Below are 72,089 nucleotides of genomic sequence, written 5' to 3' on the forward strand. Positions count from 1 at the left end.
TGTTAGAAAGAAAGATGGCTCGATGCGTCTCTGCATTTACTACCGCCAACTGAATCAGGCGACAGTTAAGAACAGGTATCCTTTACCGCGTATCGATGACCTTTTTGACCAGTTGCAGGTTTCTTGTATCTATTCGAAGATAGATTTGAGGTCTGGGTATCATCAACTGAGAGTTCGAGAAGAAGATGTCCCTAAGACTGCGTTTCGAACGAGGTATGGCCACTTTGAATTTCTTGTCATGCCTTTCGGTTTGACGAACGCCCCAGCGGTCTTTATGGGGTTGATGAACCGAATCTTTCAGCGTTTTTTTGATGAGTTTGTGATTATCTTTATTGACGATATCTTGATCTACTCTAAGAGCCGTTCCGAGCATGCAGATCATTTGAGAACTATTTTACAGATTTTGAGAACCGAACAGTTATTCGCCAAGCTTTTGAAGTGCGAGTTTTGTCTTGACAGAGTTGTCTTTCTGGGGCACATTATTTCAGGAGATGGGATTGTTGTTGATCCCAGCAAGATAGAAGCAGTGATGAATTGGCGCAGGCCAACTTCTGTGCCAGAGATTCGTAGTTTTATGGGCTTAGCGGGGTACTATCGCAGATTTATTCAGGGTTTCTCTTCTATTGCGAAGCCTATTACCCAGCTGACTCAGAAGAATGCTCCTTTTCTGTGGACAGATGATTGTGAAGCCAGTTTTGTTGAGTTGAAGAAGAGATTAACCAGTGCTCCAATTCTTTCTATTCCATCTGGTTCCGGAGGTTTCACAGTTTATTGCGATGCTTCTCATCTTGGTCTCGGATGTATTCTTATGCAAAGGAAGCACGTGATAGCTTATGCGTCGAGGCAGTTGAAACCGCACGAGACTCGCTATCCAGTTCATGATCTTGAACTAGCTGCTATCATTTTTGCCTTGAAGATCTGGCGTCACTACTTGTATGGTGAGTCTTTTGAGATCTTTTCGAATCTAAGAGTCTTAAGTACTTATTTTCACAGTCTGAGTTGAATATGAGGCAGAGGAGATGACTAGATTTATTGAAGGACTTCGACTGCGAGATTAAGTATTACCCAGGGAAGTCGAATGCAGCTGCCGATGTTTTGAGTCGTAAGCTTTGCTCTTTATCTCTTTCGACGATTGGTGTTTCTCGATTGATCGACGACTGTTGCACTTCTGGATTGGAGTTTGAGTCAGATAGAAATCCGATCAGAGTTTGTGCGATTCAGGCCGAGCCAGAGTTGTTTGTGTCGAACAGAGAAGCACAGAAATCAGATGAGAGTATTCAGAATTCGTTAGAGAAGGTGAGATCTGGACACCAGTCTGAGTTTCAGGTCAGGGATAATGTTTTATTTGTGAATAGCCGTATTGTTGTGCCTGAGATTGATGAGTTAAGACAGCGTATTCTGAGAGAGGCGCATTGCAGTCGGTTCAGTGTTCATCCAGGAGGCCGAAAGATGTATAATGACTTGAAGAGTCAGTTCTGGTGGAAGAAGTTAAAGAAGGATGTGGTGAGGTTTGTATCTCGTTGTTTGAACTGTCAGCATGTTAAAGCCGAGAGAAAGAGACCAGGTGGGCTTCTGCACAGTCTGTCTATTCCGGAATGGAAGTGGGATCATATTTCGATGGATTTCTTCACGAAACTACCCCGATCTGTTCGAGGATGCGATGCCATTTGGGTAGTGATTGACCGTTTAACGAAGTCTGCTTGTTTCATTCCGTATCGGATGACATACCGACACGATCAGATGGCAGAGTTGTATGTTAGAGAGATTGTCAGATTGCACGGTGTGCCGAGATCGATTGTTTCAGACCGAGATCCTTGGTTTACTTCCCATTTCTGGCATAGTCTACAGGAAGCCCTTGGTACTAGATTGCACTTGAGTACAACATACCATCCTCAGACCGACGGTCAATCAGAGCGGACGATTCAGACTCTGGAGGATATGTTACGAGCAGTGGTGCTTGACTTTGGCACTACTTGGCAAGATTCATTGTCTCTCGTTGAGTTTTTGTACAACAACAGCTTCCTGACGAGTATAGGAATGACACCATTCGAAGCGTTGTACGGAAAGAAGTGCAGATCTCCTCTGTACTGGGATGAGATGTCTGAGTCCCTAGGCTTGGGACCAGATATGATTCGTGATATGGCTGAGCAAGTGAAGATTATTCGATCGAGAATGAAGACTGCTCAGGACCGACAAGCGAAGTATGCAAACATCCGATGCAGACCTCTATCTTTTGATCAGGGTGACCGAGTATTCTTGAAGATTTCTCCGTTTAGAGGTACTGTTAGATTTGGGAAGAGAGGGAAGTTGGCACCGAGATTCTGTTGGTGAACGTGGCTTTCAGATCAAACAAGATTGATACCCGGTGCAGCGGAAGTTTAAAAATATTTATTATATGGAACGATTCCATATTGGGTATCAAATCTTTACGATTAAATTGTGTGTGTAAAAATTAAATAACAATTATAAAATTTTTACCTTTAATCTCGAATCGAGATTTTGGACACCAACAGATTTCTCTGCTCTTGTTGTATATCCCTGGAACTGATGGACGAACTGTTCTTCAATCAGGTCCACGAACAGAGATTTAATCCCTCTGATAGATTGCACTAGAAAATCTATCAGAAGTTTTCTACGAAGAGATTAACGAATTTGATCCGTTAAACCAGACTGTAATTCAAAATCACAGGCTGGATTTTTCTCGAGTAGAGGGAGAGGGGGGGGGGACGGCCACCTTTTAAAAATAGACTAGGGTTTTCGAAAAATCCTTGTGACCTGTTGTCTGTAATTTCTGTACTGCAATAACTTATTTATAATGTAGGCCACTAACAGCTTAGGGCCCATTAGTCATAAGTTCAAGCCCGACAAGCAAAGCCCGCATGTTCAGAAATTAATATAAAATTCATCGTGACTCCGATTGATAAACCGATTTCACCAATGTGCACAGAAACCATTTCTGCACCTTTTAAAGTCAAGATAAATTTTTCTGAATCCGAATTCAGTGATTTCCAAAAATGGCCATCCCTATGTCATTTTAGGAAATCTTACTCCTCTACTCTTAAATAAGAAGTCCAACTTCTTCGTTCATTAAATTTAACTCTTTAAATTTAACTATCTCAACGGGGATTAAAAATCCATTACACTGTGTGACCCTCAATGGTTCAGGGATACAGCTAGCCGTGGGCTCACGACTCCTTGTGACTCGGAACAACAATTTCCGACTTGCCCATCGAATCATGGTATGAGCGCCTAGCAACATCGCCCCATGATTCCCTAGGTATCACTGATAGTGCCTACAAGAACCAGTAGATTTTGGTTAGCGTACAGTACGGTCCCTTCATCCATATATCCCGATCGAATCAACAACCATTGGTATATCGAGAGTCGCTCGAGATTCGATAACTATGCAATGCATCTTGAAGATCAAATAGTGACATCGCATGTGCTACTAAGAAACCATTTCTTAAATCACATCATGTACTCTGGCCAGAGATTCGTCACACTAATATCTCCTCAGATCGCATAGGATATCCACACTCGCAAGTATGTGGTGAATCCTTGACAACAAAGAATCGACTCCTATATGTGTTGTAACTGTACCCAATCCCGACACCTGATGACCCCAATAGAGTCGGTAAACGAGTCAAAGCACAGTACTAGCATATAGAGTCTCAATGATGTCTCAAGTAGTAAGGACTAATGGTGTACAACCAAAACCGCGGACTTTTTCCACTCGATAAGTGATAACCACTTGGAAAGTCCGGATAGGGTAGTTCGATCATTCATCATATGAATATCCATTTGCATGCTTCGAACATCTCTATGTTCCTTACCAATGAAACGTGGTACTCTGCATCGCAAATGCTAGTCTCAAACTCGAGCGATCCTTATCCTTATTATCGGACGGCTCAATTGACTAGGAACAGTTTAGAATATACAGCGACTATAAGATGTGTTTCATGATAGACATCTCCATGTTCTACCACATATTACATACACTGTAGTATATTCAAGGTCTTTATCAAAACAACAATAGTATATCACAATATAACAATATGAAGAAAGATAAAGTCATTGCCATTAATAAAAGTGTAAATTATATTAAACAAAAGATTGTTTATACAAAGAGTCATCAAAGCCCTTAGCCACAAGTTGGCTCACCGGGCACCCACTCTTTCAATCTCCCACTTGCCCTAAAGCCAACTAGTCATACTACGTAGACCCATTGCTTCGCGATGTTTGTCAAATAATGGTCCTGGCAAGGGCTTAGTAAGTGGATCAGCGATATTGTCTGCAGAGGCCACTCTTTCGACAGTGATGTCTCCTCTTTCCACAATCTCCCGGATGATGTGGTATTTCCTCAGTACGTGTTTGGATCTTTGATGAGACCTTGGTTCCTTTGCCTGAGCAACGGCACCCGTGTTGTCACAGTACACCGGGACTGGACCAACAACTTCAGGAATGACGCCCAACTCTTGGACGAAATTCCTCATCCAAACGGCCTCTTTAGCAGCAGCTGATGCTGCAATGTATTCAGCCTCAGTGGTGGAATCCGCTGTGGTGTCCTGCTTGGAACTCTTCCAAGAGACAGCACCGCCATTGAGCATTAACACAAATCCAGAGGTTGACTTCGAGTCATCCACGTCACTTTGGAAGCTAGAGTCGGTATAGCCTTCCAATTTTAGTTCTCTTCCTCCATATACCATGAACATATTCTTAGTCCTTCGTAAGTACTTAAGAATGTCCTTCACGGCTTTCCAATGCATTTGACCGGGATTAGCTTGATATCTGCTCGTGACGCTCAGAGCAAATGCTACATCCGGTCTGGTAGATATCATCCCATACATGATACTACCTATGGCTGACGCATATGGTACATGTGTCATTTTCTCTATCTCTTCATCAGTCTTGGGACACATAGACTTGGATAGAGAAACTCCATGACACATGGGTAGATGTCCTCTCTTGGACCCATCCATTGAAAACCGTTTCAATATGGTGTCGATGTAGGTTGATTGAGTGAGTCCTATCATTCTCTTAGATCTATCTCTATAGATCTGTATCCCAAGAATATAGGATGCCTCACCCAAATCCTTCATCGAGAATCTACCTGATAACCATATCTTTGTTGACTGCAACATCCCTACATCATTCCCAATGAGTAGGATGTCATCAACATAAAGTATTAAGAATGTCACAGCATCCTTAACTACTTTCTTGTACACGCATGGTTCCTCCGGATTCTTGATGAAACCAAAATCTTTTATTGTTTCATCAAATTTTTGGTTCCAACTTCTTGATGCTTGTTTTAGACCATAAATTGATCTCTGAAGTTTGCATACCTTATGCTCGCTTCCCATGGATATGAACCCCTCAGGCTGCTTCATATAGATTTCTTCCTTAATGTCTCCATTAAGAAAAGCAATCTTCACATCCATTTGCCATATCTCATAGTCATACCATGCAGCTATGACAATAAGGATTCTTATGGACTTGAACATTGCAACTGGTGAAAAGGTTTCATCATAGTCAACTCCTTGTCTTTGAGTATAACCTTTCGCCACCAATCGCGCCTTGTAGGTCAATACCTTACCATCAGGCCCAAGCTTTCTCTTGTAGATCCATTTACACCCTATTGGAACAATTCCATCGGGAGGATCTACTAAAGACCAAACTTGGTTTGTATGCATCGAATCTATTTCCGACTGCATAGCTTCAAGCCATAAATTTGAATCCGCATCAGAAATTGCTTCCTTGAAGTTTCTTGGATCACATCCAACATCGGGTTCATCTTGATCCCCTTCAAGAAGAAGACCATATCGAATAGGAGGTCTAGAAGTCCTCTCGGATCTTCTCGGTACAGGCGTGTCCAGCAATGGTTCCTGAGGTGTAGGATCGTTATTTTGTATTTCGGGTTCTTCTCGAATTTCTTCGAGTTCCATCATCTCGCCTTTCTTATCCAATAAGAACTCCTTCTCCAAGAAGGTGGCATTCCTTGAAACAAACACCTTTGTTTCAGCAGGATAATAGAAATAATATCCGATTGAATTCTTGGGATACCCTACAAAATAACATAAGCTGGATCGACTATCCAACTTATCTCCCACTGTCCGCTTCACGTAAGCAGGACATCCCCAAATCCTCAAGTACGAATACTTAGGAGCTTTGCCATTCCATAACTCGTATGGTGTTTTGTCCACTGCTTTAGTGTGGACGTTGTTCAACAACAATACCGCCGTTTCAAGCGCATAGCCCCAAAACGAAGGTGGAAGCTCAGTGAAGCTCATCATGGACCGAACCATGTCCAACAAAGTTCGATTACGACGCTCCGATACACCATTAAGCTGTGGTGTTATAGGAGGAGTCCACTGTGAGAGAATCCCATTCTCTTTTAGATAGTCCAAAAACTCGGTACTCAAGTATTCTCCACCTCGATCCGATCGAAGTGCTTTAATACTTTTATCTAGCTTGTTTTCTACTTCAGCCTTGAATTCTTTGAACTTTTCAAATGCTTCAGACTTATATTTCATTAAATATAAATACCCATACCTTGAATAATCATCAGTAAAGGTAATGAAGTAGGTGTGGCCATATTGAGTCCCAACTCTAAATGGACCACAAACATCTGTATGGATCAAATCCAACAGATTTTGACTACGCTCAGGTTTCCCCTTAAAAGGAGATTTAGTCATTTTTCCTTTTAGGCAGGATTCAAAAGTAGGTAGAGAGTTAATATCAGACGTATCAAACATGCCCTCTCCCACTAGCTTGTTCATCCTCCTTGAGGAAATATGACCTAGCCTAGCGTGCCAAAGGTTTGCCGGGTTTTGGCTATCGATTTTTCTTTTGTTTGTTGTTGCCGGTTTATCAACATAATTTATTGGAACGTCTTTTAGTTTTAAGTTGTATAGATCCTTTTCAAGTTGTCCATTTCCAATCAAACATTCATTCTTGTAAATATTGCAAATCCCATTCACAAAATTGCAAAAATAACCATCTCTATCAAGCATAGAAACAGAAATAATGTTTTAATTAAATCCGGAACAAATAAAACATCTCTTAAAAGTAACTTAAAACCGTTCTGCAAAATTAAATAAACATCTCCCACGGCTTTTGCTTCAACTCTGGAACCATTTCCGAGCCTCAGCTGGGTCTCACCCATCCTAAGCCTGCGACTTCTTGTCATCACCTGCAAATCATTGCAAATGTGAGATCCACATCCGGTATCCAATACCCAAGAAGTAGTATTAAGTGAAACATTTATTTCAATATAGAACATACCCTTTGCAGTTCGCAACTGCTCTAGATATTCCTTGCAGTTACGCTTCCAATGACCGGGCTTCTTGCAGTAATGGCAAACATCCTTGGATTTTTCCATGTTTGAAGCCTTTGTCTTGTACTTCTTCTTGGGTTCGACTTTCTTGGGTGGGGCAGAACGTTTCTTACCCTTTGTACTTGGCCCCTTCTTAGCAGAAGAAGAGGAGCCCACCAAGAAAGCCGGTTTATCCTTCTTTAATGTGGATTCATATGTCACAAGCATATTGACCATCTCTTCAAGGGAGGCCTCTATCTTGTTCATATTGAAATTTACCACAAATCCGTCAAACGAAGAAGGAAGAGACAGAAGTAGTAAGTCCACGTTGAGTTCATGCTCCAACACCAAATCAAGGGTTACCAACTTCTGTATGAGCCAAATCACTCGTACCCCATGATCACGGACCGAAGTCCCTTCACGCATGCGACACGTCATTAGCTCCTTTACAGTAGCGAACCTTTCAGCCCTCGATTGAGCCCCAAAAAGTTCCTTGAGATGAACGTGAATGTCAGCAGCATTCACGGTGTCCTCAAATCGCCTCTGGAGTTCATCAGACATCGAGGCTTGCATATAGCATTTGGTCTTGATATCATGGTCCCACCATGTATCAAGTTTGGCTAACTCCTCCGGACTTACGTCAGCTGGTGCTTCCTTCGGAGGAGATTTCTCTAACACGTAGAGCATCTTCTCCGAAGTCAAGACAATCTTCAACTTACGGAACCATTCCGTATAGTTTGCGCCAGTCAACTTATTTTGTTCGAGGATCGAGAAAAGTGGATTACGCGAATTCATCGTATGAAATACTTGAAAAGAAACAGACAAATATCAGTGATTGTTTAAGCAATTTACTAAGACATAAAATAGGCAAAATTTATTTTATGAATCTCACTCCCACTATTTTAACGATTTCACTACCCTCTAGTGAAAACGGGAAACTGTTTTCCTTAGTGAGAACATGGAGTCCAATTGACAAACTTATAGTCCCGAATAATATCAGCCAACCATAATTTTCAAAAGGTAGAGCCCAATTGCTTCCAAAGCAACCTTCACGTTTTTACCTCATGTCCAATAAGGGCCCAATAATATGACGTCGATTATTGTGACATGTCAAGATGACCCATCAATATTAAGTTGTGATGGACGGTCGCCATGTGGATCCCCAATAATATAAGCCGATCCCATGGGAGTTCCACCCAACTTACAACATGTGTCGATCCAATGTACAGCTTTCCGACGAACGGGCCCCCCCAATAATATGAGCCGGACCGTATCCGCGGGTAGCATCTCATACATTGATCGTTGATGGAAGGTAGGAACATTTAAACAAATTTAAATTTCCTTTATTTATCTTGATATCAATTTTAAATCATATTTAAAATGAGGGATTTTTAATTAAAAAAAATTTGTCTCATCATTTTTTAAAATTTTGTATGCTTGTCGGATTCACACAATTTTGTCTAAAACATGCATACAACTATAATATCACATATTATATAGGATGATCGATTCCATTTCTAATCGACCCGTGGTTGCCAATCACGAGTCTTAGTCCAATCCTAGGTAATATGCAGTATGCAATGCAATCCTATTACATTTGCTTCCAATTTACATTTCTTCTGTCTTTATTGTCTGCTGGGCCCACCTCCATCTTCAAATCTTGATCTCCCACTAAATCTAATGTATTTACAATAAATAACAATGACAAGTAGGGGATACATTTTTAAGGGGTGGGAACGGGCCATAAACCAAGCCCACTTTTATTACATATGACATTCATATTGGGCCATAAACCAGGCCCATTAATAAAACCAACAACAATAAAACAAATGTAAATTCCTAACATACACCTACAAAATTGGTCATGGCAATCGATCATCCTTATCCAATAACATTTAATTCAAAATTAATTTATTGGATAACATGCAATGGCAATTTAAATTTAAAAAGATAAAATCATATCTCATACATAAAATCTTATTTTACATATAAAATCATATTTTATCTTTTTATCAAATAAAATAATATTTTATCTATAAAATCCAATTTTATACATAAAATCATATTTTACTCAATATATCCATAAGATCATATCTTATCATCAATTGTACCAAAAATTAATTAATTTCAAAATTCAATTAAAGGATAAAATATTAAAATTTTCCAAAAATTCAAATTTATCCAAAAATCAATTTTAAAATTTTCGGACTCGAACAATTCGATCCGACGCCTCGTGGACCAATCAAAACAATTTTCGATCGGACCAAAAATAGAATTTTAACATATTAAAATTTAATTTAAAAAATTAAAAATAATTTTTCCCGCGGGCCGCCCGGGACGTTCCCGGGCCGGGCAGCCCGGCTGCCCCTCCCGGGCAGCGATCCAATCGCTGCCCAGGTTTTTGCCCGGAAAAAAAAAATATTTTTATTTTTAAAATATTTATTTTGTTTCAAAAACCGAGGTCTAAAAAATTTTTGTACAATCGATTAATTTAATCGCTTGATCTGAGCAACCTGGCTTTGATACCACTGTTGTAGAACGCGGCGATCAGATCAATTAGGATTGATACCCGGTGCAGCGGAAGTTTAAAAATATTTATTATATGGAACGATTCCATATTGGGTATCAAATCTTTACGATTAAATTGTGTGTGTAAAAATTAAATAACAATTATAAAATTTTTACCTTTAATCTCGAATCGAGATTTTGGACACCAACAGATTTCTCTGCTCTTGTTGTATATCCCTGGAACTGATGGACGAACTGTTCTTCAATCAGGTCCACGAACAGAGATTTAATCCCTCTGATAGATTGCACTAGAAAATCTATCAGAAGTTTTCTACGAAGAGATTAACGAATTTGATCCGTTAAACCAGACTGTAATTCAAAATCACAAGCTGGATTTTTCTCGAGTAGAGGGAGAGGGGGGGGGGGGGGGGACGGCCACCTTTTAAAAATAGACTAGGGTTTTCGAAAAATCCTTGTGACCTGTTGTCTGTAATTTCTGTACTGCAATAACTTATTTATAATGTAGGCCACTAACAGCTTAGGGCCCATTAGTCATAAGTTCAAGCCCGACAAGCAAAGCCCGCATGTTCAGAAATTAATATAAAATCCATCGTGACTCCGATTGATAAACCGATTTCACCAATGTGCACAGAAACCATTTCTGCACCTTTTAAAGTCAAGATAAATTTTTTTAAATCCGAATTCAGTGATTTCCAAAAATGGCCATCCCTATGTCATTTTAGGAAATCTTACTCCTCTACTCTTAAATAAGAAGTCCAACTTCTTCGTTCATTAAATTTAACTCTTTAAATTTAACTATCTCAACGGGGATTAAAAATCCATTACACTGTGTGACCCTCAATGGTTCAGGGATACAGCTAGCCGTGGGCTCACGACTCCTTGTGACTCGGAACAACAATTTCCGACTTGCCCATCGAATCATGGTATGAGCGCCTAGCAACATCGCCCCATGATTCCCTAGGTATCACTGATAGTGCCTACAAGAACCAGTAGATTTTGGTTAGCGTACAGTACGGTCCCTTCATCCATATATCCCGATCGAATCAACAACCATTGGTATATCGAGAGTCGCTCGAGATTCGATAACTATGCAATGCATCTTGAAGATCAAATAGTGACATCGCATGTGCTACTAAGAAACCATTTCTTAAATCACATCATGTACTCTGGCCAGAGATTCGTCACACTAATATCTCCTCAGATCGCATAGGATATCCACACTCGCAAGTATGTGGTGAATCCTTGACAACAAAGAATCGACTCCTATATGTGTTGTAACTGTACCCAATCCCGACACCTGATGACCCCAATAGAGTCGGTAAACGAGTCAAAGCACAGTACTAGCATATAGAGTCTCAATGATGTCTCAAGTAGTAAGGACTAATGGTGTACAACCAAAACCGCGGACTTTTTCCACTCGATAAGTGATAACCACTTGGAAAGTCCGGATAGGGTAGTTCGATCATTCATCATATGAATATCCATTTGCATGCTTCGAACATCTCTATGTTCCTTACCAATGAAACGTGGTACTCTGCATCGCAAATGCTAGTCTCAAACTCGAGCGATCCTTATCCTTATTATCGGACGGCTCAATTGACTAGGAACAGTTTAGAATATACAGTGACTATAAGATGTGTTTCATGATAGACATCTCCATGTTCTACCACATATTACATACACTGTAGTATATTCAAGGTCTTTATCAAAACAACAATAGTATATCACAATATAACAATATGAAGAAAGATAAAGTCATTGCCATTAATAAAAGTGTAAATTATATTAAACAAAAGATTGTTTATACAAAGAGTCATCAAAGCCCTTAGCCACAAGTTGGCTCACCGGGCACCCACTCTTTCAGATTCATCGGTCCGTATGAGATTTTACAGAAGATAGGCGATCTAGCCTGCCGTTTAGCACTTCCTCCTTCTTTATCTGGTATTCACGACGTCTTTCACATCTCGATGCTGAGGAAATACCATCCCGATCCTTCTCATGTGCTTCAGCCTGACGAAGCCGAACTTGATGAAACTCTGAGTTACTTTGAGAGACCGATTCAGATCCTTGACAGAAAGGAGAAGCAACTCAGAACCAAATCGATTCCGTTGGTAAAAGTTCAGTGGAGTCGTCACGGAGTCGAAGAAGCAACTTGGGAAACAGAATCTGAGATGAGGCAGAGATTTCCTGATTTATTCATCTGATGTGAGTTCTTAATTCTGTTCTTGAATTCTTAAATTCTTCTTATGAGTTGATATCGATGATTTCGAGGACGAAATCTTTTCTTAGAGGGGGAGAATTATAACGCCCCGTTTTTATCTTAATTGATGTTATTTGAGATAATCAGTGATTTCAAAATTCGAGACCGGACTTTTTATTGATCAGGGTCTAATTTGCAGTTTTTGGAAATTTTAGGGACTGAAATGCAAATATGGGATTTGTTATATTATCTACTTTGACTTAGTCTCTTTTAATCATCTCATCTTCTTCTCCAGACCGTGTTCCATCCATTGAAGCGACCGAAAGCTTTTCCCCAAGCTTTGTGATTTCGATTCTAGCTCAATCCGTCCGATAGAATTGATTTCTGACTTGATATCTACGATCACAGCGACGAGTGCTCCGTTTGGAAGTAAGTTTATCTTAATTCTGAGAAGTTTGAATTTATCGATGTTGTCAGAATTTGTTTATATTCGGAGAGGATGATTATGAGTTAGCAGTGATCATATATCTAAGACGGTTCGAAGATCTAACGACGATCGGAATTGTTATGATTTTTCTTGTCATTTTCGAAAATCTTGTTTTTGAGATGTGTTGATATTGTGTTGGGTTTGATGTTTGAGGATTGTAATGAGTTTGTTGAGTTGTTGTTTTGCTGTCTGCATTTTCGATTTGGTCAGTTTACAGCCGTTATGCCGTCAGTTTGAGTTTTGGATATCGTTTCGATGTTTTGAGTAATACCGAGCTTAGTATGAGTTTTGATATCGATTTTGATCGCTATGACTTCTTCTGATAGATTGATTTGAAGTCTTTGGAGTTGCGAGCCTTGCAGTCTTGATCAGTTTGGAAGAGTTGAGCCGGTATAGTATCGATGTCCTTCTTTATCGATTGATTTAACTTGACTTGGATTTTATTGAGGAATTGTTGTTTTCAGATTGAAGTTTTGGAACGTCAAAGAAGAGGTATAATTTGACTTTGGAATGGAATAGGACGATTAACTCGAATCTGGATTGATTCGAGTGTCCTAGAAGAAATCACATACTGCATATTTTGACTGCTTATTTGATTATATGATTGAATTTATATTGAGTGCATGAGATTACATATGCATTCATATTGAGACTTGATTTATTCAGATTGAATTAGACGATCTAGGGATTGTAGTCGAGTAGCTTGGTAGGAGATTTACTACCTTGTCGAGTAGCTCACTATAATTCCCTCGAGTCTAGAGGATTAAAGCATGTCACGTCCACCTCGAGAGGGAAGTCGGTGTAATTGTAGGATGTTTTAACCTCGGAATCCCAAACCAAAGAAAGAAAGAAGAATTCCAATTGATTATCTGAGTCTGATAATCCAGAAGTTTTAAAGACATGCATATCATTTTAATTCAGTACTTGAATGGATTAATTGATAATATGAGGAATGAATTCATAGTATGATTTGATATGTTTATTTGATTGTATGTTAGTCTCTTTTACTGGGAATATTATTCTCACCGGTTTATCCGGCTGTTGTCTTTGTTTTTATGTGTACTTCGCAACAGGTGGGGCAGGACCAAGTCAGAAGAGGCATGATTAGCTTCGAGGGAAAGATGTAGAAGTGAGACTCGGTCTAGAAGTCGATTCCAGCATGTCAATCTAGTATATGTTAGAACATGTTTATTTATCGAACTTCATCATTATATTGTTGTTGCATGATCTCGACTTTGGTTTGTTTGTTGAACTCCAGAACTCCTGTTTTAAATGGAGGAACCAAGTTGTAACGCATGTTTATGTTTCGGAGTATTGTATGGCTTGATGTTCTCGTTTTTGGCGATTCTAGCACCGTAGCAGCCAGGGAGGCGCGCCCGCGCCCCTTTTTGGGCAGGGCGTCATGCGCGGCCGCGCCTCAAAAGGGCGCGGCCGCGCATGAGCCAGGGCACCGTGCGCGCCCGCGCGGGCCCTGCTTTTTTTTTAAAAAAAATTTGTTGGCTTTTAATGCTTGCTTAATTTAATTACTCCTTTAATTGATGTTTAGAACCGAGGTCTCACAATAAATAATTTGGAATTTCATGTTTCGTGTGGATTTTAAATTAGACAAATCTTCAAAATGAAAGATAAATGGGATACGCATAATACATCACCAGTGTACTATAGGATTTTGTAGATTATAGTGCAGGTGCAGTCCAATTAGTTTGGTACACTTCTCCACACACCTTTGTCCCTCCCTAGAAGCCGAACATCTTACAAGATTTTCTTGAATAAAAAACATATCCTAATCTAGGCCATATATATGCTATGATTATCATCTTGTATATACATTATAAAATTTATTTTGTAATACTTGTATGTTTTAATTATTCAAAAAATTACTTGATTTCGATTCTCATTAATGTTTTTCTTTTTCCTTCAAACTGTGCATTGCATCTATGTTATGAAGATTTGTGTTATGTGTTTTCATACCTTCTATCTTCATGAATAATAGTGTAGTAACCCAGATTCCATCGTAGTATTGATATGGCACCTTTCGAGGCATTGTACGGTCGACGGTGTCGTACTCCGTTATTCTGGGATGAAGTCGGGGAACGACAAGTCGAGGGTCCTGAATTGGTGCAGCAGATTGTAGACAAGGTAGATTTGATCAAGCATAGGATCAAAGTTGCTCAAGATAGACAAGCTAGTTATGCTAATATTCGCCGCAGGCCACTTCAGTTTGAGCCTGGTGAATATGTGTTCCTTCGAGTATCACCTTTCAGGAAGGTGATGAGATTCGGCGTGAAAGGCAAGTTGTCTTCTCGTTTCATTGGGCCTTTCCAGATACTGGAGAAGATCGGAGATGTTGCATATCGTTTGGCTTTACCGCCAAATCTTTCCAGTATACATAATGTTTTTCATGTGTCGTTGCTTCGACAGTACATAGCTGATGAATCTCATGTGATTCAGTCTACTGATATTCAGCTAGAGCTAGATCTGTCTTTTGTTGAACGACCAATCCGTATCCTAGACAGAAAGGAGAAAGTTCTTTGCAACAAGACTATACCACTTGTGATGGTACAGTGGCAGCGCCGAGGCGTTGAAGAAGCAACTTGGGAAACTGAAAGTCGTATGCAAGCGGAATATCCTGAGTTGTTTGCTTTGTATTTTTGATTACTATGTAGTTGTAATTACAGTTTTTGTAATAAAACATGGTTTGAATGTTTCATATTGTTATCTTGATTTGTCTTTAGATGTTATTTTGCGGATGAAATATCTAAAGGTGGGGAGAATGTAGTAACCCAGATTCCATTTTAAGATAATAATATGATAAACATAATTAAGGATTGGTAATTAATCAATTTCGGAGTGTTATTGGACTTCGAAAGAGAATATGGGCTTTTGACTTTGGGCCTGATCGGAAGCTCCGATCCTAGCCACTTCGGAACCTCATCGGAAGCTCCGATCCTGGAACGGACGTTCCGATCTCCAGCTGCCAGAAATGCTAGATGACTCAGCCGCGAGTTTTGACAAGTGTTGAACGTAGAGCAGATCGGAAGCTCCGATTGCCCGATCGGAAGTTCCGATCCCGACGTGTCACACATGCATGCAATGAGCTGGATCGGAAGCTTCGATCCTGAAATCGGAAGTTCCAATCTTGGCCGGGAATTTTGCCTATAAATAGGGCTTCTCAGATTCATTTTTAAATACGAATTCCCGAGCTTCTTTCTTCAGTTATATAGTGTTAGATATACACTAAAGGGCCCTATCGGTTATAATAAAGGTTCTGGAATAACCAAGGTGTGGTTATAGTCATCCGAAACTAGCGACTCCAAAGGGCTAACTACGAACGAAGGTATGGTCCGGGAATCTGTTTAAGTTTTGGGAGTACTTATTAGCTTAGTTAAGGCTTATAAAATTTATGTAGTGATACGGTGAACTTTTGAATATAGGCTTGAAACCTAGGATCCTATTTTACTTGAACTAGCCTAGAGGTACGTACACATTGACTGAGATTGCCAGCGAGTATACATGTTTATATGTTGCATTTATTTGGCATTATTATATGGCATGATGTATGATTTATCGTTTTCTATACTCATATGAATGTGCATATACACGTTGAGCCTATACCTTGTTATACCTGACTATAGAGCCGCTCAGCTATATACTCGATAGTCTATCACTGAGAGTACCGTGACGGCGGGGGCATTTATGTCTGTCTACTCTGGTGTACTAGACGAGTGTGGTTGCACCCAGAGGTTGATCCGTGCGGTGGCAGCACTCATGTGGCGCCGATTTTGAGCATGATTTTTCAGATGACCCTGTACCAGTCATCATGTTGCATGCATTATATACATATGTTTACTCATGTCTATGTACTGGGCGTTAGCGCTCACGTCCTAGTTGTTATCTTGGACACCCTATTCCATGGGGCAGGTCGCAGGATGGACGAAGCTGGTAGTTCAAGGCAGAACTAGGGAGCAGGAGCCTTGAGGATTTTATTATACAGCAGGATTCGATATAGTTGTATAATGTTTACTGTTTAAGGTTTCGATTTGGTTGTATCACTACAGATTTAAGCCTGGATTATGTTACTAAGCTGATATGTAAATTATGGTTTAGTTTCCGCACGTTTTTAATCTGTTAAGTATTTTGCTGTATTAAGTTTAATGCATGCTATTAGTTGCCAGTTAGTAGGTGATTCCATGCAGGGTCACTACATTTTTGGTATCAGAGCATGCTTAGATTTTGGGATTAGTACTTGGGATTTAGTCTAGTAATTCTTGCGCATTTGGGATTTTAATGTGCAATTCTATTCAGGATATGGCTGACGAGAGTCAAGGTAGTGTTGGCCAGGGAGGTGGTCATCATCATCGTCATCATCGCCATCATGATGATCAACATCGTCATCATGAGGGTAGACGTCGCTACTCTATCAATAAATTCATGCAAGTAGGACCGAAACCCTTGGTGGGAGGCGAGAATCCTGAACAGGCAAGGAGTTGGATGTCTAAACTCGAGAGTACTTTTCGTGCTTTCGATTGTACTGAGGATCAGAAATTGGAAGTTCTAGAATTTGTTCTAGAGTATCGAGCACGTTTTTGGTGGGATGCCAAAGCTGCTCAGGCACGTACTGAGAGAGGACAGGTGACTTGGGGGGATTTCTGTCGGGAGTTCCAGAAATTGTATTTTCCTCCGGCTGTTCGCCAAGCACGATCTATGGAGTTGCTTACTCTGAGGCAAGGATCAATGACTATTGATCAATATCAGCAACGATTTCTTGATCTACTACCTTTCAGTCCTCATATTAATGAGAGTGATGCATCGAAGTATGATATCTTTCTACAAGGTTTGAACCAAGATATCTACTCTCAGGTTGTTGTCTGTGATGACCCGGTATCTTTTGAGACTTTGGTGAACCGTTGCCGTCTTGTGGAGACTAGCAACAGGCGGGCACAGTTGATGATGCCAGCACAGCCTAGTGGATCTTTTGAGCCTCGAGTTAAATCTGTTGTGCAATATGTACCTACGTCTTCTTCTACTCCTACTACTTCATCTGGATCTCGTGGTTCACGAGGTATGTTCCGTTTTGGGAAGAAGAAGAAGAAGGAGGAGTTTTGTAGTCACTGTGGAGGGAAGAATCCTGCAGCTTCATGTCGGAGAGCTACTGGTGCTTGTTATATTTGCGGTCAGCAGGGACATCTGCGAAGAGATTGTCCTCAGCGTATGAGTTCTGCTAGTGGATCGGGATCCCAGGTTGGATCTCAGGCTTCTACTTTTCCACGTCAGCAGCCAGCACCACAGAGTTCTTCTGGTTATCGTCCCCAGACTCAAGGGCAGGTGTTTGCTCTGTCTCAGGAGCAGGCTACAGAGGGAAGTGATCGCATGTTGGCAGGTACCTTTCTGTTATGTGGTATTCCTGCACTTGTATTAATTGATACTGGAGCATCGCATTCCTTTATTTCTAGTCGCTTTGTTAAGAGACATAGATTATCTTATGTATCATTAGATATGGATTTAGTTGTATCTACTCCGTTGGAGCAAGAGATAGTAACTAAGCGTCTAGTGATGGGTTGCCTTCTGGAGTTTGAGGGTAATGTGTTAGCAGCTAATTTGATTATATTAGCGATGGCAGATTTTGACTCTATTTTGGGAATAGATATGCTGACTTTGTATCATGCTACTGTGGATTGTTATCAGCGTCTGGTACAGTTTCATCCTACTGAGGGTGATAGCTGGTATTTTTATGGTGAGGGTGCGCGACCTTCGATGCCACTTGTTTCGGCTCTGAAGGCATGTCATGTCTTGGAGTCAGGTGGGGAGGGCTACCTCATCTATGCAGTGTATATGTCCACGAGTAGTACGGGTATTGATCAGTTACCGGTTGTCAGCGAGTTTCCTGACGTATTCCCTGATGAGATTCCTGGTTTTCCTCCGGTTCGAGAGGTTGAATTTGGTATTGATCTAGTACCAGGAACTACGCCTATATCCCGAGCACCTTATCGTCTGGCACCGTCAGAGATGAGGGAATTGAAACAGCAGTTACAGGATCTGCTTGATAAGGGATATATTCGTCCGAGTGTTTCTTCGTGGGGAGCACCTGTTTTATTTGTCAAGAAGAAGGATGGATCGATGCGATTATGTATTGATTACAGGCAGTTGAATCGTGTCACCATCAAGAATAAGTATCCTTTGCCGCGGAATGATGATCTATTCGATCAACTACAGGGTACTTCTGTTTACTCGAAGATAGATCTGAGATCTGGATACCATCAGATGCGGGTACGAGACTCAGATATATCTACGACTGCTTTTAGGACCAGATACGGGCATTATGAATTTCTGGTTATGCCATTTGGTTTGATGAATGCACCGGCAGTCTTCATGAATCTGATGAATCAGATATTTTGAGAGTATCTGGATAGATTTGTCATCGTCTTCATTGATGATATTCTTGTCTATTCTCATGACAAGGATGAGCATGCACATCATCTAAGGATTGTTTTACAGACGTTACGAGATAAGCAGCTGTATGCGAAATTGAGCAAGTGTGAATTTTGGCTTGATCGGGTAGTGTTTCTCGGTCATGTGATTTCTAATGAAGGGATATCTGTTGATCCTAGTAAGATAGAGGCAGTGCTGAACTAGTCTCGTCCGACGACGGTTGCTGAGATTCGTAGTTTTTTGGGTCTAGCTGGATATTACCATCGGTTCATCGAGAATTTTGCACAGTTGTCAAGGCCTTTGACTCAGCTTACTCGGAAAGATGTTTCCTTCATATGGTCCTCGGATTGTGAGGAGTCATTTCACGAGCTGCGTAGACGTCTTACTACTGCACCTGTGCTAGCTCTACCTTCTGGATCAGGAGGTTATGTTGTCTATACTGATGCCTCTGGTCAGGGGTTAGGATGTGTTCTGACACAGCATGGACATGTTATTGCCTATGCTTCTCGACAGTTGAAGACGCATGAGAGTAATTATCCAGTACATGATCTCGAGTTAGCCGCCATTGTATTTGCGCTCAAGATTTGGAGGCATTATCTTTATGGCGAGAAATTTGATATTTACGGATCACAAGAGTTTGAAGTATTTATTCACTCAGGCGGAGTTGAATATGCGACAGAGACGCTGGATGGATCTTCTGAAAGATTATGATTGTGAAATCAAATATCATCCAGGTTCTGTTAATCTTACTGCTGGTGCCTTGAGTCGGCAGGTGAGACTTTCTGCACTTCAGACTAGTGAAGTATCTCATATGATTCAAGAGTGCTGTTCATTGAGTTTTACGCTCAAGCACAAGAAAGGGAGGAATGAGATTCGTTTGTATACTATTCTATCCGAGTCAGCATTGTATTCTCGGATTAGAGATGCTCAGATATCTGATGTTAAGACTCAGCATTTGGCACGTCTAGCCAATGGAGATAATACATCTGGATTCCATTTTCAGGCAGATGGTTTATTGTGCCTATCTAATCGAGTGATTGTACCTAATGATGCGGAGCTCAGGAATAATATTCTTTCTCAAGCTCACAGGAGTCGATTATCAGTTCATCCTGGAAGCATCAAAATGTATAAGGACTTGCGAACTAGATTCTGGTGGAAAGGGATTAAGAGGAGTGTGTATCAATTTGTTTCTAGATGTTTGGTTTGTCAACAGGTCAAGGCTGAACATCGACGATGTGACGACCCGAGTTCTAATTTCTCATTAATCAAATGATCATAAATAATAAACAAGAATCAAAGTCTAAACAAAATAATTTTCTTTTAAATCAGAGCACCTCGCTCGATCGTAAAAAGTTACCGATCGAGCGAGCACAAAGGCCCAACTCTCGGGTGCAACAAAATGGTGGCCTCGCTCAATCTGTAACAATTCACCGATCGAGCGAGCCGACATGCATTCTCACATGATAAAACCTATTCAAATGTCATAAGCCAACATGCATTCTCACATGATAAAGTTGATAGAATTGAATCATAATAAATCCTTAAAATCAACTCCAAATAGGCTCACACAACAACATGGAATAGTGTATACAACAACAAGTCCAATTCTAAGAACTTATTTACATTATCACAAGTCTTGTATACAATATTAAAACATCAAACTCATAGCCAATATGTCTTGGTACAAATAGCTATAACATGTTCATGTGTTTGGACTCAACACTATCATTGACAGCACAAGAAACCATCTATACTCGGATCATCACGCTATTCTCTCATCCCCTTGTTCTTCATGTTCGCTTTTGCCCTGTTCCAATCCCGCCTATTGCCATAACACATACAACACAACAATAGCCGGATAACTCCGGTGAGAAATAGATTTCCCAGTAAAAGCAACTAAACATGCATATAAAACATATATCAAGCTCATGATATAAATAAAGACAATGCATGTTTTAAAACAAGGTTCATCTATTATCTCGTCGGTTGGGATCCCGAGAAAAAGATATCATAGCTAACCACCGACTCTCCCAATCGAGGTGGGGCTACTTATCTTACTTCTCTAGACTTTGAAGCCACTACATATGCATTTCAGACGCTAGGCTACGTCAACCACCCAGGCCATACATATATAATCCCTCAAATCGTCTATTCGAATGTTTCCGTTCATTTCAAAATCAAAGAATAAGTCTTTCAAGATGAATGCAATATATATCATCACAAGAGCATTCATTAACATCTAATACTCATTCAATAAAACATAGAAGAGCATAGAAAAGCAATTAAGCAAATAAGTATGTGATTTAGGGAAACTCGATACAAACCATCTCGAGTTAGAATCCCATTCAAATAGTAGTCCACTTTTACCTTTCAAATGTAATGTGTATGGTGTCTTCTAACTTGTCAAAATCTGTACAAGATCAACCATAAGCCTATCTCAAAATCTGCTCAATTTTCAACTCAAACATCAAGGCAAAACGCTACCAACCTCGTTCTTTCTTCTATCGGTTTCGGAGGCGATGTTCTCAAGCTCGATGTGTCCTGTTTATACACTGAAAACAGAGCATACAACCAAGGAAATATCAGCTACTATACACCTCAACAGCAGATCGAGCACAAACTAGCAAAACATTTCAAATCAAGAGTTTGACGGCATATCGGTATAAACTCGGCAATCCCGAACGCAACTATAACCATATCAGTTGTATAGGATTCAAAACCAACATAATACTCAACATATCAGCAGGTATATAAATCGAATCATAGCTGGGAAATCATAAGAACATGATACAACAATCATTCCTCAACCCAACTTCAAGAAAACAAGTTATAGAAGCTCATCAACAACAATTCATAACCACATCTGATATCTGCCAGTTTCGACTTCTCAAACCATAATGAAAGAACATAAAACTTACATCAAATCAAAGGTCTCGTTGCAAGGATTCCAGAACATCTTTCGGAATCGAAAACGGATACCCGAGGCTCAAGATATCTCAATTTGAAAATGAGGAAGAAGCTTGGAGTTCTTTGTTCCTTTCTCTCGATTCCTTCCTCTGAATATCTGATAGGAATATGTGTTGTTTCACACGTGAATATAAATTTTCCATAACAAGTGTCCCATTAAAAATAAGGATTTTGCACTTTGGTCCTCCAATTCTTGCTTTTCTTCAATTTAGTCCTCAATTTCTCATTTCATTCAATTTCAATCTTAAATAATTTAAGAATATTAGAATTTAAATCAAAACTCCAAATATTCCCAAATTAAATATTCTCGGATTAAAATTAAATAATTTCGGGCGTTACAATTCTCCCCCACTAAGACTCGATTTCGTCCTCGAATCTCAAGTAATATCAACAGATCATATGATAACAGAAAACTAAAGGAGACTCACATCAATGAAATATCTCTGGAAATCGTTGCCTCATATCCGATTCCGTCTCCCAAGTTGCTTCTTCCATACCATGACGACTTCACTGAACTTTCACAAGCGGAATAGTCTTCGTTCGAAGTTGCTTCTCCTTACGATCAAGAATCTGAATTGGCTTTTCGAAATAACTCAAAGTCTCGTCGAGTTCAGCCTCATCAGATTGAAGCACATGAGATTCATCAGCAAGATATTTTCGAAGCATCGATACATGAAAGACATCATGTATTCCAGATAAATCCGGAGGAAGAGCTAATCGATAGGCAAGATTGCCTGTTTTCTCCAAAATTTCACACGGACCGATATATTGTGGAGACAACTTCCCTCGCTAGCCAAATCGTACGGTGCCTCTGAACGGAGAAATCTTCAGAAATACACGATCCCCCTATTCAAAAGACAAAGGTCGACGTCGAATATTGGCATACTTCGCTTGTCTGTCCTGAGCTGTCTTTATTCTTTTCTGAATAAGCTTCACCTGTTCTGTCATATTTCGAATCATATCAGGCCCAATGTCAGGTATTTCAGAGATATCATCCCAATAAAGAGGAGATCGACATTTTCTACCATACAGAGCTTCAAACGGAGCCATCTCAATACTCGATTGATAGCTGTTGTTGTACGAGAATTCACAAAGTGGTAGTGATTCTTTCCAACTAGTGCCAAAATCAAGCACTACAGCTCTCAACATGTCCTCCAATATCTGAATGGTACGCTCAGACTGTCCGTCTGTCTGTGGATGATACGCTGTGCTCAAGTGTAGCTGAGTACCCAAAGCATTCTGTAAGCTGTACCAAAAATGAGATGTAAATCGAGGATCACGATCTGATACAATAGACTTCGGCACTCCATGTAATCTGACAACTTCTCGGACATAAATCTCTGTCATCTGATCGTGTCGATATGTCATACGATACGGAATAAAACATGCTGACTTTGTTAATCTGTCGATAATCACCCAGATAGCATCGCAACCTCTGGAAGATCGAGGTAACTTTGTCACGAAGTCCATGGAAATATGATCCCATTTCCATTTTGGAACTGATAAACTCTGTAACAAACCAGGCGGCTTCTTCCTTTCAGCCTTCACCTATTGGCAATTAAGACATCGAGACACAAAATCAGTAATATCAGACTTCATTGATTTCCACCAATATCGAGTCTTCAGATCATTGTACATCTTCCTCCCTCCAGGATGAATGTTATATCGACTACAATGCGCCTCTGTCAGTAGTTGTTGTCTCACATCAGAAATATCAGGCACTACAAGGCGATTATGAACATAAAGAAGATCATTTCGAACCTGATATTCAGACACATGCCCTGACAAGACTTTCTCAATTGAATTCTGCACACTCTGATCAAGTTTCTGAGCTTCTCTGATTCTCAAAAGTAACTCTGGTTCAACTTGAATTTGATAGAGTCGAAGAGGTTGATAATTCATATCAAATACCAATCCAGAAAGACAACAGTTTTCAATCAAATTTGATACACCAATCGTCGATAAGGACAAGGAACATACCTTTCGACTCAATGCATCAGCTGCTGCATTCGATTTCCCCGGATAGTACTTAATCTCACAATCAAAATCTTTCAGCAAATCAAGCCATCTCCGCTGTCTCATATTCAATTCTGACTGTGAAAATAAATATTTCAGACTCTTGTGATCAGAATAGATTTCAAACTGTTCCCCGTACAGATAATGTCGCCAAATCTTCAAAGCAAATACAATGGCGGCCAATTCAAGATCATGAATCGGATATCTGGTCTCGTGAGGCTTCAACTGTCTCGAGGCATAAGCAATCACATGCCCTCGCTGCATCAAAACACACCCCAAACCTCGATGAGATGCATCACAATAAACAGTGAAACCACCAGTACCTGAAGGAATCGTCAAGACTGGTGCACTGGTCAGTCGTTTCTTCAACTCAAGAAAACTGGATTCACAAGCTTCAGACCAGATGAATGGAGCATTTTTCTGAGTCAACTGAGTAATCGGCTTCGCAATACTGGAAAAATCTTTAATGAATCGACGATAATACCCAGCCAAACCCATGAAACTACGTATCTCAGGAACAGATGTTGGTCTCGACCAACTGATCACTGCCTCGACTTTACTTGGATCAACAGCTATACCATTTCCGGATATAATATGTCCAAGAAAAACAACCTGTTTCAGCCAAAACTCACATTTCGACAGTTTAGCATGCAGTTTCTCAGATCTCAGAGTTTTCAACACAATTCTCAAATGCTCAGAATGATCAATCAAATTCTTTGAATATATCAGAATATCATCAATAAAAATAATCACGAAGTCATCGAGATATTTCTGAAACACACGGTTCATTAAAGCCATAAACACAGCTGGAGCATTCGTCAGACCAAACGGCATAACTATAAACTCATAGTGGCCATACCTGGTTTTGAACGCAGTTTTCGGAATATCAGAATCCCTGACTCTCAGATGATGATATCCAGATATCAGATCGATCTTGGAATACACAGAAGAACCCTGCAACTGGTCAAATAAATCATCAATACGAGGCAAAGGGTATTTGTTCTTTACCGTTGCCTTGTTCAGTTGCCGGTAGTCAATGCACAATCTCATTGAACCGTCTTTCTTTCTAACAAACAGTACTGGAGCTCCCCAAGGAGAAACACTGGGTCGAATGTATCCCTTGGCCAGTAAATCTTCCAACTGCTCTTTCAACTCTTTCAATTCAACTGGTGCCATTCGATAAGGTGCTTTCGAAATCGGTGCAGTACCTGGCATCAGTTCTATGTTGAAATCAATCTCACGATACGGAGGTAGTCCTGGAATCTCATCAGGAAAAACGTCCGCAAATTCACTAACCATTGGCAAGTCAGCCAGTTTCGGGCTAGCTTTCAAAATATCAACTGCATAAACAATAAATCCCTCCGCTCCTTTCTGCAAAAGTCGGGTCATGGATAATATAGAAATCAGAGAAATCTTAGCACGAGAACCCTTACCATAAAACTTCCATTCTCCAGCCATCTCAGGTCTGAACCTCACCACTTTCTGAAAACAGTCCACGGTAGCTCTATACTTGGTTAGCATATCAATTCCGATAATGCAGTCAAAATCAGACAAACCAAGCACAATACAATCTATCTCTATTTCATTACCGTCGTACTGTAATAAACAATCCTTAACTGTCTGAATTGATATAAGACCTCTCCCCAAAGGAGAAGAGACTGATACAACAACAGGTAAAGATTCAGCAGGCAAAGCATGTAATGACACAAATCGTTCAGAGATAAATGTATGGGATGCACCTGTATCTATCAATACATAGGCAGGATAACCATAAAGAGAACAGTTACCTGCAATAACATCATCCGGTGCTCCCTGTGCCTGTTTCTCTGTCAATGCAAAGACATGAGCCTGTTGTCTCAAAGGCTGGCTACCTGTCTGACTCCCTCCTAGCCTTGGTTGTTGCTGTGGGTGTGGTGGTTGGAAGGAATGGACAGATGAGGCTTGCCTCCCAGGTTGAGCCACTGATCGTGATGACTCTGTACCTCGTGACTGTCCGGAACCTCTTTGAGGACACACTCTCGCAAAATGTCCTGGCTGATGGCATATATGGAAACTCCCAAATACGCCTCGGCACTGATCAGTCGGATGACTTCCACCACAACTGTTACAAACCATGCCAGACTTCAGTTTTGACCCACTCGAACTCGAAGAACTGCTCCCAGATCTCTTAAATTGCTTTCATCGAGCTTGCCAAAATTTCTTCTTGCCACTGCTACTGCCACCACTTTCAAACCGAGGAGGTTGTTGTGAAATTGGAGCTGAAGATTGTGGCAGTCTCGGAGGTTGAACAGAATACAAAGCTCCTCGCTGTTGTATCAAACCAGCTTCTGCTCCTTTGGCACTGTTCAAGGCATCAGCAAATGTATTTGGTCGCCTTGTGTTCACCAAAGTAAATACCTCTGGATTTAGTCCATTAATGAACTGATCAGCCATAGCCTCATCACTGTCAGCAACGTGTGGAGAAAAACATAGCAATGTAGAGAATTTTGCAACATAGTCTTCAATATTCAAATTTCCCTGCTTCAGATTAGCAAACTCTGCACCCTTATCTTTGCGGTAAGACACCGGAAAGAATCGTTGATAGAATTCAGTTTTGAAGACTGTCCAGGTGAGTACTGTTCCTCTACGCTCCAGAGCCTTCTTAGTCGTGAACCACCAGCTCTTCGCAACCTCATGCAGTTGGTGCCCAATCATTCTGACTCTCCGCTCATCACCATAATCGAGTGAATCAAACAACATCTCCATATCATCAAGCCATCCTTCACATTCGACTGCATTCTCAGTACCTTTCAGTGTAGGCGGATGGTATGATTGAAAACGTTTGAGCAGTATTTCCATCGGAGTAGCTGACATATCAGTCATATCTCGAGAAGTACTTCCCTGTTCATTACTCGGAATTGCAGTAGCTTGAGGCACTATCGGAGGTACTACTATTTGTTCTGGCAGAGGATGCACTGTCTGCTCTGGCCTAGGAGTAGGAACCTGTGGTCTGAGAGGAGGTCGGCCTGGTCATCGAGACATATCTGATTATCAAAAGGGTTAGGATACCATAATCATCAAATCTATTTCAGTCCTCCTCTGATCATCTTACCTCTGATCTAGACTCGGTTTTGATTCAATCGTAAATAAATAATCGAGGTATTCATATAGCACATGCTTCCAATCAACTCAGATAATCAGGTAGCATGTCGTAAACAACAGATCACATGCTTGTATCATGTCAGATAGTGCAATAAGCATGCGTCTTTAATCATTATAAATCCTAATTTCAAATAAAATAAATACAACATCATGTAATAAAATACTTGAAAGTAAAACATGCTAGCATTTATACCATGTAAGTCAAGCATGTAATAAATCATAGCATAATAAACAAGTAAGGAAGAAGACTCGATCTACCCCACTCGCTATCTATCTTAGTTCAGAATTTTCTCGCTCTGATACCACCTGTTGTGACGACCCGAGTTCTAATTTCTCATTAATCAAATGATCATAAATAATAAACAAGAATCAAAGTCTAAACAAAATAAATTTTTTTTTTTTTTAAAATCAGAGCACCTCGCTCGATCGGTAAAAAGTTACCGATCGAGCGAGCACAAAGGCCCAACTCTTGGGTGCAACAAAATGGTGGCCTCGCTCGATCTGCAACAATTCACCGATCGAGCGAGCCACAATCTTCAAGTTTTCTGTCCCTGCAATAATGGCCTCGCTCGATCTGTGATAATTCACCGATCGAGCGAGAGCATTTTCCAGAAAAAGAACAGAAGAACTTTTGCTGTCAAAAACGAGTTCCTTCATGCATTTTTCATCCAATATCAACTCATACAAAACCTATTCAAATGTCATAAGCCAACATGCATTCTCACATGATAAAGTTGATAGAATTGAATCATAATAAATCCTTAAAATCAACTCCAAATAGGCTCACACAACAACATGGAATAGTGTATACAACAACAAGTCCAATTCTAAGAACTTATTTACATTATCACAAGTCTTGTATACAATATTAAAACATCAAACTCATAGCCAATATGTCTTGGTACAAATAGCTATAACATGTTCATGTGTTTGGACTCAACACTATCATTGACAGCACAAGAAACCATCTATACTCGGATCATCACGCTATTCTCTCATCCCCTTGTTCTTCATGTTCGCTTTTACCCTATTCCAATCCCGCCTATTGCCATGACACATACAACACAACAATAGCCGGATAACTCCGGTGAGAAATAGATTTCCCAGTAAAAGCAACTAAACATGCATATAAAACATATATCAAGCTCATGATATAAATAAAGACAATGCATGTTTTAAAACAAGGTTCATCTCTTATCTCGTCGGTTGGGATCCCGAGAAGAAGATATCATAGCTAACCACCGACTCTCCCAATCGAGGTGGGGCTACTTATCTTACTTCTCTAGACTTTGAAGCCACTACATATGCATTTCAGACGCTAGGCTACATCAACCACCCAGACCATACATATATAATCCCTCAAATCGTCTATTCGAATGTTTCCGTTCATTTCAAAATCAAAGAATAAGTCTTTCAAGATGAATGCAATATATATCATCACAAGAGAATTCATTAACATCTAATACTCATTCAATAAAACATAGAAGAGCATTAAGCAAATAAGTATGTGATTTAGGGAAACTCGATACAAACCATCTCGAGTTAGAATCCCATTCAAATAGTAGTCCACTTTTACCTTTCAAATGTAATGTGTATGGTGTCTTCTAACTTGTCAAAATCTGTACAAGATCAACCATAAGCCTATCTCAAAATCTGCTCAATTTTCAACTCAAACATCAAGGCAAAACGCTACCAACCTCGTTCTTTCTTCTATCGGTTTCGGAGGCGATGTTCTCAAGCTCGATGTGTCTTGTTTATACACTGAAAACAAAGCATACAACCAAGGAAATATCAGCTACTATACACCTCAACAGCAGCTCGAGCACAAACTAGCAAAACATTTCAAATCAAGAGTTTGACGGCATATCGGTATAAACTCGGCAATCCCGAACGCAACTATAACCATATCAGTTGTATAGGATTCAAAACCAACATAATCCTCAACATATCAGTAGGTATATAAATCGAATCATAGCTGAGAAATCATAAGAACATGATACAACAATCATTCCTCAACCCAACTTCAAGAAAACAAGTTATAGAAGCTCATCAACAACAATTCATAACCACATCTGATATCTGCCAGTTTCGACTTCTCAAACCATAATGAAAGAACAGAAAACTTACATCAAATCGAAGGTCTCGTTGCAAGGGTTCCAGAACATCTTTCGGAATCGAAAACGGATACCCGAGGCTCAAGATATCTCAATTTGAAAATGAGAAAGAAGCTTGGAGTTCTTTGTTCCTTTCTCTCGATTCCTTCCTCTGAATATCTGATAGGAATATGTGTTGTTTCACACGTGAATATCAATTTTCCATAACAAGTGTCCCATTCAAAATAAGGATTTTGCACTTTGGTCCTCCAATTATTGCTTCTCTTCAATTCAGTCCTCAATTTCTCATTTCATTCAATTTCAATCCTAAATAATTTAATAATATTAGAATTTAAAACTCCAAATATTCCCAAATTAAATATTCTCGGATTAAAATTAAATAATTCCGGGCGTTACAGACGACCAGGTGGATTACTGCAGAATCTTGAGATTCCCGAATGGAAGTGGGAGCACGTGACTATGGATTTTGTTACCCACTTACCTATGACTTCACGTCAGTGTGATGCTATCTGGGTCATTGTTGACCGTTTGACGAAATCAGCACACTTTATTTCTTATAACCGGGAGTATTCTTATGATCGCATGACACGCTTATACATCCAGGAGATAGTGCGATTGCATGGGATTCCAGTGAGCATAGTTAGTGATAGAGACCCACGATTTACCTCATGTTTCTGGGGTATTTTTCAGGAGGCGTTGGGTACCACTCTGAGTTTGAGCACTACATATCATCCGGAGACTGACGGGCAGTCAGAGCGGACGATTCATACTTTGGAGGATATGCTGCGTTCTTATTTCATGGATTTTGGCTTATCCTGGCAGGATCAGTTACCTTTGATCGAATTTGCCTATAATAACAGTTATCATCGTAGTATTGATATGGCACCTTTCGAGGCATTGTACGGTTGACGGTGTCGTACTCCGTTATTCTGGAATGAAGTCGTGGAACGACAAGTCGAGGGTCCTGAATTGGTGCAGCAGATTGTAGACAAGGTAGATTTGATCAAGCATAGGATCAAAGTTGCTCAAGATAGACAAGCCAGTTATGCTAATATTCACCGCAGGCCACTTCAGTTTGAGCCTGGTGAATATGTGTTCCTTCGAGTATTACCTTTCAGGAAGGTGATGAGATTCGGCGTGAAAGGCAAGTTGTCTCCTCGTTTCATTGGGCCTTTCCAGATACTGGAGAAGATCGGAGATGTTGCATATCATTTGGCTTTACCACCAAATCTTTCCAGTATACATAATGTTTTTCATGTGTCGTTGCTTTGACAGTACATAGCTGATGAATCTCATGTGATTCAGTCTACTGATATTCAGCTAGAGCCAGATCTGTCTTTTGTTGAACGACCAATCCGTATCCTAGACAGAAAGGAGAAAGTTCTTTGCAACAAGACTATACCACTTGTGATGGTACAGTGGCAGCGCCGAGGCGTTGAAGAAGAAACTTGGGAAACTGAAAGTCGTATGCAAGCGGAATATCCTGAGTTGTTTGCTTTTTATTTTTGATTACCATGTAGTTGTAATTACAGTTGTTGTAATAAAACATGATTTGAATGTTTCATATTGTTATCTTGATTTGTCTTTAGATGTTATTTCGCGGACGAAATATCTAAAGGTGGGGAGAATGTAGTAACCCAGATTCCATTTTAAGATAATAATATGATAAACATAATTAAGGGTTGGTAATTAATCAATTTCGGAGTGTTATTGGACTTCGGAAGAAAATATGGGCTTTTGACTTTGGGCTGGATCGGAAGCTCCGAACCCAGATCGAAAGCTCCGATCCTAGCCACTTCGGAACCTCATCGGAAGCACAGAGATCGGAAGCTCCGATCCTGGAACGGACGTTCCGATCTCCAGCTGCCAGAAATGCTAGATGACTCAACCGCGAGTTTTGACAAGTGTTGAACGTAGAGCAGATCGGAAGCTCCGATTGCCCGATCGGAAGCTCCGATCGCCCGATCGGAAGTTCCGATCCCGACGTGTCACACATGCATGCAATGAACTGGATCGGAAGCTCCGATCCTGAAATCGGAAGCTCCGATCCTGGCCGGGAATTTTGCTTATCAATAGGGCTTCTCAGATTCATTTCTAAATACAAATTCCCGAGCTTCTTTCTTCAGTTATATAGTGTGAGATATACACTTGAGGGCCCTATCGGTTATAATAGAGGTTCTGTAATAACCAAGGTGTGGTTATAGTCATCCGGGACTAGCGACTCCAAAGGGCTAACTACGGACGAAGGCATGGTCCGGGAATCTGTTTAAGCTTTGGGAGTACTTATTAGCTTATTTAAGGCTTATAGAATTTATGTAGTGATACGGTGAACTTTTGAATATAGGCTTGGAACCTAGGATCCTATTTTACTTGAACTAGCCTAGAGGTACGTACACATTGACTGAGATTGCCAGCGAGTATACATGTTTATATGTTGCATTTATTTGGCATTATTATTTGGCATGATATATGATTTATCGTTTTCTATACTCATATGTCATGTGCATATACACGTTGAGCCTATACCTTGTTATACCTAACTATAGAGCCGCTCAGCTCTATACTTGATAGTCTGTCACTGAGAGTACCGCGACGGCGGGGGCATTTATGTCTGTCTACTCTGGTGTACTAGAAGAGTGTGGTTGCACCCAGAGGTTGATCCGTGCGGTGGTAGCACTCATGTGGCGCCAGTTCTGAGCATGATTTTTTAGATGACCCTGTACCAGTCATCATGTTGCATGCATTATATACATATGTTTACTCATGTCTATGTACTGTGCGTTAGCGCTCACGTCCTAGTTGTTATCTTGGACACCCTATTCCATGGGGCAGGTCGCAGGATGGACGGAGCTGGTAGTTCAAGGCAGGATTAGGGAGCAGGAGCCTTGAGGATTTTATTATACAGCAGGATTCGATATAGTTGTATAATGTTTACTGTTTAAGGTTTCGATTTGGTTGTATCACTACAGATTTAAGCCTGGATTATGTTACTAAGCTGATATGTAAATTATGGTTTAGTTTCCGCACGTTTTTACTCTATTAAGTATTTTGCTGTATTAAGTTTAATGCATGCTATTAGTTGCCAGTTAGTAGGTGATTCCATGCAGGGTCACTACAAATAGACTTTTTATTTATTGTTTGGTTTTTAACATGCGGTACTGTGGTCTTTGGTGTACTATTGCAAGGGGAAAAGCATAAAAAGGAGCGGCTAAGAAGGTCTGTTAGTAGGTTTTTTTTCATTCATATTTTCTTCTCATACTTTGCATCCTCTCAAACTGCAAATAATTTATTTACCTTTTATTGTTCTGAGCAGTGTCACCTGTTTTTTTGGGATTCAAAAGGACCAACTTTTAATCGTTCGTTGTGTCGTGATATCCTTCTGCTTGCGATTATTTCCAGGTTCTTTCTTTTACAGTCAGGTTTGGTTTCGATCTACGTTATTATTTTACTACTACTACCTGAATGGGCTAATTGCATCTACACCCCCTGTGAAAAGTCTAAAAGGCATAAAACCCCCTAAAAAATATTAATAGGCTAATGCATCCCTCAGTTTTTTAAAATGTAGTACATTTCACCCCTATGTTATACAAACTCAGACACATTTATACCCTCTCATAGGGGATTTTTATGCTAATTTTTTTAAAACATAGGGTCTAACATGCTATTAATTTTACACAGGGTGTTTTATGCCTTTTAGACTTTTCACAGGGGATGTGAATGCAATTAGCCCCTACCTGAATATATAGACTTTCTGTTTTATCTGCTTACGACCTTACTTTAACAGCTTTTGAAAAATTAAATTAAGTTCCAGGTAAGATAGTTTTTTAGTTATTTCACAAAACATTATACTTTGGAGTATTTAGATTGCCCATACACTAAACCAAAATCAAACGATGTCAAGAAGAGAAGAAGCTACCTCACAAGTTACCAAGAAAACAAAATGTCATAAAAGAAAATACACTTGCTTGGAAAACCGTAGATTAGAAAAAAAACATACGGCATACTGGAAAAAAAAAAAGAAATGTCTACTTTAAGTACGGTTGACAATGAAATTGTAGAAGTTGATCCATTAAAATATATGGCAAGTAATCCAGATGTTTTACCAAATGTAGCAAACTGTCAATTTTGTAGTGCAAAATGTATTTATTTAGAACCACCTAATTTTTGCTACTCCTCGGGGGAAATTAATATTCCATGTACAGAAATGCCTTCTGATTTAGTTCATATGTATGTTGGAAATAGTGAAGATGCTGAAGAATTTAATAATTGTGTTCGAAGTTACAATAACATGTTTGCTTTCACATCAATTGGCGTACATTGTGACAAATCTTTAGCCAAAAGAAATGCTGGAATTTATACATTTCGTGTACAAGGTCAGCTATATCATTTCTTAGACCAATTAATACCATCAAATAATGAAAAACCAAAAAATCTACAACTATATTTTTTTGATACTGAACATGAGATCTTGAATCGAATGTGTGTTAGTTAAAAATTTAAAAAACCTCTTGTAGAAAAAATTATTAGAATTTTGTCAATAAATGTAGTGACCCAACCCGGATCTACTACCTAATCAGAGTTATAGTAAAAGCGCACGCAATAAAAGCGTAAAGCGTAAAGTGAGGATAATTAAAATACAACAAATCCAATCGGCAGAATACAACCGATGCTATCACAAGGGTATAAATACTGTTATACAACCAAATCGAAGGTTCAGGGTAAATAAATCCCTACCCTCTACAACCTTGGACTCTCCAAAGCTCAATCCTGCTGGGAGCCGCCTGAACCATCCAGCCTCAAACCTGCCCCGCCACAAGGTACACAACGAATACCCAAACACAGGGGCGTGAGCTAGAACGCTCAATACGAAGCAATGATATAAATACAAATATGCGCACACAGATGATTTAAAACTCAAGTGAAAACACTTGCTCATGGCGTCGGAAATATACAGTACCGGCTAGAGAGCTACTCCACTTGCTAAAGATATGAAAAATCGTATGCGAAACGAATTATATAGTGGTTTGGTAGACAGTATTAAACAAGGATGTCAATTGGGCGTTGAAATTGGAAAACGTATAATATTACCTCCATCATTTATTGGAGGACCTCGAGATATGCGTAAAAGATATATGGATGTTATAGCTTTAGTACAAAATTATGGAAAACCTGATATCTTTTTGACAATAACTTCAAATCCAAATTGACCTGAAATAAAATATCTATGTTTACCTTCCGATGAAATAAAAAACAGGCCAGATTTGATTGCAAGAATATTCCGTTCAAAACTCCAAGTATTAAAAAATGAATTACTAAAAAAGAAAATCTTCGACCATGTCATTGCTTATACTTACGTAATAGAATGCCAAAAAAAAAAGGTTTACCACATGCTCATTTTTTACTTATTTTAAACCCAGCATCAAAGATGTTTCACCCAAAAGCATTTGATAGAATTGTATATGCAGAATTACCTGATCCACATACTCAATCACATTTATTCTCACTTGTAGTTAAACATATGATGCATGGCCCTTGTGGTTCCCTTAATCCAACATGCCCTTGTATGAAAAATGGATCTTGTAAATTTAATTACCCCAAAGAATTCTCAGATAAAACTAAATATGGAGTCAATTCATACCCAATATATCAACGTAGAAATAACAATAATGTTATTACTATTAGGGGCTCAAAACTCGACAATCGATGGGTTGTACCTTATAATCAATATCTTCTTGCTAAATTTAATTGTCATATTAATGTTGAAATATGTTCCACCATTCAAGCTATAAAATATATTTACAAATATATTTATAAGGGGCATGACAAAATTTTGTACACATTAGTCGGAGATGAAAAAGAATTCACTGTTGATAAAATTAAAAACTTTCAAAGTGCTAGATGGATCTCACCTCCTGAAGCAATTTGGAGAATTTTTAAATTTGATCTTAACAAAATACATCCTTCTGTAATTTGTTTACCCATCCACTTAGAAAACGAACAAACTATAAATTTCTTTGCTAATCAGTCATTGACAAACATTGCTAATAATCCTGCAAATAAAAAAACAATGTTGACACAATTTTTTTACATGAATAAATACAACGATTATGCTAAAGAAATGAATTGCTTATATGTTGAGTTCCCTGAATATTTTACTTGGCACAATGACTCAAAAGAATGGGAACCACGTAAAAAACAAGAAGTAATAGGTCGAATTTTCAACTGCCACTCATCAGATGGTGAGAAGTTTTATCTAAAGTTATTGCTAATGCACATTAGAAAACCAACTTCTTTTAGAGATTTACGAACAATCAAAGGGAAATATTTTACTACATATAGAGAAGCTGCACAGACCTTGGGAATAATGGAGGATGATATTACCGCTGAAATGTGTATTGAAGAGGCTGCTGCTTACTTAATGCCTGCTGCTCTACGACAATTATTTGCTACAGTCCTTGTTTACTGTAACCCCAAAAATCCCAAACAACTATGGTTAAAATTCCAGAATTTTTTATCACAAGATTTTGAACATAACAAAACTTTAACTCCCTCTGTTATTGAACATATAGTCTTAAAAATTATTGCTTCTTACCTCGATTCGATGGGAAAAATTGAAGGACTACTTTTTTGTGAATAATAACTCAATGATAAGTTATGGGAACTGCTTAACTAAAGAAATAGAAACTGAACGAGACATCATAATTTCGGCTGAAGATCTTTTAGCATCCCAACAACTGAATGAAGAACAAAAAATTGCCTACGATCAAATCTTATATCATGTTAACAACAACTTACCAAGAATATTTTTCGTTGACGGTCCTGGTGGTACTGGGAAAACTTTTTTATATAAAGCACTTCTTGCTACAATTCGTTCAGCTGGACATATAGCACTTGCTACAGCCACTTCAGGAGTAGCAGCTTCATTACTTCCAGGAGGACGCACATCACATTCAAGATTTAAAATTCATGTTGATGAAAATGATTCTAAACCTTGCAACATTAGTAAACAAAGAACTTTAGCTAATCTAATAAAATCAACAAAATTAATTATTTGGGATGAAGCTACCATGGCTAAACGCTATATTATCGAAAAATTTGATGAAATGTTGAGAGATATAATGAATTCAAATATTATTTTGGTGGTAAAACCATTGTTTTTGGTGGTGATTTTCGACAAACTTTGCCAGTAATTCTAAAAGGTACAAAAGACGATATTATAGATTCTTCAATTGTCATGTCTCCTTTATGGAACAAATTTCATAAACTAAAACTCAAGAAAAATATGCGAGCAGCCCTTGATCCTCATTTTTCTTCCTACTTGCTTAAAATTGGGAACGGAATTGAAGTTACTAATGAGAAAGATGAAATTCAGATACCTCCTCAAATAAACGTACCTTTCACAGATGATGTGACATCTTTGAATACATTAATAGACATGGGTTTTTCAAATATTCACGATAACAATCTAGATTTCTCTCTATTTGTTAATCGAGCCATACTTACTACAAAAAATGATTTTTTCCATGAAATAAATGAAGTTTTAATTAACAGATTCTCTGGCGAAGAAACTACATATTTTAGTTATGACGAAAACACAAATACTTGTGTCATACCAGACCAGGAAGAATTATTCTACTCTTTAACTCCTCAAGGACTTCCTCCTCATAAACTAACTTTAAAATTAAATGCACCAATCATATTGCTAAGAAATATTAATCCGAACGAAGGACTTTGTAATGGTACAAGACTTCTTTGCAAAGGTTTCAGTACGAATGTTATTTATGCTGAAATTTCAGTTGGCGTCCATGCAAAAAAAACCGTATTTATTCCTCGTATTACATTGGAAGCTCCACATGATAATTTTTCATCAATTCCATTTAAAAGAAAACAATTTTCGATACGGTTATGTTATGCAATGATAATCAATAAAGCACAAGGCCAAACCTTAGATTTTGTCGGGGTTTATCTAAAAGAACCTGTTTTCACACATGTTCAACTTTATGTTGCATTGTCAAGAGCAAGAAATATTGATCAAATAAAAGTTCTTATTAGACCATCGACTCCATTACTTCACAGTACTTCCTACACAAAAAATTTTGTATATCACGAGGTTCTACAAGCTGCAGACACGCATTAAAATAGGTAAGTCCCTGTCTTACAATGATATTTAAATGTATTTGTTATTATTCTTTCAGTAGTTTAGTTGTGTTGATGATATTTTCAAATGTAATTTTTATTCTCATTTTAGTACTTTATATCAGTAGTCCTAATATTCGATTTCCAAACGCCTTTTTCCATATATTACAACTCAATATATTTAGTTGCATTCAGTTTCAAAATGATATGAAATAACCTTGTTATAAAAATTGTTACAATGAATCAACATCAGTGTTCATTTGCACTTTATAGCGTTCTTTCAAAATTGTAATTAAGTTCATAAAGTATTGTGTTTAAAAAATAACCATGAAATTTGTTGTCACTTATTCTGTAAAATTTCCAAACAGTTGAGTCTTTACTCTTTACAATACAAGATATATGTTCTCTTATTAACGATTTAACCTTTTCCAGGATTAAATCGAGCAACGAATATGTTGAAACCATTGTATCTCAGAAAGAAACCGTGTGAAAAAGCATCCAATACCATGGACCAACTCACTAATATTCTTTTCAAAAAAATCAGTCAAATCCTATGCTTGACTGAAACGGTTACTACTTACTATCCATGTACTTGTATCTTACTTAGCAACGAATTTAACAAATAACTATAACTTTGTTTGAATGCACAGGTTAAATCATTATGGATTAAAGAAAAGTTAAAATTACAAACCGAGGACATTTATTGTACTTTTAGCTTGCCCAGGTTGTTCCAAACCTTCTACCGTTGCTTATGGATATGAATCACTTGTTTCTACTTCAACAATGATTACACAAGTCCGAAAGCATTGTAAGTTAGCCTCAAAACTTAATCTAGCTATAAACATAACGTATGCTATTGTTTTTGTACAGAGTCTAGCAATGTCATGTTATTACTTGTTACATTTGTCTAGGTTTCGTTTCCAGGTAGAATTATGTGATGGAATTGGAAATTTATTTCCTTATGTAGAACATTAGGTGTCAGAAATGCTATTAGGAATATTGAGCGAAAACATCATTGAAACAAACGAAGAGGTATATGTTCAATGAATACCAGTTTTAATTACCACCAACCTCCTTTTTATATTTGTTTAAATGGATTTAATTATCTGTCGCAGGACATAGTTCGACACTGACGATCTGATCAATAGAAAATTCCAAGATGCACCAGTCCTTTTCAAATCCGAACATCAAAAAATGAAGAAAGAGGAGAACGTTTACAAGAAATACAGTAATCTCATGTCTCCACACTCTGAATCGTCATCAACATCTCACACTTCTGAAGAAAAAGCTCATGTTGATAGACGCACAAAATATTGCTGAGGCCACATATGCCTATGTCCGAATTTGAAAGAAGCAACACAAAAGCCGAAAAAAAGTCTTCCAAGAGATCCAAATGACCTACAACTTAGTTCAACTACCAAAGTAACCTTGAGTCCAAAGAAGAGTAGAGCAACAAAGATGTGAGAAATACAAAACAAAACAGAGGTACTTATTATACATATAAATCCAATATTAATATCTAGATTTTTAAAATAAGAATAGCAGTAAAAATTAAATACAAGAATACCAAATTCTATTCAAGTTATGGTCTCTATATTTTCATTTACGTGAGACTTCAAATCAAATTTACGTCAATGAATTTCATTTTATCCCGTATTGGGGAAAGGACAATAATCATATATTTATATTTATTACTGTTAAAATCCCTTAAGGTATACATGTTTACATCATAAAGCGCATATCGAGGAGGAAAGAACTGGTGTGAATGATTATGTCCAGGAGAAAAAAATCTGGTGTGAATTACTTGATGGTGGCTGAAAGACATGTAATTATGTTTTCTTTTGGGTTTTTCTTTCGTTTTTCTCTTTTGCTTCCACGACCTGCACAATGTCACCTATGTTCTTATATCTACATTTTGTTTCGTCTATAATCTATATTCTTAGATTTGTGCTTGATTTGTTTACACTGGAAAAATTGATGTATGCACCAAGTTTATTTATCTCGTGTTCTCTCTTGTTTACTTCAAAATTGTATGCCTTAGAACACTTGCGTACTTTTTAGGCATAAGTTATTAGGGGTGGGATCGGGTCGGGACCCGTCCCGTAACCCCCTTACCCGATTCCCGTCCCGATAAGAATTGGGATTATTTTTTTCATCCCGATCCCGCACCCGAAAAATGTCGGGACCCGTATGTTCGGGATCCCGAACATTCGGGATCCCGTCGGGTCGGGAAGCTAAATCCCGAATAAATATTTTTCATAATTTTTTAAGACTCTCAAACAAATTATTAGTACATTATAAATAAATAAAAAAAGTCATTAAAAACTAAAACATCTTAAGTACATTACAAATAAACCAAACATAATATCTTTTTTAGAAATAAAATATCTCGGTACATTACAAATATCTTAGTACATTACATCAACGAGCTATTCTTCCACCATGAAACCATTTGAGCATGCATTTGAGGATGATGGATTACTTTTTCTTGTGCATGAGGGTACCTACAAAGAACAAATTAATATCAAGTAATCATAAATCATAATCTTTAACAAGATTAAAATTTACAAATATACACTTGCATCTGAAACTACATCTTTCAATCAAAAACATCTGCATTAGATTTTGAATTTTTAGAATTGAACCCGACATTTTCACTCTTAAAAAACAAGTCATATATAGGTAAAGTGACAAGTTTCATGCTAGATTATTTTGTAATAATACATCAGCTTATTTTTGAGTTGGGGCTTAACTCCTAGAATGCAACCCCATAAGAAATCCTTCCTCAAAATCTTAACTAAAAAAAACAAATAGGAAATCAAATGACCCATAAACTTATAGCAACAGAAAAGTATTAAAAAAAGAAACACAACGACAAATATTTAGTTATCTAGGACTGTGTTATGAGTAGCTATAAATGCAACCATTACATAAAACTATAATTATATTAACAATTACATAAAAACATAAATATATACCAGACACCAACTTACCCAACTCCAAATTATTGAGTCACATTTTTTCCCATGAACATCGATGACTAAAATAAATACACGCACTTTGGTCAAAAAAATCCTCATTTTGTAAAAATTAATTTTTCTTTTGATACATAAAGAATGATACACAAAATTCAAAGTATTCATAAAAATTACTAAATAAATTATATATTAACTTACTTGTGACAACTTCTTCACAATCCTTATAAAAGTTGAATTCTTCTTCCGTCGGCTCCTTGTATAAATTAATTTCTTCACCTCTAAGCCAGTCACTAGTACACACAAGTGCCTCCACCATTTTAGGATGCAATGATGCCCTAAATGGATCCACAACCCTCCTCCCAAGGCTAAAAGCATTCTCACTAGCAACAGTAGATGCAGGGATTGAAAAGACATCCTTGGCAATCTTTGAAAAGACTGAAAATGTCATTGTATTCCCTTTCCACCACTCCAAAACATCAAAGCTTGAGCTCCATTTCACAAAAGGAACTGACAAGTACTTGTCCACTTCATTGGTTATTTCAACTTGATTCTGAACTTTTCTTACTTGAGCCATTTTCATATGGAAGTTCAGTTTAACCGGATCATTCCTATATATTTCCATCAACTCTTTGTCTACGTCACCATCATCAATCCCATTAAAAGTATCCAAAGATGAATTCCCTTTATATGCATGATACAACTCCAATAAACAATTCTTTAAACCATCGATAAATGATTGAATTTTAATAGCATCAAATCTCATATCTCCCAAGTGGATAGCGATCATTTGGAGTTTGTAACGAGGATCTAGAATATGACCTAAGAAAACAAGTTTGTTCACCTTCTCAAGATCACCCCAATACTTCTTGAACTTACTCTCCATTTTATAAGAAACTTCTTGCAATGAAAGATCCGTAGAGTCGAGCATTGTCTCGTCAATGATTGTCCTCATCGAAACTATTTCCTCCCAAATCAAGGTTGATGTAGTTGTCTTGCTAGCACTAAGTTGCAATGTAGTGTCATAAAACCTCTTGAGAAATTTAACAAATACTTGTGCATTCTCCCAATCCTTTTTCACAGGAGGCCCCACCCTCTTTTTTTGGCTAAAGATGTGAGGTGTCAAAGAATTATTCATGGACAACTGTGCCAAGATCGGTTGAGAAGAACTTGAATTCACCGCATTATGAGGATTTTTTTTGCATTTCTTCACATGCCCATCAATACCATTATTCCCATGTGTTTTGCTATGAGCAGGAACTTCAGTGTTACAATAATTGCAAACAACAACAATAGAAATTACCTTATTTTTGTCATTTTTCCTCACAATCTTTTTGGCGTGTGACCACACATTCGCTACTTTTTTCCTTTTGGCTCCAACATCCACTACTTCTTCATGAATGGTCGGTATTTCGGATGAAGATTGTGTTTGAGGTTGAGTGGTGGAAGGAAGACTACTGCTTCCGCTAGATGCCTCCATGTTCACTTCATCAAAAACAAATGACATATAATTATGCGGAATAACAATAACAAAAAAAAAATAGCTCAAACTTCAAGACAATCATATATTGAATAAAAAACATATTGAATAAATACAATTTAGTGTATTTAGTAGCACAGAGAATGGGCATATAACTAGATTGCATGAAAAGAGTCGAGAAATTGGTGTAATTTTGTTTTCTCTTTAACTAATTTTCTTGTGAATCAAACATGCATATATAAATTTGAACCGAGCATATACAACATATCAATGAGTCTTCGTATTTCTATTATTTTTTTCAATACAATTGTAAATTTATCTATTATTACTAGATTATATATATATATATATATATATATATATATATGATAAAGGTTAAAAATGCCTAATTAATTAATTTGATCTCCAAAGTCCAAATACACCATTTTTGTAACCTAAAAAATTCATAAGCATCCACCGTAATGTGTTAATTGACAACTTTAAAAAGAAATAAATTCCAATAAATTCAAATGTAAGAATATAACGAAAATATATCCATAATTGTATTATGTAATCAAAGAAATAGTTTTCAAACAATATCATCTTTCACTTTCAGTCAATACAAAATTAACAGATAGTAGTCTAATAGATAAATACCCAAAACATGTAAATTTAAATCTCAAAATAGTCAAAACAGTGAGTGTACAACTAGATGACAATTAAAAAAAAAATTCATCTACACGCAATTTATAATGTACATTTAACTTATAAAGAGAGATTTTGCAAATTCATGAAAGCATTGTTTGTGTCGATGCGTGTAACTAGAAATTAAAGACCCGTATAGTGCAATATAATCTCAATCCTAAATGACTCGGGAGAATGGAAAATTTTTTCAACACATGGCTTTCAAAAAACAAACAAGAATAACCAAAAATCCCCAAAAAAAATTCACCCATGAAAATTGAAAAACACCGATTCAAAATATATATATAATCGCGTACCTCAACTATGACTTGCTTCGCTTCAAGCAAGAATTGTTGTAATTCTTGAGGAATATACCTCGAAACAGGCTGCAGAATCACTCAAAAGAAAACAAGAGAATCAATCGTAATCCCAATTGAATAAATGTACGATTTGCAACCCCATTAAAATTTAAATAAGCAAGAAAAGAGAAAAGCTTAATAGATGGATTACCTAAAAGTCTGGAACCAAAAAGATTTTCAACCGTGAAACCATTAGTTGAAGGCGGCGAGAGATTTAGATTGGAAAGTGGAAACAAGAAAGAGGTAAGGTAACCCTAATTTGACTAATAAAAAAAATTAAAAATAATATTATTAATATAAAAAATAATATTATTAATATTGTCGGGTCGGGTCGGGATTCCCGTCGGGTGATATTTATTTACCCGATCCCTCTCCCGATTAGTATCGGGACGGGAGAAATCCCGAAATTTTGGGTCGGGAAATTTTCGGGTCGGGTTCGGGATGGGAAGCTGGAAGGGTCGGGATTTTTTGTGTTTTTTCCAGCCCTATAAGTTATTATGCCTTTGGTCTCTCCATATTCTCATGTTTTCTACAGTTTTCTATGAATTTTTTTTAACCACGGCTATCTCACGGATGAATTTACTCTCAACCATTATAACTCAGCAAGTAGTGAAAGAATGTTCATTGCCTTCACACTATTTTTTTTTTATGTTTTATAAAAGTAAGTATATATTTAATTTAGTATTACAAGATTTGGTAAACATATATATATAATAGAATATGGTGTCTATGTGTTCAATTCGATAAAATCTATGCATAACCATTTTTGATTGTATACATTGCATGCATATACATTCTCATAACAAAATAGTAGATAGATAGTCATTTATTAATCCACAAACCTGGGTAAACACCTCAACATTTGAGGTGTTCATAACCTAGTATATATATATAAAGACATTATATTGTTAAAAAATGATGATTCTGACTTCCAAATTTTGTATCCGGATACTCCAACATATTTGGTTGATAAGGTCTCATCTTCATATATGAATGTGTCTTATCTCATCCTGTAGATTAACATTATATTCACGTATATGTTTTATTTTTCTCGGATATCGTTCAATACAAATGGAGGATGACTGATGGTCGTCTTTTGGTGAGAAAATTGAAGGAATTTGGACATTAGGAATTAGAAGATTTTCACCAGCTTTATGGTCCATTGTAGATATGGTAGAAATTGAAGTGTTTTCACTAGTTTGATTATCTATCTTTTTAAAGAAATAGGAGATCAATGTCTTTCCTTTCTTTGCAACATATTGATGCTACATTTTGAAATTGTTCAATTTATATCCCTAAACAAGTGATAACATAACAATCAAGAAAATAACAATAAATTTATCACTTGTATCTTCACTTAGCAATAAATAAATTTTTTAAGGGAAAATATTTTAATAAATAAATTACATAAGAAAAATATTTTAATAAAAAAAACAAAAATTCCAATGGAACTAATAAGTAATCCAAATTCAAATTATATTTCTAATTTAGTTTGTTGAGTTTGCATTATAAATAAAAAATAAAATACACAAGCTTATAATTTGATTGAGAGCCCAAGTTCAGAATTCTGAATCATGAATATCTCACAAACTTTCCATCCAGAGAATCGGCTGACTCAACAATCGCAAAAGTGCAGAAAACACCAACGAAAAAGTCCACCAAAAAGAAAAGAAATTTTGTCATTGATGATAGTGATGAGACTGACAGTGAAGAAGTGGTTAAATTGCCTCAAACCAAGCGAACAAGAACAATACAAGCAAAGGCTGTGACTTCTCCCTCTAAACTGATCATTCCTATTATTCCTAAACCAGATAGTTTGGTCTCAGCTGAAGATACTCATCTCACTGATAAAACAGCTGAGGAATTAACAACCAAAACTGATCCAAAGGGAAAGCAACCTTTGATGATTGAACCACTTCGGAGTCGTCAATCATCGCTAGAAATCCCAACATCCGAAGATTTGAGCACTATTGTTAAAACTCAGAAATCCACCCTGCAGTCTATCTCACCAATTATTGCTCTGCCTCCAGCAAGACCAATCGGTGGTATATCCTCGAAACAAATCGTTGAATACACTCACTCTGACTTGGAATTGGTAGCAGGAAGTTCACAAATCGCTTCATCCTCAGATCCTGACAGACCATCCAATGTCATTCAACTACAGATTGACTTGACCATGGATGAAGTAATTGAATATGCTGAGAAACGCACTGCTGAAATATTTGATACTTGGCATCAATACAGGACTTCTACCTTAGCCAGGCACTTCACCAAGAAAGCTGAGCTCTCTAAGTTTGTCAAAACTGAAGAGATTGTGCTAAGAGTAGTCAAGACTGCCAATATTCAAGAAGTTTTGATGAGAAGAAAGTATTTCTATGATCTTCTGCGGATAAAGAAGTTAGGAGAAATTGTTGATGAATTCCAACAAAATTATGATCCTCGGGCAAGAACTTCTTATTAAGACAGAGCTGTATTCACTCAAATACAGACTGATCTCATCAACATCCAAACAAAAGTCAAATTCTGGGAAACTAATCAAAAATTGGAGATTCCAGAAGCATTTGAATGGAAGAAACACAAAAATCATTCCTCATCAAAATCCAAACACAAGAAGAACAAGAAAAGTCATGTCTCAATTGAATCCTCCAATCAGTCTATTGATCAGGCATTTGATGAACTTCAAAAAGAAACTTCAATTGCTCCGGATACAACCATCGAGCAGCAACTACACCCTTCAGATTTTGATAAAGCTCTACCCGAGCTTCAACTTATGAACGTTGATGAAGTTATCTCTCACATTGAGGAAGAAAATAACTCAACTCTGATGATATCAGTGCTAGCTACAGAAGAATTTGTGTCTCCCGTCCTCCTTCAAAAAGAATTTGAAGAACCTCAACAACTCTTCTTGGAAGCACAATCTTCTCCAATTCATGATCAAACAGACGAGTCACTCACTTTAACTCAGATGGAAATCTCAGAACCACATCTGTCTCAAGTAGATGAGTTATCAATCCCCATCGAATCAGTTATGACAGAATCTAAGGAAGTCACTCAGCCCTTGGGCAATCCATCTCCACTCAAGGACACACCTACTCCAACCAAGTTTGCTGCAAAGGAAGCACCTTCTAAACTCACTTCAATTGATGATACTTTTATTTACTCAGTGCATCTTCAGGACAAGGAGTTGCAAGAACCAATGAATGAATCTTCCCCACATGATCAAATTATCAAAGATTCATCTCCTCCTGCCAAAGCTATTGAGACAGATACTTCATCTCAAACTCTAGCAATGGTTGTTCAAACAGATCCTGAATCATCAACTCATCTGGATAAGGGCAAAGGAAAGATTGAAATGTTCGCAATTACTCCGTCCTCTCCTCCTAAAGGATAGAAACAAGATTTTTCCAAAGAATTCCTTTTAGTCACTGACAAAGGACTTCACTCTCCAACTTCCACAGCTGAAGATGATTGGTATCAAACACTTTCTCAAATTGAGAACTCAGTTTATGTCATGTCTAAAACTATCACAAGTCTTAAAGAAAATCAACAAACTACAGACATCAACATCTCCTTTTTGAGACAAACAATGAATGCTGAGTTTGGAAAACTTCAGGAAAAACTTGCACTACTGGATAAGCTCCTAGTAGATACAACTCAATCAACTAGCTCATTGTCTCATCTGCAAAACTCTCATCAGTCTTTGGAGACAAAAGTTGACAACTTGAATAACTTTGTTCAATTATTTCACAACTCAGTTCAGTCCAATTTCCAAGGTATCTCTAGGCAGCTGAACTTGTTAGCAGACTTATCTCAGAATATATTGCGAGCTCAACATGAATCTCAGGCTCTACAACGCTCTCATTCAGCGGCTCATCCACCAGCTCGTAGTTCAGCATTTCACAGACCATCCTTTGATCGGCGATAATTTGCTTTTCTTACATCAAGAAATTTATATTATCTACTCTTATATCTTTCAGTTTATCAAAAAGGGGGAAAGAGTTCTTACAAAGTGTTCTTACAAGTTCTAGTTCTTATGATTAAATCTGCATAACAAATGAATATCAGCTTATGATATGACAAACTGAAATGTTTTGATAAACACCAAAAAGGGGGAAATTGTTGGGAAATTTAGTTTTGGTATTTATAAAAGAAAGCCAAACTATAAACTGATATTCAAGAAATGATGACGTCAGCACTAAACTGAAATGCAAAGAAAGATTCAGTCTACCTCGACTAAAACTCAGTTTACCTTGCTAAACTGAATTCATCAGTACATCTTTACTCAACTGATCATCTCAGAGAATAAAGCAGTTTACCCTACTAAACTGAATCTATCAGCAGTCATGTTCAGTGTACCATTGCTCAACTGATTGCGCAAATGTATTTACAGATAAAGATAGTCCGTACTCTGACACATCAGCAGAATGTAGTGCCGCGATACTAAGAGAATGTCAGCATCAGAGATCGTTGATGATAGTGACAAATCCAACGGGAATAATTTGAATCCTATCTGAAGAACATTTTGAAATTATGACCATTGCAAACCAAAGCTTATAAATAGGGATCTTGATCAAAGTTCAAGAGTTGATACACTGCCACTGCAAGAATTTCAAAAACATCTTACGCTCAAGACTTGATCAAGAAACTCGAAAGCTCACACATTGATAAGCATCATTCTGACCATTGAAGGGTCGATCTTTGTGCTAAAAGATTTCGATTTGTATTTACTCTATTGTAAAATCAGTCTAGTACTGAAACCAAGGTGATATACTAGGAGTTCTTATTTAGGCAGTGTTAAGTCCTAAATCGGATTGGGTTTGTACAAATGGCTTGTATAAATCAAAGTCTTCTAGTGGATCCTTTCGAGGAGGAAGAAGGGGTGACGTAGGAGTTGTTGAAATCTCCGAACATCCATAAACAAATCCGAGTCTCTTTATTTCTTGCATTTATTCATTGCTACTGTTTTAGATTGCATTGTTGAAGCATTTTATGTGTTTGATAAAATTCTTCAACTAAACTGTTTTTATCTATCAATTTGCATCCTTTTAAAATGATTTACAAAATGATAAATTAGTTTTTACAAAGGATTATTTCGAGTGTCTTCCGCTTAGTTTGAAAACCAAACTTGATTTAACTCATCGGTGCTAAATATTTCAAGAACCGAGCTATTGTAGCTCAAGAAATGTTTTAAAGTGTGTTTTCCCCCCCCCCCCCCCCCCCCTCTCTACACACCGTGTTCGATCCTATCAGAAAGATTTTTGAGATTTGAATAGAAAAGATGTTTGAATCTAAGAATTTTGGTATGTGTAATTTGAATGTAAAGTTTTGATGCAAATATTTTGAAGATGATTGATTTTGATGAAATTTCGAGTTCTTGGTTACGTTATGAGAGTTTGCATCTTTTAAGGGTTAGAGTCCAAATCCGATTTTTGGTTGATGATCAAGGTTTTTGAGGTGTTCTTGGATTCAATTATGGGAGATGATTGTTTAAAAGAGTAATTTGAATGGTCTACCAGGGTTTTTCATCGTTGGATTTCGTTTAGAACGCATTTGGAAGAGTTCGGTTTGTGCAAATTCAGTTTTCGCAAAAAGGTCAATTATCTACAATAAAATAAAAAATAAGTATTTTGGTATTTCAATTTTTTTGAAAATTGAATCCTTATCTAATGTGCACACACTTTGTGAATTTTGACTTTATCATAATAATCAATTTTATATATAATATAAATATTGATTTACGTTTATGCCCTAACTAAAACGTTGTTTTTACTTTTATAACCCTGTATATTTTTATATGGTTTTGCTTATAGTGTAAATAAAAGGACAAAGTTGTTATTTCACAATTGCAAAATTTTGACATTTTATTCACACTTTATTAGGTATAGATTGGTAATTTGCCAAACTTCAATATTTCAATAACAAAAGTACTTACTCTACTGAAAAATCAATTTGGCGAAAAACGTTCATTCGCAAATACTTAGTCGTATAGGGGTGACAAATATTCTCGAAATCTTGACATTTCTCGAATCTCATCTCTTTTTTGTCTCGAAAAAAATCTCAACCCAAAATTTTTTCGACTCGAATTTCGAGATTTTTTTCATCCCTAGAGGGATCGGGAATAAAATCGTATCCCGACGAAATTCCTGACTCGTCCCAAAATAATATTATTATATATTTTTAATACTTTATTAATATTTTAAGCTAAATATTATTGGGTTTGAACCCATAAAACAATTAATTGTTGATTTAATTCACATAATTATTTATTATTGGAACGATCGAATTGTAGAATCATGAAATAACATTTTATTTTTGCGTATTTTTAAAAAATATTAAATTATAATTCAATTAATTTATATTTATAATTATCTAATTAGTCGTAGAATAAGAGATGTGTTGGGGATCGTGTGTGTGTATAGAGGGGGGTGAATACACACTTTTAAAATATTTTGAGCTGCAATAGCTCGTTCTTGAAATGTTCGAATACGAACCGAGCACCGATAAATTATATCGAGTTTGGTTACAAAATCAAGCGGAAAATACTCGAAATAATCCATCTAAAAACTGATTAAAACTTCGAGAAATCGTTTGAAAAAATTACAAGTTAAGATAGTAAAAACATTTTGGTTGAAGCATTTTATCAAACACTTTGTATGCAATATTTTGGTACTTTAAAGAACATATAAAATGCTACAACAAATCATGCAAAAACAGCAACAATAAGTAAATGCAATAAAGAAAAGATGCAAGGATTTGTTTATGGATGTTCGGAGCTCAATCTCCTACGTCACCCCTTTTTTCTCCTCGGAAGGATCCACTGGAAGACTTTGAGTATTACAACGTCTTGTAATCACCCCACTCCAACTCTAGGACTTACCCACTACCTAAATCGGAACTCCTACATTCATACTCGATTGTAGGCCGCAACCTCACAATTCGCATAATGTTTAATGTCTTTATGCCAAGACTACAAACATAATTTTTAACATCTTTGTGTAAGACTCTCACTCAACTAATCATCAAAGTACATCTCTCGTATATGTGTGAGTGAGTTGATGGGGTGTAAAGAACTTGTCTGGAGAAGCTCAAGAAATCTGTTGATGTGTTCTTCATACTTTGGGTTTGCTCTCAACTAGCTGATAGATCTGTTTTGATGCCCTCTCTTGATGTGGAAAAACTTTAACAAGCTGAATGTTCTTTTGGATGTCCACTCTCTTTTCTTCAATGTCTAGATCTTGTATTTATAGGCTCCAAGAATGATATAGACGTTAGACACAATAATATGACTGTTGGAAAAGGTTGTGTACAGTTTCTGATATCACAACGTTCTTTCTGGACTGTAGCTTTGACCGTTTGACTAGATCTGGATCTGAAGCAGTAGACAGGCGAGATCAGGTGACAAGCTTGGTGAGCAGTTGATGTCTTCGAGTCGGTTGTCATGCTTAGATCGGTTTATATCTTCAAGTTGGTCGGTTGATATAGAACCGGTGACATTTCTCGGCTGCTTGAGTTGCTTCTGTCTGTTCAGATGTCTGTAACTCCTTTTGTGTTGACTTCTGGGTAAATTAATAAACATAAAAATTGTAGCCCTTGATCTTGGCTTTCCACTGCCACAAGTATTACTCAATTTGGAGTTCATATGAAAACGTTATTCCCGAAATACCAGAGATGCTCAAATTAGTTGAGGATCAAGTCGGTCGAGGATATGTTGATCCGTCGAGGTATTGTAGATCTTGATGCGTTGATTTTTGGGCTAAGTGATGAACATAAAAGTTGTATCCCTTTCTCTTTTCTTTCCAACGCATCAAGAATAACTCCTTTTGGACTTAATATGAGAGAGATATGCTCAATCTACCATACCGAATACATCCTCGAGTTCTGTTATCAACCTGTGCAGAACCTGCAACTTCAACGTAATTTATCGTCTTCTTAGACTCCGATTCACACTCTGACTTGTGAAGATGATTTTTAGATCATATTCATATCTTTCCAATGCATACTGAATCATTACATTAGGATCATGGAGCTGAGAGATATGACTATTAAACCATAATTGGTCTGTCAATACATCTGATGTCATCTTGTTCATCTAGTTCACTCTTGAGGTAGCAGTTTGACCTGGATATCATCCGAATTCGTCCAACTGTCATAATAAATGACTTCTATACTTTTGTGTTGGCTATGCAACGGTTTAGGCGGCTGGTCATTTGGTTCATCGAGCTACGAGATATGCTTAAAACAAGCAGTTGCGCCAGAAACTAAGTTGAGCTAAGATTGTATTCCGACAACTTAGCACTTTCAATTTATCTTCTATCAGCTGCACACTTGGTAAATATGTTAAAAACACAATGACAAGTTTTGTTATCATCAAAATCAAGATTGCTTGCATTTTCGGACCCAACAAGATGCAATTTAACAATCTATTTAACAAATTTTATCTAGTAATTTGTATCTGAATATTTTATTAATAATTATCCGATGCAAAATACGATGTTCTTCTCTTGACAAAACCTTGAACCATTATTCGAAATATAATATTATATGTTTTAAGTTGAATATTTATTTTTTTATTAGAAATACAAGTTTTTGAATAGTATTTTTTAATAAAATAATCATTTTTTTAACGAAATCAAGAACATGAAAAAAAAATTCGGGATTTTTTCTTCCTACCCGACGAGATCCCGAATGTTCGACCCCGAAATATTTCGGATACGAGATCAAGAAAAAAAAAAGTTTTCCAGATTTTTTTCAAGACAGAAATTGGATAGGAGTGTTACGAGACAGATTCCGACCCTATTTCACCTCTCCTTAGCCAGTTGTATTACAATCTTGGGCGAGCCTTGATAAACTTAATGGGCCGCAAGCAGGGCCCTTTCTGTCAAGCCCAAATATATTAATCGAAACTCTGGTTGTCACCAACCTTTCCATAAACTAATTAAAAATATTATTAATAATTTAGTTATCCCTTCTTGTGTTTATTATCGTTTGTGATTGGTGTTAAAACACACATGATATGCATCTATTTGACTCATTTATTTATTATTTGGGAGTTATTCTTATATATGTAAATTCAACTATAATTAATTATTTTCAGTTGATTTATTAATTATGGGAAAAGACATATTGCACGAAACAACTGATATTTTATTGAATATATTACAATTACACTTGAAATTACATTTTATTACACAATTTCGACAAATTAAATACCCAATCCGGAAACGAGAAAGTAAATGAGAAAGTAAACACAGAAAATACTGACGAAACACACATACATAACACTTAACGTACAGTTGAAATATATAATATTGGTCACTTAAAATCTTAATATATATAGTTGAGAAGTACTGGATCCATCTTCCTTATGTGCACTTAGGCACATAAGACTTAGCGGTTGGGGTGACAAATATTCTCGAAATCCAGACATTTAATTTCTCGAATCTCATCCATTTCGTTTCGAAAAAATCTCAACCCGACATTTTTCCGACCTGAATTTTTGGGACTTTTTTCATCCCGATTAATATCGGGAAAGGGATCGAGAATAAAATCGTATCCCGACGAAATTCCCGACGGAATTCCCGACCCGTACCGAAATAATATTATAATATATTTTAATATTTTATTAAGAGTTTTTAGCTAAATATTATTGGGTTTCAACTCATATAACAATTAATTATGGATTTAATTCACATAATTATTTATTGTTAGAACGAGCGAATTGTAGAATCACGAAATAACATTTTATTTTTGCGTATTTTTTAAAAATATTAAATAATAATACAATTAATTCATATTTATAATTATATAATTAGAACAAATACGTAGAATAAGAGATGCAATTTGACAATCTATTTAACAAATTTTATCTAGTAATTATTTGTATCCGAACATTTTATTAATAATTATCCGATACACAATACGATGTTCTTCTCTTGACAAAACTTTGAAGCAGTATCTGAAATATTTTAATATTATATGTTTTAAGTTGAATATTTATTTTTTTAATTTAGAAATACAAGTTTTTAAATATATAGTATTTTTTAATAAAATAATTATTTTTTTTGGACGAAATCTCGAACATACAAAAAAATTCAGGATTTCTTCTCCCTATCCGACGAGATCCTGAATGTTCGGGATCCTGAATATTCTTGTCTCGAAATGTGTCGAGAACAGGAAATTGGGTAGGAGGGTTACGGAAAGAGTTCCGATCCTTTTCCACCCCTACTTAGCCCGTTGTGCTACAGTTTGGGGCGAGACACGATAAACTTAATGGGCCGCAAGCAGGACCCATTCTGTCAAGCCCAAATATATTAGTCCAAACTCTAGCTAGCTAGTTGTCACCAACCTTTACATAAACTAATTAAAAATATTATTAATAATATAGTTATCCCTCTTGTGTTTATTAGTACCGTTTGTGATTGGTGTTAAAACACACATATGCATCTATTTGACTCATTTATTATTTGGGAGTTATTCTTATATATGTAAATTCAACTAAAATTTATTTTCAGTTGATGTATTAATTATGGGAAGACATGCACGAAACAACTGATATTTTATTGAATATATTACAATTACACTTGCAATCACATTTAATTTATAACACAAAATAGACAAAGACCCAATCCAGAAAGAAGATACATAAAATAAGAAAGTAAATGAGAAAATAGACACAAAAAATACTGACGAAAACACATAACACTTAACATACAGTTGAAATATATAATATTGATGATCACTTAAAATCTTAACATATATAATTGAGAAGTGGATCCTTATGATGCCTATTATATAATTGAGAAGTGGATCCTTATGTGCACTTAGGCATATCAGGTGGTGGTGAAGCCATCTAAGCATTTCGTCCTTTGTCATTCTTAATTATGAATGTCATTCCCATTCCACAGCTTACATGCCTCTCAAAATGGCAGTGCATGAACCAAACTCCTGCAATATTAATATTTTTCTCAAATTAAAAGTCAAAAAATATTTTATTTTTGCGTATTTTTTTAAAAATATTAAATTATAATTCAATTAATTCATATTTATAATTATCTAATTAGTCGTAGAATGCAATTTGAAAATCTATTTAACAAATATTATCTAGTAATTTGTATCCAAATATTTTATTAATAATTATCCGATGCAAAATACGATGTTCTTCTCTTTACAAAACCTTGAACCATTATACAAAATATAATATTAAATTTTTTAAGTTGAATATTTATTTTTTTATTTAGAAATACAAGTTTCTACATAGTATTTTTTAATAAAATAATAATTTTTTTTTAACGAAATCTAGAAGAGATCCCGAATGTTGGGTCCCGAAATATTTCTGGTACGGGATCGAGGAAAAAAAAAAGTTTTACAGATTCTTTTCGGGACAGAAATTAAGTAAGAGAGTTATGGGACAGATTCCGACCATGCATATTCCACCCCTACTTAGCCAGTTGTGCTACAGTCTTGGGCGAGCCACGATAAACTTAATGGGCCGAAAGCAAGGCCCATTCTGTCAAGCCCAAATATATTAATCGAAACTTTAGTTGTCACCAACCTTTACATAAACTAATTAAAAATATTATTAATAATTTAGTTATCCCTTCTTGTGTTTACTATCGTTTGTGATTGGTGTTAAAACACACATGATATGCATCTATTTGACTCATTTAGTATTTGGGAGTTATTCTTATATATTTAAATTCAACTAAAATTAATTATTTTCAGTTGATTTATTAATTATGGAAAGACATGCACAAAACAGCTGATATTTTATTGAATATATTACAATTACACTTGCAATTACATTTTATTACACAATTTCGACAAAGACCCAATCCAAAAAGAAGATACATAAAACGATAAAGTAAATGAGAAAATAGACACAGAAAATACCGACGAAAACACATAACACTTAACGTACAGTTGATAATATATAATTGGTGATCACTTAAAATCTTAATATATTTAATTGAGAAGTGGATCCTTATGTGCACTTAGGCATATCAGGAGGTGGTGGAGCCATCTGAGCATTTCTGCCTTTGCCATTCTTGATGATGAATGTCATTCCCATTCCCCAGCTTACATGCCTCTCAAAATGGCAGTGCATGAACCAAACTCCTGCATTAAAAATGAAACGATTAAACAATATTATAATTATATATAAATACTCTCTCAAATTAAAGTCGAAGAAGTACCTGGATTATTTGCCTTGAATCGTATCGCGGTCCAACCATTTCTCGGAACCGCGATTGTCTCCATTAAAGGAGGGTCTTTGAGGTTGTAGTTCTGAGGATGTACGTTCTGGTCGAAGTTTCCTAAGTCGGACCCGACAACATAGAAACTATGGCCGTGTAAGTGCATAGGATGATCAATCCCTCCCACGATATTAGTGGCTTGGAACACGAGTTCCACATTAGTGTTATGTTCAAGAACAAGCACGCGAGTTCCGTTCTCAGGATCCTGCAGATTAGGGGTAATGGGTCCTGTATAATTGAACTGATACAAGGGCGATTCAGGAAAGTCTGGTGTGTAAACTCCCGGTATGTTATTGTAATAAGCTTCAAGAATCGATGTGTTGGGCAGCAACAAGGTTATATTGTTCACACTCGCCAGTAATCGGCCTCCACCGGGCCCTTCGCATGATGTGTTGCTGCTGCAGTTGCGTAAGTTCACCGAAACGGTGAAGAATAAAGTTTTGTCGACGGTTTGAGGGACGTCGACGGGGTGTTTTTTGTCGGCCAAGCTTTTGAGCTGATTCGTGAAATTCACCGACGCATGGGTGTCGTTGAAGTCGGGGAAGTCGGGGACGGTCAGATTCGTGGGAGGGGTGTAGTTTCCGGCGTATTCTATGATACCTGTGGTGATGCCCGTGTCGAAAATCCCTGAACTGGCGTACACTCGGGCAGCCATGTAATAGTGACTAGGTGTTTGATTGGCATGTAGCAAGAAATCTATGGTTTGGCCTGGGGAGATTGTTATGTAATCGCTGTCTAAATGCTTGGTGTAGCTTGCGTCTGATCCGACAACAGTGATGTTATGATTGGCGATTTTGAAGAACATGATGTTGTTCATTATTGAATTCACCAGACGGAATAAGTAGGTTTTACCGAATTCCACAGTCACCTTAAACGTATCTGCATGCATGCGTCGTCATTCAATTTGCATGAATTATTGATTTATAGATTAAACTACATGGTGTGTGTACAATAATATTATTTTATACATTTAATTATTATTTTCGGAAGATAATATTTAAGTGAAACCTTGTTTTGAGCATGGATATAGATCGCCGGGTTGACCATTTAGAAGGAAAGCATCGGAATTATTAGGGTCTCCCCCACTTTTTAAAAATTCTTCCATAACCTCTTGTATATCAGCTTTCCACCACTCCCCTGCGAAAGAACACAAAATCTTCCAACTTTTAGTAGTACTGATCGTGTAACAAGGAAAAATATATATATATATATATATAGAATACATACCAATTAAAAGGGGGAATTCGGCGGCGGGTGTAGGGAAGGGATAGTTGTCTCCTTTCTCTGGTAAGATGACGAGTGCGCCGTAGACCGTCGCGCGCGACCAGTCATTGTGTGCGTGCCACCATAGAGTACCTTCCTCGTCGGAGAGAACAATACTGTACTTGAATCTTTGGCCAGGTTTGATGGGACACTGGGTCACGAATTCGGGGCCATCCCACCAAGGATATCTTGGCATTTTCACTCCATGCCTAAAAAACAAATAAAATGAGACCAACACGTACGTTAATTATTTTTTTGGTTGAATTTAAGCTCAAAATGTACAATGGTATTTTGTAAATATGATATGATTATTAATTTTGAAGAAGAAATTGTTATTATATATAAAGTATTTTATTTTTATTTTTTTCTTGCCTTTTTTTTTTTTTGAGCTTGTAATAGAGATTGTTACAAGAAATGATGTAGAAAGATTTTATATATATATCTCGTTCATATATAAATGTTATGCAAAATGTTATACCAGTGGATGGTTACATGATGCGAAGCATTATTAACAAGATCAACATTGACTAAATCTCCCTTTCTTGCAACAATAGTAGGCCCTGGTGACTGTCCATTTATCGTCAAAATTGTAGAGTTCGAGCAAAGCTTGGTGTACACTGTATCTTCAAGCTGCATACATATTATAAATGTAACATGAAAACATTATTATACATTTCACAAAAAAGAATTCTATATATATAAAACGAATTTGTTGCAAACCACGTACTTGTTTCAAAAAAAAAATCAACAAAGGAAAAAATAGATGAAAAATAATTTCATTAATTTCTAACATATATAATTGTGAGCATGCAAGCTGCATACCACAAACTTGTAGTTTCGGATTGCCGCATCGGTCGCTAGTACACTACAAAGAAGAACAACACTTACGAAAGGCAAGATAAAAACATTCATTTTCAATTTTTTTTTTTTTTTTTTTTTTTTGCACTAAAAAATTCAAAACATTGCAATGATTTCTTATAGCTTAATTAATAATTAGTATTTTGCTGTACAAGCGAGAGCAAACGATCCAGTACTATTTATACTAGTTGGGCGAGGTGATCACATTGCAGTGCTTCAATTTAAATTAATTTTAAAAATAGTGGCTGCATGCATGTGTTATTCATGTGATTTAAATTTCAAATAATTCCTATTTTTTTTCCAATAATTCATACACAGCCAAATATGGAAGTCTCAACTAGCGATCTATTATTATTCGCTCTATTATTATCAATTCAGATATAGTATTTGATCATATGAAATAGTTAAAACTTAAACCTTATCGAAAATTACGCAAGTTAATCAACTGCGGTGACGCCTTCAATAATATTTCGTAGTTAAACCTTATATATCAAAAATATAATATGCAAAAAAATTAATCCTTATATGTGGTCATGAATATATTTTAAAAAAATATTCATTAATCGTCTTCATAATTAACTAAATCCTAAGCCCCTTTAACCCTTCTTCATTATTCCCTCCAATAATTGAATGCTTCAACTTCATGACATGAAAGTAGCTAGCTATTTTTCTTTTTCTCGATCGTGTTTTTTTTTAATACAATGATGGCGAAGGATTTCATAATTAACTACACAACTCACATAGGTAATGTTTGAGAGAACTTTTAGGAAACACTTCTCATCTTTTTTTTCACACAATTTTACAAAATTTCAAAATTTTATGAAAAAAAAGTTGAGAAACTCTTCCTAAAAACTCTCCTAAATACTAACATATAGGATTTCATGAACTCAAGACTCGTGTCTCGGAGCCAACAGATCTCTGACGAGGTTTTCCGTTTCGATCGAGATGATTGATGATTTAATTAATTTGATGGTCGTCGGTCGATCTAACTAATGCTCAACTGTTGATTTGGAACTGAGAAATACTAAATACTAATCTCTCTTTTACCAGTTAATTAGCTAAGTATTTTTTAAAAAAGTTATTAATTTATTTGGTTTTAGGTCCGTCAGCTAAAAATTTTAATGTTTTTTGTAAGATTAAATAAATTTTTAATGGGGCTTTTGCCCCCCTTTTTTTGAAAGGTAAATTTTACACGGCATACGATTATATATAGACTAGTCTTTTGTTTTGTTTTTTTTAAAAGAGATTATATACCAGTCTTATTGTGTGTCTATGTAGTCTTATTTTAATGAATAAATTCTTTTGAAGTTGAATTGGATTTTTATTTCATTTTAAAAAAAAAAAAAAATTATTTTAGTTTATATCCATATGAAACAATAGGATAAAAGTTCTATCACAAAAAATGATGAAAAAAAAACAAGACGAAATATTCAAGTTAATTTTTTTTTTTTGTATAATTAGCGAAAGAAAAGAGATAATTAAGATGAGAGTTTTTTTCTCTGTTTTGAATAGAACAAAAACAAAATGAAATTAGTCCCAGTCCATATCAACATTCTAGCAAAATTACGAGAGAAAAACTGAATTTTGAGTGGTTATAAAATGACTAAAATCATAATTTATTAGGTTAACTTAGAGAACCGATTTTTCAATCTTTTATGAAGTAGTTAGTTAATAATAAAATGGGAAAATAAATTTTTTGTTCTAGTTAAATTTTCCTATTTTTAGTTTTTGATCCATTAAGTTTTCAAATTTTTTTTTAAGTACAATAATTTTGATTTTTTTTTGTCTTTTGGTTTTATTTCAACAAAATGTTGATGTGACACTAAAAAATGATTATCTGTCACAATAGAGTTTTGGGTTGTCCAAATCCACATCAGTATTCAAAATAGCCAAAATTAGCCTCAAGAGGGTGTCCTAGTTGGTGGAGTAAATATGCACTCGACCAATGATCAAGTGTTCGATTCTTTCTACCATCACTTTCTTGGACAAGTTTGTCACACATGTTTTGTCCTGTGTGGTTTACCTAATTAGAGTGATTTACGGACTATTGTGTAGGGGTGAGATCGGGTCAGGACCCATCCCGTAACCTCTTTACCCGATTCCCGTTCCGATAAGAATTAAAAAAAAAATTTCCTCCCGATCCTGTACCCGAAAGGGGAAAAGTATCGGGACCCAAATGTTCCAGATCCCGTCGGGTAGGGAAAGGGTAATCCCGAAAAATATTTTTTTAAAAAAATCTATAAGGAATCTCAAACAACTTCTTAGTGCATCACAAATATCAAAAGCACCCCTTGAGTATTATATTCGAGTTTCTCTCATTCAAATGCTACAAAGCGAAGAAAAAATTGCAAAAAAGTATTAAGAGAGAAAGCCGAGTAGTGGGGACATTACAAGATCTCAAAAAAAAATTTTGAAGCCAAAATAAAAAGGAATGCCAGTAATCAAAGTTAATTTTGTTTCTTCAGACATCTAGCAAGCCATCGTCTAATTAGATAATTATAAACATGAATTAATTAAATTATTAATTTAATATTTAAATAATATACAAAAATAAAATGTCATTTCATTATTATACTATTCGATCTTTTCAAAAATAAACAATTATGCGAATTAAGCCCACAATTAATTGTTATATGGGTTGAAACACAATAATATTTAGTTCAATCTATTAATAAAATTATAAATAAAATATATTATAATATTATTTCGGGACGGATCGGAAATCCCATCGGGATAAGGTTTTATTCCCGATCTCTCTCCCGATATCAATCGGGATGGGGAAAATCCCAAAAATTCGAGTCGAAAAAATGTTGATTGGGAATTTTTTCGGGAGGGAATGTGATGGGATTCAGGAAGGGTCGAGATTTCGGGAATTTTTTCTAAAAGAAACAGTGTACGTGGTTGGTTATGTAAGATAGGCAGTGTTGTTCTTTGTGTTGTAACACCACAGACAATACAGTGCAGCGGAAATTTAAAGCGTAAATAAAACACAAGTAAATAATTTTGCATGAGTATGAAAACTCGTGCGGCTGCCTTAGGGCTAAATATTACTAGTAAACGTAAGATCAGTCTTACAAAGCAATCCTAGTAATTTTACGAAAAGTCATTAAATCCTAAATTTCTCAACAAGTTGAGAAATCAAACTTGCATCCTAAAATACAACATAGTATAAAAGAAATTGGATGCAATTCCCGTAGCCTAAATTGAAAAAACGGAAAAGATCTTCAACAACACAGTTTCCACAGTGTTGTCTCTGATGTCTTCAACACGAACGGCAACACGGGGACATGCAAAAACGATGGCTGCAAACCTTGCTTCAGAGTTCTTCAAATTCTTCTACAGAATTCTTCAAAGTATGCGCAGAGAATTGTACGTCTGAAGCTCTCGTTCATCTTGTGCGTGAAATCCCCTTTTATAGATTAACATTCAAATCTTGAAGATTTTCTTAGATAGAGTCCTACAAGAATAAGCAACTATCTTTTAGTAGAAAATAAACTCTATCAAATCTTGCAAATCAAATCTTGATAATATCGAATTATATTATATCAAATAATCACCTTATCAAGACATGATTTAAACCTGATAAATATATCTTTAACATAATCGATATATATATATGATATTTACCATATATTTTATCTTGTCTAGAAAGCAAAATCTTATAATATCCAATTAATTAAGGGCCGAAAATATCAAGGAATAAAATTCCTTTCAATCTCCCCCTTTTTTCTTTCTGGACAAAACATTGCACAAGTATGAAATAATCATAAACTCCCCCTGAGTTTAAAAATCTTCTCCCCCTGAATTTTAAAGTCTCCCCCTGAAGTGTTGTCCCTTGTGTCGTACCACGGTGGATAACATGGACAATAACACATGGGATTCTTTAATTCATATATCAGAGCTTAATTGGGGTAGAAGATGTTAGTCTAGTTAAAGCATGTAAGAGCACTTAAAGCACATAACTAGAACGAACAAAAACACTTATATTGAAATCGGAATGAAGCAAATAAAGCAATGATGAGAGAAGAAGCAAAATCTAAATTTGATCACTATCAGATCCATCTTGATCAGAGGCTTCATCCTCATCATTTTTATTCCCAAATGGACCAGCTTCATCTTGTGCACTATTATCTCCCCCTGTTTGGCTAGAAATGCCAAGTTGTCTCCGACAATCAGCCAAGATCATGCTGTAGAACGCAATATCTTCATGTGCTTGCGCAATTTTCTCTTCAGCACGAGTCATCAGCAGCTGAATAGTGGCAGTGGTGAATTCCAGGTTAGTAGGAGTAGGCACTGTTTCTTCAGTGTTGTCACCCGTGTTGGCAACACCAGCAGCTTCAGCAGCAGGAGTAGGAGTAGCAGTCCAGGGCAAATCCAGAACCCGATTTCCCTTGAGAAGTCCAGCTGCTAACTTCAAAATCTCAGGTTGATCAGTGAGATCTTCTGTAATATTACGGATGAAAGCCTGAGATTCCAAAATGTCGTAGATCAAGGATGGGAAAGACAACTTAGTAGACTTGAGTCCTCCATCAGCAAACTGGAGCACTGTCTTGAACACCATCTTCCCAAAATTGAAGGGACTCCCAGTCCCAATGGCATACAAAATGACCGCATGTGGTCTTGTGATAACTGTTGATTTGGATGAAGGAGTCCAATTCCTCACAGCTATCTTATGCAGCACAGAATAAAAAGAGGTGAGCTTAGCTGTAGAAAAATGGTCAGAGAATTTTTTGACCATACCACCAGTAAGAACAGTAATCACTTCATTGATTTCTGGAGGATTGCCTTCATCCATATCTGGGGTGGAATAAAAAGAGTTGATTACGGCTGGAGTGAACTCAAACAGCCTACCCCGAAGGTACACCAAGCCATACTTTGCAGATTCTGGATCTTCAATGCTTGAGGTTAAGTTGGCGTAGAACTCCATAATCACCCTCTTATAATAGGGTATCACCGCAACAACAGTAGAATAGAGTTGTCTAAGCTTCAAATAATCAATCAAATTGTACCTATCGTAGGAGCGTACATCTATGTTTCTCTCATCCAGTAGAACTCTATGAGTGAAGAGAGGCCAGACAGCAACAGCATCACCAGAATAAAACATGAGGGAATGAGCAGCATCCATGTCATAGTCCTCATCAACAGTGTTGTCCGTGGTGTTGACGACACCAACAGCAACACTGGCATCAGGAGCAGAAACTTCCTCAGTCTCTAAAGCATCTTCATCAGCATCCATGCTGGAAATATCTTCATAGTCTTCTTCTTCTCTAATATCAGCACTCTTATCAGAAGAATCAGCAGCTGACGTGGAAGAGGAGGAAGAGGAGGAAGAAACAGAATCTTGATGTACTTTCCCCTGAGCAAATTCTTTCATCATCTCAGTATCAGGCTCATCATCGGAGAGATGAGCAGAAGGAGGAATAGACGAAGAAGCCTTGCCTTGCTTAAGGCTTTCCAAAATTTGAGCCAGAGTGGCATCTTCATCAGAAGCAATACTTTCTTGAGGAACAGTAGCAGCAGGAGTGTCCTTAGTAGGAACATCATCAGAAGGGTTTGAATCTTCGCTATCAGAAGCAGATTCAATGATCGGAGCAGAGGCAGAGGCAGCAGCAGAACCAGAGGGTTTCTTCCTTGCCACAAATTCATAGTTGGCATCATCAGAATTGTCGCCGGAGCTGCGATCTTCTTCAGCCATGGAGATGCGAGGACCCTTGTAAAACCGCTTAGACTGAGTAAAATCAAGGTCATACCCTGCCTGCCTTTTTGAACGCCGAACCATCGGTGGAGGAGGATTAACCCTATTCAAAACGGAGAAATCAGGAGGATTCTCCAAATCAATCGCATTCCCAGGTTCTCCGGTCATGAGAACAGCGAGAGGAACGGGTTCCATGGGTACGGGAACGATTGGTAGAGTAGAAGATGAAGATGGGTTTTCTGGTGTTGTAACACCGGCAGCAACATCAGGTTCTTTGTGGCCCATCTCGCTTCTAATATCATGTGGATCAAAGCCTTCCATTAAAAATTTTAGAAGAAGAAGAGTGTAGGGTTTGCAGGAAACTCGATCGGGAATAAAGAAATTTGAGAAGATGATAATGCCAGATAATCACGAAAACTCATATATATAACCCTTATCACAAACGGTAATATTTTCCCAACAAACCCATAATTACTCTGATTTCCTTATCTCACCAAGTTACCAATGGTAACTTTTTCCCAACGGCCAAGAATTAAAAACCGAGATTAAAGAGATAAAATTCCATAAATAAGGCAATAATCCAAGATGTATATTTCAGCCCAAATCTTTCAGAATTACCTTCACATCAGCGTAACTCCACTGAACCAAAAGGCAATCACAAAAATTCAATTTTTAGTAAATAGGGTAAATCATCAAAATTTGTCTATTTAGAACCTTACCCAAAAACAGAACCCTATTAACAAAAATGCATATGCATGGCCTATTTTATGCCTAAACAGAATGTAACATAAAGTAAGAATGCAATCACAAGCAAATAATATGTTGACAAGTGTAGTGTTGCCTCTCATGTTGCCAACATCATCAATAACACCTGCATAGTTTTTCAAAAAGCATTTGAGACTTACACACTTGATTACCCTTGTTTTCAGAAAAATTCCAGAAGTGGTAGCCTGCACACTAAAAGAACAGTCTTCATTGGACTCAATTAAATAGCTTTTTCCATTTTCTTCCGATTATTTATAAAGCTTGTATATATGACATTGGTCATCAAACTTTAAAAAGTTGAACACTGAATTTTCTAAGCCACTTTTCACATGGGACAAGAACATGGAATACACGTACATCCCTCAACTACTTAGTGGTTTAGTCAAAGTTCGATTTACAAGGGCCAGTGTGTTTCAATAAAAAATTTGCAGAAAAACTTGGCATTGATTGAATCAATGAAACAGAGATTTAAACACTACACAAAACAGAGTGAGTGCAGAATTCCTAAAATCCTAAAAATGCATGACAAGAAAAACAACAGTGTTGTCGGTAGTGTTGTAACACCGCAGACAACACATGCAATGAATTATAATGCACACATGCTGAGTGACCTCCGAAGAGTTGAGAATCTCTCATGATCTAATGCTTTAGTAAATATGTCTGCCAATTGGTTATTGTTTCCAACAAACTCCATTCGAATCATACCTTTTTCTACTAAATCTCGAATAAAGTGATGACGAATTTCAATGTGTTTTGTGCGTGAGTGTTGAATTGAATTCTTTGATATATCAATAACACTCGAATTATCACAATAAACAATGGGGGGTTCACTCTTAAAACCATAATCTTCAATCATTTGGTTCATCCAAAGAAGTTGTGAACAAAAACTTCCGGCTGCCACATATTCAGATTCAGCTGTCGAAAGTGACACACAATTTTGCTTACGACTATACCATGAAACCAAATTATTGCCAAGGTAAAAACACCCACCCGTAGTGCTCTTTCTATCATTCACATCACCAGCCCAATCAGCATCACTAAAACCTACAAGATTAGTGTTGGCTCGTATACCACAATCCCAAATCCAATGTACCCGAAACATATTTCAAAATTCTCATAACAGCTTTTAAATGGGTTACTTTTGGATCAGATTGGTACCTAGCACATAAACACACACTGAACATGATATCCGGACGACTAGCAGTCAAGTACAAAAGACTTCCCATCATGTTGCGATACATGGTGTTGTCAACACCAGCCGCAACACTGTCTTTTCCTAATTTTTCACTCGAGCCCATAGGAGTTTTCACGTTCTTAACATTCTCTTTGCAAAACTTTTTCACCAAATTCTTTGCATACTTACTTTGACAAAGAAACCCATCATTTGATTGTTTAACTTGCAGTCCAAGGAAAAAAGTTAATTCTCCTACCATGCTCATTTCAAACGTAGAAGACATGCATTCAAAAAAACTATCAACATGCTTTTGAGAAGAAGCGCCAAATATAATGTCATCCACATAGACTTGACAAATAAGAATTTCACCTTTGGCCTTTTGAATAAAAAAAAGTTTTGTCAACCTCACCTCGTTTGAAGCCAATTTTGAGCAAATACTCGGTCAACCTACCATACCATGCTCGTGGAGCTTGCTTCAAGCCATAGAGTGTCTTCTTCAACTTGTAAACATGATCCAAGTGGTGTGGATCCTCAAAGCCTTTGGGTTGCTTCACATACACTTCCTCATTTAAAATACCATTCAAAAACGCACTCTTCACATCCATTTGGTAAAGTTTTATACCCATATGATATGCAATAGCTAGCAATAGTCGGACTGACTCAATGCGGGCAACAGGAGCGAAGGTTTCATCAAAATCAACCCCCTCAACCTGCATATACCCTTGAGCAACCAACCTTGCTTTGTTCCTAATGATGTTTCCTGATTCATCGTTTTTATTTTTAAAAATCCATTTTGTAACAATGACATTACCATGATCAAGAGGTGAAACCAAAAACCACACATCATTTTGGACAAATTGTTCAAGTTCTTCATGCATGGAATTTACCCAAAATTCATCATTCAAAGCATCATTGACATTCTTGGGTTCAATATTGGAAACAAAACATGAATGCATTACCTGTGAGTACACGGAACTCATGCATACTAACCCAACCAACTTGCGGTAGTCAACTTTGTCCTTAGCTCGGGTTTGCCTTGTTCCATGAACATTTCCAATAATCTGTGATGATGGATGATTTTTCTGTATCTTGCTTGGAATGTCCTTTTCAGTAATCATCTCAACTTCCTCAATACTTTGGGAATTTTCCTCATGGACAGTTTTTGGAGGAACCAGTGTTGTGTTTGGTGTTGTAACATCCGGGACAACTGTGTTCTTCGGGAGGAATTTCCAGCAAGCCTTCAATATCATCTTCAGCAGTTTTTTCTTTGAGATCTGCACCATCATCAAAAACAACATTAATAGATTCCATAATTGTTCTGGTCCTAAAGTTATACATCCTATATGCACGACTATTAGTAGAATAACCAAGGAACAAACACTTATCACTTTTGGAATCAAATTTTGCTAGGTGATTTCTATCATTCAAAACATAGCATACACAGCCAAAGATATGAAAATAAGTGAGATTTGGCCTCTTTCCCATGAGGATTTCATAGGAAGTCATCGAAGAGCCACTTCTCAGGTACACACGATTGGAAATATGACATGTTGTATTTAATGCTTCTGCCCAAAATCTCTTGGATATATTTTTTGAGTTCATCATCACCCTAGCCATCTCCTGCAATGTCCTATTCTTCCTTTCGGCGATTCCATTTTGTTGAGGAGTTTTTGGGGCAGAGAACTCCTGTGAGATGCCCTTCTTATCACACAAAGAAGAAAAAGATGAGTTCTCAAATTCCTTTCCATTATCAGTTCTGATCCTTGCTACAGTCAAAGTGTGTAGGTTAGTAATCTTGGTAAACAACTTCTTAAAAACATCAAAAGTATCTGATTTTTCTCTAAGAAACCTTACCCATATAAAACGAGAAAAATCATCAACACATACCAAGGAATACCTTTTACCTCCATAGCTTTCGACTTCCATGGGACCCATCAAATCCATGTGCAAAAGTTCAAGACATCGTGTTGTCCCACAGTGTTGTAACACAGGGTGCGCAACACGGGTTTTCTTACCTTTTTGGCATGCACCACAAACATATGGAATACCAGACTTTAGATTTGGAAGACCTCTGACAGCTTCAAACTTACTCAGATTTTTTAAGCTCTTGAAATTCACATGTCCAAGCTTTTGGTGCCATAGACAAAACTCATCAACCTTTGAGTGTCTACATGCCAATTCCTCACCAAGTTGGTAGCAATTATCCATTGATCTTGTACCTGTTATAACACAACGATTAGTATTATCAAAAACTTCACAAGTATTCTTATCAAACTTCACATGCAAGTCGTCATCACACAGTTGACTTATTGAAATTAAGTTTGCATTAAGTCCTTCAACGTGTAAGACGTTATGAAGCTTTGAAAACCCTTCCACATTGAGTGTTCCTTTGCCAACAATTCTTTCCTTTGCACCACCTCCATAGGTCACTCTACCACCATTTTGTTCAACGTAATCAGTGAGGTGGTTTTTCAAGCCTGTCATGTGCCGAGAGCTTCCACTATCAAAATACCAATTACCTGCAGTGTTAGCTTTCAAGAAATTATAAATAACAAAACATCTAACATCAGGCTTTTGTATCTAAACTTTCTTCACAGTGGGCCTCTTTCTGCCAGTGTTGCTCTTGGTGTTGAGCAACACCTGCTTAGATTCCCACAACACATAGCCATTCTTTAGCTTTCGACAAAAAGGCCTGATATGACCAGATTTGAGACAATAGTGACATACAAAAGGACGCTTCCATTATTTTGGCTTAGGGACGGAAACATTCTTTTCAACAATGGGTTTCTTACCTTTCGAAGCAGTTGAAGGATGGTTCAAGAAATTATTACCTTCCTTCACAAACACTGGTGTTTTGGAAGATTCACCAGTTTCAAAAACACTTTCTTTAAAACCAAGACCAAACTTATCATTTTTACCCATTGTCAAAATGGAATCAAGTTTGCTTGAACTGGAATTAAATTTATCAAGTGTTGTTTTTGCTCTTTCAAGTTCAGAATTCAGCAACCCTAATTCCAGATCTTTCTTACTCATGAGAACTTCCAATCTAGCCACAGCAGCTTTCAATTCAGTATTCTCTTTTGTGAGGGTTGTGTTCAACTGATTCCTCTTGTTCCAATCATAGTACAACTCTTCATAGAGTTTTTTAATACCTTCCAGAGTATAAGGATCAGCTACCTGTTCTTCATGATTACTGGAATTATCAAGGTTAGTAGCAATAAAACAAACAGATTTTTGAACAGTGTTGCGTCCAAATGTTGCAACACCGGAGCCAACACCAAGAGGATTAATCTGAAAATGTTTCTTACTCTCCAACAAAGCAGTAAAGGATATGAGATCTGACTGTTCAACCTTTTCTTGTTCTTCTTCAGAATCATCATCACTCAGAGAAGCATTCATACCTTTCCGAAGGCGATTTGCGCATTCATAAGCATAGTGGTCATATCCCTTACATTCCCTGCATTGAACATTATCAAAAAAATTTCTTGAGGAGTGAACCTTAACTTCATACCTTTGACGAGGTCCTCGAGTAGCAGCAGGTTTTGAGGTTTCGCTGAAGTAGGCAATTTAGGAAATTTTGAAGGTTGCGCACCTTTCACATCCTTATTTTCTTTCATAACCTTGAGATAATCAGTGAACTTCTTCGAAATCAAGGCGATAGAATTCTCTTCAAGATCAGATTCCTTTACTTCCTGTTGAACTTCAAAAAAATCATTGTAAACATTATTAGATACTTGAAAGGCAATAGACTTACCTTTTGAGTCATCTTCGGCTTCTAACTCCATCTCATATGTGCTAAGAGAACTTATTAACTCATCCAAACCCATTATAGATGTATCTTTGGATTCATCTATCGCACAAACCTTGGTGTGAAATCTTTTGTGGACAGAACGAAGCACTTTAGATACAAGTCTCTCGTTAGAAATAGGATCACCAAGAACAGATGCTTCATTTGCAAGACTCTTCAATCTTCCATTATATTCCATGATGGTCTCAGATTCCTCCATTCTCATTTTCTCAAATTTTGAATTTATGAGACGCATTCTTGTTTTCTTAACACTTGCCGAGCCTTCAGTGGGTTTGCAGTTTCTCCCAAGCATCCCTAGCACAAGTACAAGTACCAATTAGATTAAACATATTCATATCAATAGAAACAAACATAGCATTAAGAGCTTTAGCGTTATAAATAGCCGCAGTATTCTCCTCGGCTGTCCATTGTGATCTTGGCTTTGGTCCTGGTACATCATCATCTCTCATAGGTGGTGACCAACCATCAAGAACACGTTGCCAAGCCCTGGACTCAATGGAATGGATGTACATGCTCATCTTCAATTTCCAAGGGCCGTAATTTGTTCCATCCAAAATAGGTGGACGAATTGCACTTGTGTACGGAGTGTCCATAACTAACCTGTAACACAAACCAGGAACTCACTTAGTAAAGTCAAGTGGTGGCTCTGATGCCATGTGAAAAAAACGGTGTACGTGGTTGGTTATGTAAGATAGGCAATGTTGTCCTTTGTGTTGTAACACCACATACAACATAGTGCAGCGGAAATTTAAAGCGTAAATAAAAAATAAGTAAATAATTTTGCATGAGTATGAAAACTCGTGTGGGTGCCTTATGGCTAAATATTACTAGTAAACGTAAGATCAGTCTTACAAAGCAATCCTAGTAATTTTACGAAAAGTCATTAAATCCTAAATTTCTCAACAAGTTGAAAAATCAAACTTGCATCCTAAAATACAACAGAGTATAAAAGAAATTGGATGCAACTCCCGTAGCCTAAATTGAAGAGACAGAAAAGATCTTCAACAACACAGTTCCCACAGTGTTGTCTCTGATGTCTTCAACACGAACGGCAACACGGGGACATGCAACAACGATAGCTGCAAACCTTGCTTCAGAGTTCTTCAAATTCTTTAAAAGAATTCTTCAGAGTATGCGCAGAGAATTGTACGTCTGAAGCTCTCGTTCATCTTGTGCGTGAAATCCCCTTTTATAGATTAACATTCAAATCTTGAAAATTTCCTTAGATAGAGTCCTACAAGAATAAGCAACTATCTTTTAGTAGGAAATAAACTCTATCAAATCTTGCAAATCAAATCTTGATAATATCGAATTATATTATATCAAATAATCATCTTATCAAGACATGATTTAAACTTGGTAAATATATCTTTAACATAATCGATATATATATATATGATATTTACTATATATTTTATCTTGTCTATAAAGCAAAATCTTATAATATCCAATTAATTAAGGGCCGAAAATATCAAGGAATAAAATTCCTTTCATTTTCTACCCCTACTATTGTGTTAGTCCACGGGTTTATCTGACCAATACACACCGAAAAGTAGCGACTGCGGGTTCTTACATCATAAAAAATAGCCAAAAATTAAATTTGACCTACCAAACCAAAATTTGAAAATCTAATTGACAAAATCAAAGAGACAATAAGTATGTCTCGATGCGTACAATAGCAAATAATATATAATTTCGGGAAAGGAAAAAAAAATTTGGTCTACTATAAATTGTTCAATTTCAAATTTTTGTTCATTAAGTTTTTAATGTTTCATTTTTGTATATTAAATGTTAATTTTCGTGTATTTTGATTCAATTATTATTATTATTATTATTATTATTATTATTATTATTATTATTATTATTATTATTATTATTATTCGCCGATGAGGCCTTAGCCGTACTAAGACCATTGGTCTCAAGTTCGATTTTCGCTGGATGAGGTCTTAGCCTAATGGCTAAGGCTGAGGCACTAAGGCCATCGGTCTCAAGTTCGATTTCCGTTGGATGAGGCCTTAGCCTATTGGCTAAGACTGAGGTACTAAGATCATTGGTCTCAAGTTCGATTTCCGCTGACTGCGGGTAGTTGTCCTAATTTATTTAGTAAATTTTTTGTATATTTTTTCTCGAGATAAGCAAGTCTCGAGTCTTTGTTCAAAGTCTCGTCGGTTGTGCGGACAGTTTCATTATAGTTGTCATCTGGATCTAAGATTGTACTTGTACTTTTAAAAAAATTTATTATTATATATATCATGTCTTTGTTCAAAGTCTCGTCATCGGATCTAAGATTGTACTTGTACTTTAAAAAAATTTATTATTATATATATCATGTCTTTGTTCGACAGTTTCATTATATTTTTCATCTGGATCTAAAATTGTACTTGTACTTTAAAAAAATATTATTATATATATCATTTATTTAGGTAGATAAAATAATAATTATATATATCATTTATTTAGGTAGATTTAGTAACTTTCTTTGTAATTTCTTTGCTCGAGATAAGCAAGTTTCGAGTCTTTGTTCAAAGTCTCGTCGGTTGTGTGAGCAGTTTCATTATAGTTGTAGTTGTCATCTGGATCTAAGATTGTACTTGTACTTTAAAAAAAATTATTATTATATATATCAATTATTATTGACCTTTGGCACGCAATATAATAATAATAATTATTATTATATGGTTTTTTTATATATAATTTAAAAAATAATAAAATTTGCATAAATAATGCATTACAGGGTGACTTGCACAATTACCTCAAAACGCACCTGTGAAGAGCGGACTCTGGCAAAAAAAGGCAGGGTCCGCTACTGTGTAGAGCGGACGCTGCAATTTGCAGCGTCCGCTCATGCTGGCAGCGGACGCTGCCAGCATTTCATGGGGACTTGCGAAGTGCAAGTCCCCATGTGTACTTTATTTTTTTTTTGTTTTTTTTAATTAATTAATTATATAATTAATAATATTTTTTAAAATTATATTTAGTAGTATGATAATTTTTTTTTCAAAATTTTAAATTTTGAATTTGATAATTGGTCTGAAAAATTATTAAAGAAACAAAACATAAAATTTACGGTTAAAAAAATTATATTGATTAAATAAATTTACGATTTAACTTAAATTTTGGTCAGTGGAGTTATATATTTATTTTAGTCATTTGGATTTGTGGAGATCCCTCGTTTACGTGGATAAATCTAGAGTAGTTAATTCAAATCTATTTAAACTGAACTAATACAAAAATATTACAAAATTTCTCAATCCGAAACAAAATCATATCAAAAATTAGAATTAAAATTTATGGTTAAAAAATTCAATTGATTAAATAAATTTTTTTGTGATCAGTTATCACCATATTTTGATAAATTTATTTTAATATAAATTTTATTTTTTTTATAAATTTATTTTATATCATATTTTTTAATATAAATTTTATTTTTTTATTAAAAATTGGTTAGCGGAGTTATTATCAAAATA

The 72,089-nt window shown here is 36.7% G+C and overlaps 2 protein-coding genes and 1 long non-coding RNA gene across 3 annotated transcripts; 1 reads left to right on the plus strand and 2 right to left on the minus strand.

The window, feature by feature from the left end:
- The first annotated feature begins 32,506 nt into the window (after nucleotides 1–32,506).
- Nucleotides 32,507–39,110, plus strand: LOC140885507 (uncharacterized). The gene is made up of 3 exons (XR_012150972.1): nucleotides 32,507–32,614; nucleotides 37,764–38,139; nucleotides 39,044–39,110. It is a non-coding gene; the product is annotated as an uncharacterized lncRNA (long non-coding RNA).
- A 15,585-nt stretch (nucleotides 39,111–54,695) lies between these two features.
- Nucleotides 54,696–57,234, minus strand: LOC140884715 (laccase-14-like). The gene is made up of 6 exons (XM_073291560.1): nucleotides 57,145–57,234; nucleotides 56,801–56,952; nucleotides 56,287–56,531; nucleotides 56,068–56,196; nucleotides 55,000–55,938; nucleotides 54,696–54,922 (listed from the first exon to the last, which is right to left on the minus strand). The coding sequence occupies exons 1-6, from the start codon at nucleotides 57,232–57,234 to the stop codon at nucleotides 54,789–54,791; spliced, it is 1,689 nt and encodes a 562-aa protein (XP_073147661.1). The 3' UTR covers nucleotides 54,696–54,788.
- An 8,729-nt stretch (nucleotides 57,235–65,963) lies between these two features.
- LOC140878303 (uncharacterized) lies at nucleotides 65,964–68,821 on the minus strand. Its single transcript, XM_073281902.1, has 5 exons — nucleotides 68,569–68,821; nucleotides 68,313–68,502; nucleotides 67,682–68,271; nucleotides 66,830–67,291; nucleotides 65,964–66,088 (listed from the first exon to the last, which is right to left on the minus strand). Exons 1-5 carry the CDS (start codon nucleotides 68,819–68,821, stop codon nucleotides 65,964–65,966), a joined length of 1,620 nt encoding a protein of 539 aa, XP_073138003.1.
- Nucleotides 68,822–72,089: the final 3,268 nt, after the last annotated feature.

Source organism: Henckelia pumila, chromosome 2 (assembly GCF_033568475.1).
Source record: "Henckelia pumila isolate YLH828 chromosome 2, ASM3356847v2, whole genome shotgun sequence".
NCBI classification, from domain to species: Eukaryota; Viridiplantae; Streptophyta; class Magnoliopsida; order Lamiales; family Gesneriaceae; genus Henckelia; species Henckelia pumila.

What these genes read in the sequence shown, in the direction of transcription:
- LOC140878303 (XM_073281902.1), bottom strand. Translation starts at nt 68,821, where the DNA reads ATGGAGGAATCTGAGACCATCATGGAATATAATGGAAGATTGAAGAGT. An exon ending in GTCAAAGGTATGAAGTTAAG is followed by an intron (nt 68,272 to 68,312) that starts GTTCACTCCTCA and finishes TGTTCAATGCAG; the next exon opens with GGAATGTAAGGGATATGACC. An exon ending in AGAAAGTGTTTTTGAAACTG is followed by an intron (nt 67,292 to 67,681) that starts GTGAATCTTCCA and finishes GGCACATGACAG; the next exon opens with GCTTGAAAAACCACCTCACT.
- LOC140884715 (XM_073291560.1), bottom strand. Translation starts at nt 57,234, where the DNA reads ATGAATGTTTTTATCTTGCCTTTCGTAAGTGTTGTTCTTCTTTGTAGT. An exon ending in CATCATGTAACCATCCACTG is followed by an intron (nt 56,532 to 56,800) that starts GTATAACATTTT and finishes TTTGTTTTTTAG; the next exon opens with GCATGGAGTGAAAATGCCAA. An exon ending in ATTCAAGGCAAATAATCCAG is followed by an intron (nt 54,923 to 54,999) that starts GTACTTCTTCGA and finishes TTTTTAATGCAG; the next exon opens with GAGTTTGGTTCATGCACTGC.